The 72089-nt window shown below is 38.1% G+C and overlaps 4 pseudogenes; all 4 read left to right on the top strand.

The window, feature by feature from the left end:
* Window positions 1-15570: 15570 nt before the first annotated feature.
* On the top strand, window positions 15571-16930 carry LOC147640214 (chalcone synthase pseudogene; annotated as a pseudogene).
* Window positions 16931-23796: 6866 nt separating this feature from the next.
* Window positions 23797-25122, top strand: LOC147640213 (chalcone synthase pseudogene; annotated as a pseudogene).
* Window positions 25123-32083: 6961 nt separating this feature from the next.
* LOC147640212 (chalcone synthase pseudogene) lies at window positions 32084-33457 on the top strand (annotated as a pseudogene).
* Window positions 33458-63261: 29804 nt separating this feature from the next.
* Window positions 63262-64584, top strand: LOC147640211 (chalcone synthase pseudogene; annotated as a pseudogene).
* The last annotated feature ends 7505 nt before the right edge of the window (window positions 64585-72089 follow it).

Below are 72089 nucleotides of genomic sequence, written 5' to 3'. Positions count from 1 at the left end.
TGACTTATGAAACTCCTTCTACATCTACATGAGTTTTAACAAATTTAACAAATTTGTCAAATTTTCAAGACGTACTCACTACCTTCATTACTTCTCAAGACTTGAACTTATAATTACATTAGTTTTCTATAAATTCTTTAAATTGAACAAACTTCTTAGAAGCTTCACTTTTATGTTTAACGGATTAGATCCATAACGTCCTTGCGCAATCATGAATTGAGGTGATATAATAATGAGATCCACCAATGCTTGGCATTTTTTTTTGTTGGATCCCGTATCTTTTTAAGCCTTAACTAATGAGAAAAAGTGTAGCCTTAATACTTCATTTAATTTCCAACAAACATGGACTGATAATGTTGGACAAGTCCTTATCTTTGAAGTTAGCTAGTCCTTCTACCTTCATACATTTCTATGACCCAATATCTTATGCCATCGCTCAAACGTTGGTAGACTATTGTTCTTTACATAAGAGCACACTTTGTGCTATAAAATAACATCCAAAACAAACATTATACCATCTTTGTTAGCTTTGCCCAAAACCTTACAATTATTGTTGTGCTCTTACAGGGTGCATTCATATGAATTGAGAATAACCTCTAAATTTCATTCCTCAATCTCACCAACTGACACAATATTTTAAATTATACTTGGAACACGCAATACATCATGCAAATATTTCACAACATTATTTGAAAAATCAACTACTGTCACCTATAAACAGTAATAGAATGTCTTGAGTCTTATTTTATGGACACAAATGCAAGACCCTTAATTTATTTCTTATATGAAAACCATACTTCATGAGAATTTATATGGTAAAAACACTTATCATCAAATGGCTCTTCAATTATAACACTAACCATATGTTGCATTAGAAAGTATGTGCTCCTCTCTGTCACCGTTGTTTTAAGTTGATGTTGATGCATGACTACCTTTATTAAAATTTTCTTCTCGCACATCTCTTTATCTACCCTGTTTCACATATTTTTATCTTGAAAAACAATATTTTATGACATGACCTGGCTTATAATAGTAGTGATACATTGGCCTTTGATTTCATAAATTTAAAAAACACCTCTTATATCTTGATATGCATAACATGTACCTCATTCTATTGTTGAAATTTTTAAGCTCCCCTTTTGTATCGCATTCTAAAAATCTACTCTTACTTGTTGAACATTTGAAGCTTACCTTGCCTCCTGAATTCTAAAAAGCCTACTTGTGATCCTCGGCAATTTCCAAGAATTTTAATGTTGGGTTTGATATGAGGTTTGATTAGCGCTTCCATATGAGTCAGAGCCGCTTCCTTTATTTCTTTTTCCTTTAGAATTTTTAAGGAAATGATTGCATCCTGACCATACTAATTATTATAAGACTTTGATGTACCTCCAAGAATGTGTTCTTCTCGGATCGTCTTTTACAATGAGATCCTTAAAAGTAGGTAACTCTTCTATCACCATGATAAATGAATAAAACAATATATATTCACAACAAAAGCTATTCAAGCATGCTTGAAACACAATTCTTTAACATAATTTGAGATGGAAATATTTTAGCTTTTAACATTATTCACGACTCTACCTTCAATTGCATTTTACGTGAATTGGACACACTCTTATACATGTTTGCAAGAATATCCCATAATTCTTCAACTAAATCACAATGTTCAATGTGAGGTGTGATTACTTGCCTCACATTTTGCTCATCACTGTTTTGTTCTTGAGATTCAAATTCTTGAGCTCCATGTGCTAGTGGTTGGCTAAATCGTAGGCTTCTTTAACTATTTGCTTACGTTTCCCATAATGAAGAACAAAGGGCACTGGTTTCTCCTCTATACTTGTCACTGTGCTCCTATTTTGAATCTCTGCACATGATAATGTTTATTGTCTAGTTTCTTTATGGTGCCCCAATAAAACTTTAACATTTTAAAGATCTTTGTAAACAACTTAACATAAAAGAAAAGGCTTCAAAAAATTGACTTTCTTCACACATGCAAGTGTGGGCTTCCAAAAACATACCTCCCTCTCGCAAACCTAAGTGGGCACATTAAACTTGATCAAAACTTTTGCAAGGAAACTTTAGTGAATTAATGACATCATCAACTCACTCAATTATAGACACAAAAATTCATGCATACAAAAAACTTATTTTACATGTATAGCCCCTTCAAAACTTTTCTGCTGCTGAAAACTTCATCAGTTCATGATTTTGCACACTATATATACTACTCATAACATTATCGATTAGACATCTTAGCCAAAACATGCACTAATTATCTATAAAGATTTTGTTTATGTAGAACAGCAACACCCTCTTATACCATGAAGGTGTTAAAGCCTTATTTATCCCAAATATTAAGCATAGGTTAGAATTTATCTTTGTTTCAAACATTCGTTTGGAATTTGTAACATCATATGAAATCTTGATCTTGGCAATGGCTATAAAGCAAACACAATGGTTCACACCATTTTGTTGGATGTTTTTAGGTGGGGTTGACTACTTGTTTACATCAACAAGGTTCTTTAAAAGGCATGCTTTGTCTTAGGATCATCTAGTGGTGCACAAATCATGCAAAGTGTTGCTCTTCCTCAATCTATTCTGCACATTGCGCAATGTTAATGAAAGAAGTAATAAGTCTTATAAGGCTTTACAAAATCATGTTTAATATCTAGCCTTGAGATCTTAGATACCAACCCTTATCACAAAAAACATGTGATTGTCTTCATATAGTAGTAGATTATGCTTTGAGCATAGTGCAGTTTTCACAGGTTTAATTAAAAACTAATAATGAAAATAAAAATTAATGAGTAGGAACTTGGGTAAATGAAAGACAAAATGAGTAATGGTTTAAATGCTATTGGACAAGGGAAAGGCTTTTATACCGAAATGATATAAAACTAGTGTGGTGGATATAATCAATGAGGGGATTAAAAAATAATTATGAAGAGACTAATGACTTGATTATTGAACGTGAAATGTGAACACTTTAATAAGAATCAAGCAAAGAACAACCTTTCTTTGCTTGTTAAAATTACTTGTATATATTTACAAAACAAAGGAGTAGCATTCATGTTATTCAAACATTATTAGTTTTAACTTGATAGAGATGCTATGAATTTTGTGAAAAAGGATATATCATAATATGAGAGAGAGAGAGAGAGAGAGAGAGAGAGAGAGAGAGAGAGCCATGCCACTAGCATCAATATAAAATCCAATTGCTTTTAACAAAGTCATGTTATCTAGGTTGAGAGATCCTAAAACCTTGTGCACACAATGGTGGGCACTCTGTTGATTTGAATGATATTCCTTCTTCCCAGTCTATGTCTTATATTATTTATAATAACATGCCTACTTAATTTACTCTCCACTTCCTCTACTTTCTTCGTTTTTATTTTCATATGGAGAGGAAAAAGAATAAAAAGATTTCATGTTTCTTCTACTTCGACTTCTCATCAAACATAAGGTAATATGACAAGGAGGGAAGAACATAAGAAGAATAAGAAAAGAGAAACTTATGTTCTTGAATATCTTCGCGAATGCATCCCTCAACTCAGCATAGTTAGAAAAATGGTCATCATCAAATTGCATGAGCCAATCCTTCCATGCCTGCTCATGCCTGCTCAAATGTATTGATGTGGATGTCAGGGTCATTTGACTTTTCACCCTTAAACATCAGGAAGTGATTATTTGTTCAAGTTTTTAGTCATAAACTAGTCAAATATTCTATCTTCTAATTCTTTACCCCACCAAAACTATTTATTCCATGAGTCTCATAGACCAAGATGATCATGTATGATTAATAAAATTAAGAATAACTCATCATTAAGCACGCCCTATATCGACTCGGATTCTCTCGTATATACACTTATCGATTTATTTATTTCATATCAAAAGAATTTGAAGAAAAATAATAAAAAGAGAGTTTGTGTACTTCCCTGATATATTTGAAGATGTCTTGATTGATTGGGAATCCATGTCTACTCTCAAGAAGTTGTGGAAGAGCTGTTTGTAGATTTAGCAAGCCTCTTAGATCTGCTGTCAGGGGTGCAACGTGCAATAGGTATAACTTCATGCACAGTTACAGAAACTTGTCGTGTGGGTACTTAAAATTACTAGAACATGTGTATTCTACAACCAAGTGTGGGCGGAATTGCCAAAATTAGTTGTGTGTGAAAGTCAACTCCCCCCCTCTCCATAATTGATAAATAAGAAATTAGAATTGGAACACATAAATAAATTACAACATAGAGCATGATAGATAATAATCTTCAATAGTAGACATGAGTGAGAGAGAGAAAGAAATAGACAGAGTACACCGTCAACACTATCACCGAGTACAATCATCCCCCCCCCTTGCATGAGTATTTAAATGTATTAATTTTGTTTTAGGCCAAAGTGACCTGTTTACAAGAAGTGTCCTTTTACAAATATTAAAGAAGGTAATTAAATCTTAGATAAAATAAAACATCTTAATTTTATCTATTTTTAGGCCTGCAAAACTAATGTATGTCAAAAGTACTCCTCTGATGCATTGAATTCTAAAGAAAGTCACAACATAAATATTAGATCGTATAAATGTCTAATTTTGCATACTTTTTTGTTATTTACAGTCGTCCAAATACCTTCACTCATTTCAACTTTGCTAAAAATATAATATCGCGATAAATATAATCATGCCAAAATGTGTACCAATATGTACGCCAAAAATGTGTAACCATCATCATGTCGTCCGTACTAGCCCTGCCACCCACCACTGATCCATTGTAACATACCTCTGAGATTAACCAAGTTATGATTAAAGATAATCCTAAGTTTTGGATGCTACAGATTTCAGTAATGAATTCCAACAGGTTTTTCAGTGGTTTTTTAGCAGTAAAGATTCTAAGTGTTGAAATTAAGTGAAAATTTAAGATTGAGTTTTCAATTAGTTAGCATACTTAAAAGAAGCCTTTAAGTGTGTAGATGGACATGCAAACCAAAATTTTATAAAAAAGTAAAACGTGACCTATTTTTGGTGACGACTTTCACATACAACAGATTTTAGCGATTTCACCCACGTTGGGTTGTAGGCCGCACATATTCCAGTAATTCTAGGTATCCATACAGCTAGTATCTGATAACTCTGCGCGGAGTTATACCTCTTGTTGCAGATTATAGCCCTGACAGCAGATCTGAGAGGCTTGCCAAATCTAGAAGCGGTTTTTCCACAACTTCAGGAGAGTAGACATGGATTCCCAAAATCAATCAAGACATCAGCAAATATATCATAGAAGTATACAAACACTCTTTCTATTATTTTTCTTTAAATTATTTTGAGATTAAATAAATATATTGATAAGCGTATATATGGGAGAATTTGAGTCGATGTATGGCATGCTTAACCATGGGAATGATGGGAAACCACCACGAGAAGAGGAGGAGGGGGGGTTCCCACAAAGAACTATTATTGATTGCCTTAGTTCGACTCATAGAATAAAACTTTGGAGTTAAAGAATTAGAAGATAGAATATTTGACTAGTTTATGACTAGAGTCTAGGAATAACCTTCATTAGGGGCTATTTTGCAAAGACTCTATCTGTCCGTGCGTTTAGAATCAGATTTTGAGATAAACACGAAAGTTTTAGAGGACAAGAAACTCTACAAGAGTGTAAGAGACTATAGAAAGCCAAATTCCTTTTGTTTTTGAGTTATTCAAGTGCAAAGTGGGCACTTGGCTGTTTTTTATAGTTTCACGCTGAAAACACAACTTTGGCTGTTTTGAATGCTCTCAAAGAGACCTTAGCACTCATTTTTAGAAAACCATCACTAAGACGTGCTTTAAAGAGCATTAGAAGTCCTAAAACTTTATAGTTTTGTCCTTTCTCTAAATCTACATAGATTGAAAGATATTACTCTCCCAAAGAAACCAGTTATTAGGCTTTGTCTTAGAAATTGCTATCAAGATTGACTACCTTGTCTATATACATCGGATGGACTAATGCATAAGCATAGTTAAGACTTAGTTATAGTGACTAGAGATGACCTCACTCGTTAGAACATGATAATTGATTATGTTCAAAACAAGGACTCCCATGTGACTTAAAAGATAAAGAGAAGTTAAAGACTTTAAATTAAAAGCTTGTTTTATACTTGAAATTGATTTTGATTGATTTGAATATGCATGCCTTGAAAGATTATGGACTAGAGATGAGTGTGGGATGATATGTATGAGTTATGATTGCTTTGTTTTATACTTGAAATTGATTTTGATTGATTTGAATATGCATGCCTTGAAAGATTATGGACTAGAGATGAGTGTGGGATGATATGTATGAGTTATGATTGCTTTGTTTTGGGATGAATGATTAATATGCACGCGTATGACTTATTGATATGCATGTGTATGATGAGACGCGACATGAGATTTTGAGATTCAAGCTGGCCGTCCTTAGAGAGGAAACGACGGACAGAGAACGAGATTTATGCCCTTTGGGAGCCATGTGGTAGAACCTAGAGAGGACGAGATTCACAAAGAGGCATACCCGAGGATAGCCGCGATGTCTAGTGTGGAGGTTGGGTGAGGTTGGGTGGACGGGCATCGGAGAAAGCCCTAGATTGGCTGGATTTTGGTCAGTATGACTAACCATGTTGTCGAGCATGGTGATGATGATAGAGTCTTGAGATAGACACATACATTGTGATTGATTGAGATGCTATGATGTAATTGATAGAGATTTATATCATGCGAATGTTTGTTTGAGATTACATGATTCTTTGGTTATGTGATAAGAATCTTAGATATGCATGCATGCTTGTTTGCTATTTGAGAAGGTTGATTTGATTGTATTGCTGTAGAAACATCACGATTAAATAAGTTCAATGTTTTCTTAGATGAAGTTGTAAGATTAAGATATGGTTAGAATTTGGGTACGTTTCATCCGTTATCAAACACACATGCACAAGATTATATCTAGTGACTATCTACCGAACACGGTGCGACCAGCACCTCACTAACCATGTGGCAGATAATCAGAAATAAATATCGACGATAAAATTATCTATTAAAATAACATTTTTAATAATTCAAAAAATTTCCATAATCCATAATATTTGATCAATGTATCTGCATTCTAAATGCCCTTTTTCTATCCATAACATTCAATCAATGTATCCATAACCTTCTGTCAATGTATTTGCATACTAAATATCCTTTTTGTATCCATAACATTCGGTCAATGTATGTGCATACTAAATGCCCTTTTTGTTTGATTTTGGACATTTTTTAGAGTAATTCTTCATTACTACATGTGTCTCTACATCTTTCAATTAATCTTTGAGCTTTTTTTATAAGTGGCTAAGTCTCTTGGGAAGGTATTGATGACACACCTTTCTACCTTACCCTTTAATGAACACAAAAGGTAATCCAAATAACTCTCTTCAATCCCGTTAAGTTGTGTCCACTTTTAGAATGCTTGCATTTGTACTTTTGTATCCCATTTAAGTATTGGACTCACCTGTTAGACATATACATTAATTTCGTCCGAGGCAATTAGGCCTAGACCGGACATTATTAGTGTGTGCACGGGCAAGGGCCTAGTGGGCCCACGTCCGTAGCTCAGGGGTTAGCCAAGGAGTGCAGGAATGGGAGCTAAGAGAGCACTTTTACCTTTTGCTTGATAAGGAGGTAAGAACATGCTCTAGGGGACTTCCATTTATAGAAGCTCATGGGCTATATTGGCTGGGAGGTGAGAAGCGCACACATGTCATTTTTGAGCCCTCTTACATTTGGTATCCGAGCTTCTGGTTACGAGCGCTGGGGAACAAGCGGTGGAAAAAAAAAAGCGGTGCAGTAGGCTTTTCTCTGTTAACAAAAAAAAAAAAGAGAGAGATGGGCTGCGCTGCGCCATAGCGAACGCTGCAAACAGCTGCTTACATAAGAGGGGACGCAACAGCTGACTACGCAAGAGAGGACGCAGGGATTCTGCCAACGGCGTGCGCACGTCAACCCATCCCGTCAACTAGAGAGCGCTCTCTCTCTTTTGCTTTGAAAGATAAGAGGGCACGCTTTACATGTTAAACCCTTCGCCTTATGCTTGTGTTTGCTTATGTGGGATTTTGTTCAAACAGTTCAAGCTCTCTCAGCGCCTCTGGAAAGTTGAGGATGGTGCAGACGTGTGGCGAAAGCTGCAGTCCGTCACGTGAATGCTCAAAATTGGTGCCAGATATGCGTTTCTGACTCTTTAATGCTTCAAAAGGGTGTTCTAGTACATGTATAAAGTGCACAGGCAATGTTTATGTGTGGATATGCGTGCATGGAGTGAATTGCACATCAATTTGTGACTCTGCAGTTTCTGGTTTTTCACACCAAAGAGCAAAGTTTGACTTGTTTTGCATCTACATCTTTGTGAAATAGATGTTTTGAGCAAAATTGAAGCTATTGATGTATACTTTTTGGGGTTATCATGCATTTTATGCTGTTATGCTGGTAAATTGCATTCAAAGACAATAAAGTGCAGAAGTTACAAGTGCAAATAGTGTTTGTGTGACAGTTTCCTAGCTGTAAATATTTGGGTGCTTTTCCTATACTCTTTTCATCAAACCATTAAAAAAAAAAAGAGAAAACATGGAAGGAGAATCCTCACAGCAGCAAACAGGTGCCTGATTCGACCATGCATGACGAGGATGAAACACTTGATGTGACTACTATGGTTGCTCGTATTGATTCTATGGAAAACACTATGCAATTAGTTCTTAATCAAATGAAAGAATTGACTGAAATGCGGGAAAAAGATTTAGAAAAGTCTATATCCATCCCTCTTGATGAGGACATCAATCAAGGCGGTCTTGGAGAGCCAGGAACCTTGGCTAGAGTGCCTACTTTGGGGCGAGCCAAGTGGCAACTTAAAGATCTCAAACCGCCTAAATATAATGGCAATACAGCAGCTCGCACAGCAGATGCAGTGGAACAATGGCTTTCCAAGTGGGAGCAATGTTTTAGGCTGTGCCATATAAATGATGATGTGGCTTATAAGATTCAGCAAGCCACGTATAACCACCATCGATGTGGCCCCCATCGATGGTGGAGGAAGATAGAAAAGGACAAAGCTGAGCCTGTTACCTGGAATGCCTTTAAAGTTATATTTTATAATAACTTTGTGCCACCTGATGAGCACAGTCAAGTGCTTGATTCTTGGTTTTTCATGTCGGAGAAGAACTATTCTGTTCAAGAATATGCGGATAGGTATCGGAAAATCTTGCTAAAAGTGCCAGAGCATATTCCTGATTTCCTGCAAGTTCATAAATTTGTGTTGGGACTTAAAGGCTGTGCCATATAAATGATGATGTGGCTTATAAGATTCAGCAAGCCACGTATAACCTCCTCGATGTGGCCATCGATGGTGGAGGAAGATAGAAAAGGACAAAGCTGAGCCTGTTACCTGGAATGCCTTTAAAGTTATATTTTATAATAACTTTGTGCCACCTGATGAGCACAGTCAAGTGCTTGATTCTTGGTTTTTCATGTCGGAGAAGAACTATTCTGTTCAAGAATATGCGGATAGGTATCGGAAAATCTTGCTAAAAGTGCCAGAGCATATTCCTGATTTCCTGCAAGTTCATAAATTTGTGTTGGGACTTAAAGAAACTCTTCGGCCTCTAGTGCGCAAAGAGAAATGCTCTACGTTGAATGAGGCCATTGAATTAGCAATTGTGCTTGAGGATGGCAAGAAATTTCCTTCGGGAGGTGGAGGCCAGAAATCCTCTTGGACTCGTGCCCCTAGATTTTTGGCCCCAGCTTCCTCTACTTTACCATCCACCAATGAGGGTAGGGGTAAAGAGATTAACGAGATTCATATGATCAAAACTGCAAAGGGGACCAAAAGAAAAGTTTCTGCTATGGCAGAAAGGGCTTTTAATAGATCTATGCTTACTCCGCACAGCAAAGGGATAAAGCAATGAAGGAAGGGCTGTGTTATGGACGTATGGGCCAGCATAAATTTAAAGATTGCCCAAAGAAGTCAAAGATCACGGCTAGTATGATGGTTAATCCAATGCAAGTGTCCGAGGACAGTGAGGATGACTTGTTGGATGACACTCCACAAGATTATCCTAAAAGGATTTTAGCTATTTCAGTAACCAAGAAGGTGCCTACAGCTCCAGATGCCGTCTTGTCTCCTGGGGCACAGCAGGGTTACCAGTTTCCAGACACCGAGCTTATAGTATTGAAGGGGACTGTGCAAGCAACGCCAGTCAAGATCCTTTTTGATACTGGCTCTACTCATAATGTAATTAGCTCAAGGCTTGTCAAGAAGCTAAAGCTCCAAACGCAGCCTTCAGAGTACAGCTACACAGTGGAGCTAGCTGACGGCAGCAAGGGCACAGAAGTGTGGGATCGTCAAGTCAGAGGACTCCTATTCCAGATCCAATCCTACGAGGACAGATTGGACTTTGAAATTACACAGCTTGCGAGATTCGATCTAGTTCTCGGCAAGCAATGGCATGCATGGAAGAAGCCAACGATAGACTTTTCTTCCCACGTCATCCAGTTCGAGCATAGCGGCAGACGCCTTTTGATTCGCGGGGAACCCGATTTCCCAGAAACGAAATTGTTAAAGGCTACCAAGATGCTCAAGTTAGACTGTAAGTATATTTACTTTTGTTATATTGTAAATATTTCTAAATCAAATCCAAGGATGGATTCGACAGTTGGTGGCAGTTTTATTACCTCAGCTTTAAATCTTTCTAATAAGATAAAAGCTGAATTCGAAGATGTATTTAAAACTGAGTTACCTGTTGGTTTACCTCCTCGCAGGAATGTGGAGCATAGGATTGAGCTCATTCCAGGAGCTAATCCAGTTGCTAGACCACCATATCGCATGAGTCTCAAGGAGGAGAACGAGGTTAGGAAGGTGGTGGACGAATACCTTAGTAAAGGCCTGATTCGTTCGAGTTTTTCACCTTTTGCCTCGCCTGTTTTACTTGTAAAGAAAAAGAATGGTTCTTTTAGGATGTGCGTAGATTACAGAGCACTCAATAAAATTACTGTCAAGCATCGTTATCCTATGCCTAGGATCGATGATCTCTTAGATGCTCTTGGTGGTGCTACTATTTTTAGTAAAATAGATTTGAAAAGTGGTTACCACCAGATAAGAGTAAGAGAAGAAGATGTATATAAAACAGCTTTTAGAACCAGGTTTGGTCAGTATGAGTATTTAGTAATGCCATTTGGTTTGACTAATGCTCCAGCTACTTTTATGATGTTAATGAATGATATTTTAAGACCATTCATGGGTAAATTTGTGGTAGATTTCATTGATGATGTGCTAGTTTATAGCAAGAACATCATAGAACATGAATCACATTTAATTTTTGTTTTTCAAGCGTTGCGTGAAACAAGTTTGTTTGTCAACAAGGAAAAGACTTTTTTGTGTATGACCGAGATTGAATATCTAGGTCATATAGTTTCTGCAGATGGGATTAGAATAGATCCCAAGAAAGTTTCCGTGATATTGGCATGGCCAGTGCCAGAAAATATCACTGCACTTAGATCCTTTTTGGAATTAAGTGGTTTTTATCGTAGATTTATAGAGCTCTATTCTCTAATAGCAGCTCCTATGTCAGATTTGTTGCAAGAATAGGTGCCCTATGTGTGGACATCTATGCAACAAGAAAGTTTTGATACAATGAAACAAGCAGTTTCAACAGCTCTAGTTTTGAAAGTGGTCGACCTAGAAAAGCCTTTTGTCTTAGAAACTGATGCCAGCGGTGTGGCTGTTGGCGCAGTGTTAAGCCAAGATGGTAGGCCAGTGGCCTTTGAAAGCAAGAAGCTTTCGCCAACTCAACAGAATTGGCCAGTCCATGAGCAAGAATTGTATGCTATTATACATGCTCTCAGAATTTGGCGGCACTATCTTTATGGTGCTGAGTTTAAAGTATATACAGATCATCATACACTTAAGTATTTTTGCAGTCAACTTGATCTACGAGGAAGACAAGGTAGATGGGCTGAGTTGATGCAAGAATTTCATATGGAAATTTTGTATCGTAAAGGTCGAGATAATGTAGTCACTTCTTCACTAAGACCTTCATCAAGTCCGTATGCCAATTTCTCAGTTGAGAACGGATGGCTAAAGCGGAAAGGAAAGATATATGTTCCTTGTGCACGGGAACTAAGAACAAAAGTTTTGCAAGAGAACCATGATAGTCCCTCTGCTAGGCATCCTGGTCAAGATAAAACAGTTCAGCTTGTTAGACGGGCATTTTGGTGGCCACATCTATTTAGAGATGTCCACAAGTATGTCCAACAATGCTTTCAATGCCAAGCAATAAAGGCAAAAAGAGTAAAGAGCCCAGGGTTACTACATCCCTTACAAATTCCAGAATCTAACTAGCAAAGCATATCCATGGATTTTATCACGGGATTGCCACGAACTCAAAGACAAAAAAATACCATTTTGGTGGTAGTTGACCGCCTGAGCAAGATGGCTCATTTTATAGAAACCAAGGACACTGTGGAAGCTCCACAGGTTGCAGATTTGTTTATCCAAAATGTATTTAGATTACATGGATTACCTTTGTCTATTGTCTCAGACAAAGATGTGCGTTTTTGTGGACATTTCTGGAGACATATTTTTGCAAAGTTGAATGTTACTCTCAATATGAGTAGTGGTGACCACCCCCAGACAAATGGTCAGACGGAAAGGGTCAACCAAGTACTCGAGGACATGTTACGTGCTTATGTATCTGATAGCCAGACAGATTGGGATTTATACTTAGCCTTGCTAGAGTTTGCATATAATAATAGACCTCATAAGGTAACCGGTATATCTCCTTGCTAGAGTTTGCATATAATAATAGACCTCATAAGGTAACCGGTATATCTCCTTTTGAGATGAATTATGGTATATCTCCCTTAACTCCTCGTACTATAGGCACACCACAGAAATGTCCTAGTGCAGCAGAATTTTTGGCAAGAATGCAAGATACTCTAGCATTGGCTAAAACTAAGCTTCAGCAAGCAGCTGAAAGAGCTAAGTTTTATGCTGATAAGAAAAGATCTTCTCGATCTTTTGAAAAGGGAGAAAAAGTTTTTCTTCAAGTACCATTAAACTCTACATCTTTATTTACTGGAAAGTGTCCTAAGCTTTCGCCTAGATTTTGTGGACCTTGGACCATTATGGAGAAGCTTAGTGACATAGCTTACCGGTTGGAACTTCCACCATGCTGTCGTGTCCGATGTTTCATGTTAGTAAACTCAAGAGATATATATCTAAGGATGATAACCTAATTGATGGTCTTAGTTCTCTGCAGGAAAATGACTCTGTAGACCATGGTCCAGACAAGATACTAGATCGCAGAGAGAAGCGGTTACGTAATCGCGTTCTCTGAGAGTTTCTAGTTGTCTGGAAAGGTCTTCCTTTAACCGATGCTACTTGGGAATCAGAAGCTCTGATTCGTAAACATTTCCCACAGCTGATCATCGAGGACGATGATCTTAGAAGGGGGAGAGAATGTTAGACATATACATTAATTTCGTCCGAGGCAATTAGGCCTAGACCGGACATTATTAGTGTGTGCACGGGCAAGGGCCTAGTGGGCCAAGGTCCGTAGCTCGGGGGTTAGCCAAGGAGCGCGGGAATGGGAGCTAAGAGAGCACTTTTACCTTTTGCTTGATAAGGAGGTAAGAACATGCTCTAGGGGACTTCCATTTATAGAAGCTCATGGGCTATATTGGCTGGGAGGTGAGAAGCACACACATGTCATTTTTGAGCCCTCTTACATCACCATTTTGATTGTCCCTTAACTGGATTTTGTTTTCTTGTTCTCATCTATGCAAAGTAGAAGAATCGAGGGTGACTATCCCCTCGCTCATGTCTTCTTGAATTTTTTTCTTATGAACTGGATAAGTGTGTGACGAAGGTCCAAACCTTGGGGTTAAGCCTCAAAGGGAAATCTAGTCAATGGTTTCAATCACTAAGATTGTTGGCCAATGATGAGATTTAGAAGCTCATAAATTATAGATTTACTTATAAAAATGAAGCATATAGAATGATTTTTATAATTACGCACCATATTTTTTAACATCTACTCAATCTAAGGTTTCCTTAAAAAGAATATTTTGGAACCTTACTTTTTAATCTTACACTAAATCATTGTAGTTTTAGGTTTAGTTTTATTTACATTGCAATTGAGCAGAGATTACATAGCATATTTCACCTATCCTCTTCCACCAGACAAAGGAAGAGTGGCTCCAAGATACATGGTACCCTAGTTGCATACAGGCTTTCATCATTGCTTGAGTAGTGCATCCTTTTGGGGGCCGCTTCTCCAAGATTTGCTTTCCTATCCACACCTTCACCACTGGTCCAGTCCCCCAGGGGGTTTTCTATGAAGGCTACAAAAGTAAAGGAGGAGTGTTTGACTTTTCATTACCATCTTCTAGTCTTTGGCCCAAATTTTGGGGAGCTTTGCCTTCACTTCATACCTTGGATACCCCTGTGTGAGGAACGTGCCCCGCTCGATTGAGCATGCATGCGAGAATTAAAAGGTCATGTCGCTCACTCACCTCAAGAGTAGAGTTGTCTCCCTTAGCTATATTGTTAATTGTATTTCTAAGTTTAAGTGGGCATGCAAGGTTTATTGGTTTTCCTTGTCTATTGTTCCCACTGCAGAAGCAGCTTTAGCTTTTCTAGGGACGACAACGATAGCAAACATGATTTTATAACTTGTATAAAGAATAATATAGCATGTGAATAATAATGACCAGTCTAATGATGTTTGAGAGGCTTTCCCTCTTTTTGGGGGAGGTGGTAAGTGACACCAACTTTGGTTGAAACGTGGCGCATGCTTATATAAGGAGACCACAAATTCTATTAGACCGGGAATGTACGCACGATGTGCATGTTACTGGGCGCGAGAGAGACAAGGGCAAAGGTTGTGTTTGAAGCGGAACTAGAATATTAGTCGGATATCAGTCATGAGACTTCGTGACAAAGTTCGATTGTGCACACCAGTTCATGAGACTTCGGTCTGCCGACGAGATATTTCTCTCTCATACTCATCCAGCCGGGGAGAGCTCTTTCTCCGCTAATCGCTTGCCCTCAGTAGCCGTCGTCCAGTAAGTCCTCAGTACGAGCACGTTAATCTCTCTGTATGATTTATATACCATAGTATTGTATGGTTATATATCTGTATAATTATATTCTAACGCACATATATTGAATTTAGTCCGAAGTCGATATAGTATAGTTCGCATAATTTATACACTTTCTCCACACAAATTATATCGAGAGAACATTTTGTTGGTGGCCATAATATTATATTATATTTATATTTATATAATATTGACAGCAGCACTAGTTGTGTGATGGAATCGGAGGCGTCCTCTCAGGAAAACGGAGGCACTAGTAGTACTGACTAGTCGTAGGCAAGACTAGTAATTGGGAGGCCTGCTGCTAGCGCATTATAAAAGCAAGCAGCGCTGCGCCCCTATAATACAGCACAGCCAGCCATATCATAATTAAGCCACCCCCTTGGGCTGATCTACACACAGCGAGCGCAGTACTGTCCTGCGCTAGCTAGCTCGCCGCCGCCATGCCGATCTCCACCACCAATGGCGCCGCATGCAAAGCCAAATTAGCCAAAGCCCAAGCCGATGGCCCTGCCAGCGTGCTCGCCATGGGCAGCGCCACCCCTCCGCACCTCTTCAAGCAGCACGAGTACCCGGACTTCTACTTCAACGTCACCAACAGCAACCACATGACCGACCTCAAGCAAAAGTTCCAGCGCATTTGTAAGCCCCCTCATATATACTAATATATAATTGCAATAATACTGTATAATAATATGCAGGTGAGACGCAACTCCAAGCTAACGTTGCTCTCTCTGTACGTACGTACTACTGCAGGTGACAGATCAGGCATCCAGAAGAGGCACATGTACCTGAACGAGGAGATTCTGCGGGCCAACCCGAGCATGTGCGACTTCCGGGGCCAGTCCTTGGATGCGAGGCAAGAGCACATGGTGGAGGAGATACCCAGGCTTGGTGGGGAAGCTGCCCTCAAGGCGTTGGAGGAGTGGGGCCGCCCCAAGTCCTGCATCACCCACCTTGTCTTCTGCTCAACGGGCGGCATGGACTTGCCCGGGGCGGACTGGGCTCTCACCAAGCGTCTGGGTTTGCGCCACAATATCAAGAGGCTGATGCTGTACTCGCAGGGCTGCTTTGGTGGAGGCACGGCCCTCCGCATGGCCACGGAGCTGGCCGAGAACAACAAGGGCGCACGCGTGCTAGTGGTCTGCAGTGAGATCACCGTGGTGACCTTTCGTGGGCCTAATGAGACCCATATCGACAGCCTTGTGGGTCAGGCTTTGTTCAGCGACGGTGCCTCCGCCCTCATCGTCGGCTCCGACCCCATCGCTCACGTGGAGAAGCCCTGGTTTCAGGTTCACTGGACCGGCTCCTACATCTTGCCCGACAGTGATGGTGCCATCCAAGGCCACTGGAAGCAAATCGGCCTCACATTCCACCTCCACAAAACCGTTCCACAGCTTGTCTCTCAGAACCTGCCTGCCGTCTTGCAAGATGCCCTGGATAATGTCCATGATGATGATGGCCATGCCCCTAGCCCCAATGACATCTTCTGGATCACGCACCCAGGTGGCCCCGCCATTCTCAACCAAATGGAGCAGGCACTCAAGCTCAAACCCGAGAAACTCGCAGCCACTAGACAAGTGCTCGCTGAATACGGCAACATGTCCAGCGCTTGTGTTTTCTTCATCATGGAGCAGATGCGGCGCAACTCTTTGGAAAAGAAGCTCGCCACTTCTGGCGAGGGATTCGATTGGGGGGTGCTCGTCAGCTTTGGCCCGGGTGTGACTTGCGAGGCTCTTCTCCTTAAGAGCCTCCCCCTTGCTTAAACTACTCGGCTGGAAATGAAAATATGAGAGGATTTTACCCTAGGAAGATTTAGGCCTAGGCACCTTCATTCATTCTAGTTTTCCTTGAATAAAGATACACTTAGAAAGGCTATGGCATGTGGGCACTCGTAGAGTTGGTTGGGTCTATTGCAAGATGATGATTAGTAGCGTGTGTGGTTCATCTTCTTGGCATTTTTACGTTCTTTCCGGCCCATGATAACATGTCTTCTTCTTGCCATTTCTACTAAGTCTCTATATGTGTGCCTTCTTATCATATAAGAGACATATTGAATTTCATAATTATAAAATTTCTTGTTTTTAGTATTTATCTCATGGAGATGCTATGAATTTTGTAAAGAAGGATTAATATTATCATGATAGAGAGAGAGAGAGAGAGAGAGAGAGAGAGAGAGAGCATGCCGTGTCAAGAGCATCAATATAGAATCCATTTTCCTTCGCTAAAGTCATATTATCTAGGTTGACAGGTCCTAAAATCTTGAGCACACGGCAGTGGGCACTCTCTTGCTTTGAACGCTATTCCTTGCCATGCTACATCTTATAGTATTTGTAATAACATGCCCAATCAATTTACACTCCTCTTTCTCTTATTTCTCTTCTTTCTTCTTTTTCTTTACATTTAGAGAGGAAGAAGAATAGAAGATTTTATGTTTCTTCTACCTCGACTTCTCATCAAGAATAAGATAATAAGACATAAAAAGAACAAGAAAAGAGAAGTTTACCAATGGATAAAGAGATATTGCAAGTCCCTACTGGATAATAAACACACTTAGAACCTTATTTTTGAGAAAATAAAAATAAAGCCTAACAAAAAAGATAGAAGCTTAAGCCCAAAATATAATTTACTTGACGAGATTGTTTCTTATTGTGTAAATAACTTAAAGTATATAATTGAGAGATGAATGGTGTTGCATAGAGGAATAATTGATACATTTTACAAATTGCTAAAGCCATGTTGGAACAAAAATGTATGCTCATTATTGGGCAAAAGCTTGCAATTATGGTGTGTTTGAAGTATGGATGTGACGTTGAAGATATAGAATGATGGAGATCAAGGTGTATAGGTACCAAGAAGAGGGTCACTCATTCAGAGGTTAGCTTATGATACCTTTCTATCTCCACATTACGCTTTTATGGTAGCTATATCATAATGGAATGAACTTGATTTTCTCAGAAGTGCTAAAGAATGGAAAAATATTATAAATGAGGAGATTAGTGTGAATTTATTTTATCAAGTACATGCAAGTAGAATGAACTCGAGTAGATTTGGCAAGTCATATGAGTTTTAAAGCCTATATAAACAACTCATTCCTTTGTATACACATACAAGGATTTTTATCAAATACAGAAATGGTCTTCTTTTTGTGGGCATGTCTTTTGATGCTTGCTCAAACACGTGTGCATTCTGGGCTCATTAATCAAGTCATTAGCCTCTTCATAATTATCTCTTAATCTCCTCATTAATTATATCCATCACACTATTGTTGCATCAATTTTATGTCTGAGGGTTTAGAGTAAAGTCTTGTGGGTTTTTGGTGGATTTTGTCTTTGAATTCTTTGGAGAGAGCGTGAGAAGCGAGTATCCTTGTAGGCAGATATAGTAGCTTCCCTTAGAAAAAATTTTCAATAGGCTTTCAAGGAGAGTGGAGCTTCAACAAGTAGTTGAGATTTAGTACTTAAAGAGGCATAATCTTGAGAGAGCGAGGTAAGATTTCAATGACAAGTTGCATTCCATTCTTTCTTCTCTATGAATGAGTAGAGTTTTACATAGGTATAAAGGGGGCTCAAACATAGGTTTACTTGACTAAAGTGTATATTCTACATTTGAATTTCTTGATTCAAAATCTGTGGGAAAATTTGTCTCTTTATATTCTAATCCTCCATGACATATATGTTTGGGAGGTCGACGTGACTTATGAAACTCCTTCTACATCTACATGAGTTTTAACAAATTTGTCAAATTTTCAAGACGTACTCACTACCTTCATCACTTCTCAAGACTTTGAACTTATAATTACATTAGTTTTCTATAAATTTTTTAAATTCAACAAACTTCTTAGAAGCTTCACTTTTATGTTTAACGGATTAGATCCATAACGTCCTTGCGCAATCATGAATTGAGGTGATATAATAATGAGATCCACCAATGCTTGGCATTTTTTTTGTTGGATCCCGTATCTTTTTAAGCCTTAACTAATGAGAAAAAGTGTAGCCTTAATACTTCATTTAATTTCCAACAAACATGGACTGATAATGTTGGACAAGTCCTTATCTTTGAAGTTAGCTAGTCCTTCTACCTTCATACATTTGTATGACCCAATATCTTATGCCATTGCTCAAACTTTGGTAGACTATTGTTCTTTACATAAGAGCACACTTTGTGCTATAAAATAACATCCAAAACAAACATTATACCATCTTTGTTAGCTTTGCCCAAAACCTTACAATTATTGTTGAGCTCTTACAGCGTGCATTCATATGAATTGAGAATAACCTCTAAATTTCATTCCTCAATCTCACCAACTGACACAAAAACGCTATTGGACAAGGGAAAGGCTTTTATACCGAAATGATATAAAACTAGTGTGGTGGATATAATCAATGAGGGGATTAAAAAATAATTATGAAGAGACTAATGACTTGATTATTGAACGTGAAATGTGAACACTTTAATAAGAATCAAGCAAAGAACAACCTTTTTTTGCTTGTTAAAATTACTTGTATATATTTACAAAACAAAGGAGTAGCATTCATGTTATTCAAACATTATTAGTTTTAACTTGATAGAGATGCTATGAATTTTGTGAAAAAGGATATATCATAATATGAGAGAGAGAGAGAGAGAGAGGGAGGGAGAGAGAGAGAGAGAGAGAGAGAGAGAGAGAGAGAGAGAGAGCCATGCCACTAGCATCAATATAAAATCCAATTGCTTTTGACAAAGTCATGTTATCTAGGTTGAGAGATCCTAAAACCTTGTGCACATAATGGTGGGCACTCTGTTGATTTGAATGATATTCCTTCTTCCCAGTCTATGTCTTATATTATTTATAATAACATGCCTACTTAATTTACTCTCCACTTTCTCTACTTTCTTCGTTTTTATTTTCATATGGAGAGGAAAAAGAATAAAAAGATTTCATGTTTCTTCTACTTCGACTTCTCATCAAACATAAGGTAATATGACAAGGAGGGAAGAACATAAGAAGAATAAGAAAAGAGAAACTTATGTTCTTGAATATCTTCGCAAATGCATCCCTCAACTCAGCATAGTTAGAAAAATGGTCATCATCAAATTGCATGAGCCAATGCATCAGAATATCTTCAAAGGTGGTAGCAAATTGATCTCTTTTAAGCTCCTTTAGGATTCTCTTATTGGCTTATAGACCTTCCATGCCTGCTCATGCCTGCTCAAATGTATTGATGTGGATGTCAGGGTCATTTGACTTTTCACCCTTAAACATCAGGAAGTGATTATTTGTTCAAGTTTTTAGTCATAAACTAGTCAAATATTCTATCTTCTAATTCTTTACCCCACCAAAACTATTTATTCCATGAGTCTCATAGACCAAGATGATCATGTATGATTAATAAAATTAAGAATAACTCATCATTAAGCACGCCCTATATCGACTCGGATTCTCTCGTATACACTTATCGATTTATTTATTTCATATCCAAAGAATTTGAAGAAAAATAATAAAAAGAGAGTTTGTGTACTTCCGTGATATATTTGAAGATGTCTTGATTGATTGGGAATCCATGTCTACTCTCAAGAAGTTGTGGAAGAGCTGTTTGTAGATTTAGCAAGCCTCTTAGATCTGCTATCAGGGGTGCAACGTGCTACAGGTATAACTTCATGCACAGTTATCAGAAACTTGTCGTGTGGGTACTTAAAATTACTAGAACATGTGTATTCTACAACCAAGTGTGGGCAAAATTGCCAAAATTAGTTGTATGTGAAAGTCAACTCCCCCCCTCCATAATTGATAAACAAGAAATTAGAATTGGAACACATAAATAAATTACAACATAGAGCATGATAGATAATAATCTTCAATAGTAGACATGAGTGAGAGAGAGAAAGAAATAGACAGAGTACACCGTCAACACTATCACCGAGTACAATCATCCCCCCCCCCTTGCATGAGTATTTAAATGTATTAATTTTGTTTCAGGCCAAAGTGACCTGTTTACAAGAAGTGTCCTTTTACAAATATTAAAGAAGGTAATTAAATCTTAGATAAAATAAAACATCTTAATTTTATCTATTTTTAGGCCTGCAAAACTAATGTATGTCAAAAGTACTCCTCTGATGCATTGAATTCTAAAGAAAGTCACAACATAAATATTAGATCGTATAAATGTCTAATTTTGCATACTTTTTTGTTATTTACAGTCTTGTCCAAATATCTTCACTCATTTCAACTTTGCTAAAAATATAATATCGTGATAAATATAATCATGCCAAAATGTGTACCAATATGTACGCCAAAAATGTGTAACCATCATCATGTCGTCCGTACTAGCCCTGCCACACTGATCCATTGTAACATACGTCTGAGAAATAAATATCGACGATAAAATTATCTATTAAAATAACATTTTTAATAATTCAAATAATTTCCATAATCCATAATATTCGATCAATGTATCTACATTCTAAATGCCCTTTTTCTATGCATAACATTCAATCAATGTATCCATAACCTTCTGTCAATGTATTTGCATACTAAATATCCTTTTTGTATCCATAACATTCGGTCAATGTATCTGCATACTAAATGCCCTTTTTGTTTGATTTTGGACATTTTTTAGAGTAATTCTTCATTACTACATGTGTCTCTACATCTTTCAATTAATCTTTGAGCTTTTTTTATAAGTGGCTAAGTCTCTTGGGAAGGTATTGATGACACCACCTTTCTACCTTACCCTTTAATGAACACAAAAGGTAATCCAAATAACTCTCTTCAATCCCGTTAAGTTGTGTCCACTTTTAGAATGCTTGCATTTGTACTTTTGTATCCCATTTAAGTATTGGACTCACCATTTTGATTGTCCCTTAACTGGATTTTGTTTTCTTGTTCTCATCTATGCAAAGTAGAAGAATCGAGGGTGACTATCCCCTGGCTCATGTCTTCTTGAATCTTTTTCTCATGAACTGGATAAGTGTGTGACGAAGGTCCAAACCTTGGGGTTAAGCCTCAAAGGGAAATCTAGTCAATGGTTTCAATCACTAAGATTGTTGGCCAATGATGAGATTTAGAAGCTCATAAATTATAGATTTACTTATAAAAATGAAGCATATAGAATGATTTTTATAATTACGCACCATATTTTTTAACATCTACTCAATCTAAGGTTTCCTTAAAAAGAATATTTTGGAACCTTAGTTTTTAATCTTACACTAAATCATTGTAGTTTTAGGTTTAGTTTTATTTACATTGCAATTGAGCGAAGATTACATAGCATATTTCACCTATCCTCTTCCACCAGACAAAGGAAGAGTGGCTCCAAGATACATGGTACCCTAGTTGCATACAGGCTTTCATCATTGCTTGAGTAGTGCATCCTTTTGGGGGCCGCTTCTCCAAGATTTGCTTTCCTATCCACACCTTCACCACTGGTCCAGTCCCCAGGGGGTTTTCTATAAAGGCTACAAAAGTAAAGGAGGGGTGTTTGACTTTTCGGTACCATCTTCTAGTCTTTGGCCCAAATTTTGGGGAGCTTTGCCTTCACTTCATACCTTGGATACCCCTGTGCGAGGAACGTGTCCCGCTCGATTGAGCATGCACGCAAGAATTAAAAGGTCATGTCGCTCACTCACCTCAAGAGTAGAGTTGTCTCCCTTAGCTATATTGTTAATTGTATTTCTAAGTTTAAGTGGGCATGCAAGGTTTATTGGTTTTCCTTGTCTATTGTTCCCACTGCAAAAGCAGCTTTAGCTTTTCTAGGGACGACAACGATAGCAAACATGATTTTATAACTTATATAAAGAATAATATAGCATGTGAATAATAATGACCAGTCTAATGATGTTTGAGAGGCTTTCCCTCTTTTTGGGGGAGGTGGTAAGTGACACCAACTTTGGTTGAAACGTGGCGCATGCGTATATAAGGAGACCACAAATTCTGTTAGACCGGGAATGTACGCACGATGTGCATGTTACTGGGCGCGAGAGAGACAAGGGCAAAGGTTGTGTTTGAAGCGGAACTAGAATATTAGTCGGATATCAGTCATGAGACTTCGTGACAAAGTTCGCCAGTTCATGAGACTTCGGTCTGCCGACGAGATATTTCTCTCTCATACTCATCCAGCCGGGGAGAGCTCTTTCTCCGCTAATCGCTTGCCCTCAGTAGCCGTCGTCCAGTAAGTCCTCAGTACGAGCACGTTAATCTCTCTGTATGATTTATATACCATAGTATTGTATGGTTATATATCTGTATAATTATATTCTAACGCACATATATTGAATTTAGTCCGAAGTCGATATAGTATAGTTCGCATAATTTATACACTTTCTCCACACAAATTATATCGAGAGAACATTTTGTTGGTGGCCATAATGTTATATTATATTTATATTTATATAATATTGACAGCAGCACTAGTTGTGTGATGGAATCGGAGGCGTCCTCTCAGGAAAACGGAGGCACTAGTAGTACTGACTAGTCGTAGGCAAGACTAGTAATTGGGAGGCCTGCTGCTAGCGCATTATAAAAGCAAGCAGCGCTGCGCCCCTCTAATACAGCACAGCCAGCCATATCATAATTAAGCCACCCCCTTGGGCTGAGCTACACACAGCGAGCGGAGTACTGTCCCAAATTATAGTAGCCTCCTGCCTGCTCTGCTCGTCTCGTCTCCTGCGCTAGCTAGCTCGCCGCCGCCATGCCGATCTCCACCACCAATGGCGCCGCATGCAAAGCCAAATTAGCCAAAGCCCAAGCCGATGGCCCTGCCAGCGTGCTCGCCATGGGCAGCGCCACCCCTCCGCACCTCTTCAAGCAGCACGAGTACCCGGACTTCTACTTCAACGTCACCAACAGCAACCACATGACCGACCTCAAGCAAAAGTTCCAGCGCATTTGTAAGCCCCCTCATATATACTAATATATAATTGCAATAATACTGTATAATAATATGCAGGTGAGACGCAACTCCAAGCTAACGTTGCTCTCTCTGTACGTACTACGTACTACTGCAGGTGACAGATCAGGAATCCAGAAGAGGCACATGTACCTGAACGAGGAGATTCTGCGGGCCAACCCGAGCATGTGCGACTTCCGGGGCCACTCCTTGGATGCGAGGCAAGAGCACATGGTGGAGGAGATACCCAGGCTTGGTGGGGAAGCTGCCCTCAAGGCGTTGGAGGAGTGGGGCCGCCCCAAGTCCTGCATCACCCACCTTGTCTTCTGCTCAACGGGCGGCATGGACTTGCCCGGGGCGGACTGGGCTCTCACCAAGCGTCTGGGTTTGCGCCACAATATCAAGAGGCTGATGCTGTACTCGCAGGGCTGCTTTGGTGGAGGCACGGCCCTCCGCATGGCCACGGAGCTGGCCGAGAACAACAAGGGCGCACGCGTGCTAGTGGTCTGCAGTGAGATCACCGTGGTGACCTTTCGTGGGCCTAATGAGACCCATATCGACAGCCTTGTGGGTCAGGCTTTGTTCAGCGACGGTGCTTCCGCCCTCATCGTCGGCTCCGACCCCATCGCTCACGTGGAGAAGCCCTGGTTTCAAGTTCACTGGACCGGCTCCTACATCTTGCCCGACAGTGATGGTGCCATCCAAGGCCACTGGAAGCAAATCGGCCTCACATTCCACCTCCACAAAACCGTTCCACAGCTTGTCTCTCAGAACCTGCCTGCCGTCTTGCAAGATGCCCTGGATAATGTCCATGATGATGATGGCCATGCCCCTAGTCCCAATGACATCTTCTGGATCACGCACCCAGGTGGCCCCGCCATTCTCAACCAAATGGAGCAGGCACTCAAGCTCAAACCCGAGAAACTCGCAGCCACTAGACAAGTGCTCGCTGAATACGGCAACATGTCCAGCGCTTGTGTTTTCTTCATCATGGAGCAGATGCGGCGCAACTCTTTGGAAAAGAAGCTCGCCACTTCTGGCGAGGGATTCGATTGGGGGGTGCTCGTCAGCTTTGGCCCGGGTGTGACTTGCGAGGCTCTTCTCCTTAAGAGCCTCCCCCTTGCTTAAACTACTCGGCTGGAAATGAAAATATGAGAGGATTTTACCCTAGGAAGATTTAGGCCCAGGCACCTTCATTCCACCTTCCTTCATTCCACCTTCATTCATTCTAGTTTTCCTTGAATAAAGATACACCTAGAAAGGCTATGGCATGTGGGCACTCGTAGAGTTGGTTGGGTCTATTGCAAGATGATGATTAGTAGCGTGTGTGGTTCATCTTCTTGGCATTTCTACGTTCTTTCCGGCCCATGATAACATGTCTTCTTCTTGCCATTTCTACTAAGTCTCTATATGTGTGCCCTCTTATCATATAAGAGACATATTGAATTTCATAATTATAAAATTTCTTGTTTTTAGTATTTATCTCATGGAGATGCTATGAATTTTGTAAAGAAGGATTAATATTATCATGATACAGAGAGAGAGAGAGAGAGAGAGAGAGAGAGAGAGAGAGAGAGAGAGAGCATGCCGTGTCAAGAGCATCAATATAGAATCCATTTTCCTTCGCTAAAGTCATATTATCTAGGTTGACAGGTCCTAAAATCTTGAGCACACGGCAGTGGGCACTCTCTTGCTTTGAACGCTATTCCTTGCCATGCTACATCTTATAGTATTTGTAATTACATGCCCAATCAATTTACACTCCTCTTTCTCTTATTTCTCTTCTTTCTTCTTTTTCTTTACATTCAGAGAGGAAGAAGAATAGAAGATTTTATGTTTCTTCTACCTCGACTTCTCATCAAGAATAAGATAATAAGACATAAAAAGAACAAGAAAAGAGAAACTTACCAATGGATAAAGAGATATTGCAAGTCCCTACTGGATAATAAACACACTTAGAACCTTATTTTTGAGAAAATAACAATAAAGCCTAACAAAAAAGATAGAAGCTTAAGCCCAAAATATAATTTACTTGACGAGATTGTTTCTTATTGTGTAAATAACTTAAAGTATATAATTGAGAGATGAATGGTGTTGCATAGAGGAATAATTGATACATTTTACAAATTGCTAAAGCCATGTTGGAACAAAAATGTATGCTCATTATTCGGCAAAAGCTTGCAATTATGGTGTGTTTGAAGTATGGATGTGACGTTGAAGATATAGAATGATGGAGATCAAGGTGTATAGGTACCAAGAAGAGGGTCACTCATTCAGAGGTTAGCTTATGATACCTTTCTATCTCCACATTACGCTTTTATGGTAGCTATATCATAATGGAATGAACTTGATTTTCTCAGAAGTGCTAAAGAATGGAAAAATATTATAAATGAGGAGATTAGTGTGAATTTATTTTATCAAGTACATGCAAGTAGAATGAACTCGAGTAGATTTGGCAAGTCATATGAGTTTTAAAGCCTATATAAACAACTCATTCCTTTGTATACACATACAAGGATTTTTATCAAATACAGAAATGGTCTTCTTTTTGTGGGCATGTCTTTTGATGCTTGCTCAAACACGTGTGCATTCTCGGCTCATTAATCAAGTCATTAGCCTCTTCATAATTATCTCTTAATCTCCTCATTAATTATATCCATCACACTATTGTTGCATCAATTTTATGTCTGAGGGTTTAGAGTAAAGTCTTGTGGGTTTTTGGTGGATTTTGTCTTTGAATTCTTTGGAGAGAGCGTGAGAAGCGAGTATCCTTGTAGGCAGATATAGTAGCTTCCCTTAGAAAAAATTTTCAATAGGCTTTCAAGGAGAGTGGAGCTTCAACAAGTAGTTGAGATTTAGTACTTAAAGAGGCATAATCTTGAGAGAGCGAGGTAAGATTTCAATGACAAGTTGCATTCCATTCTTTCTTCTCTATGAATGAGTAGAGTTTTACATAGGTATAAAGGGGGCTCAAACATAGGTTTACTTGACTAAAGTGTATATTCTACATTTGAATTTCTTGATTCAAAATCTGTGGGAAAATTTGTCTCTTTATATTCTAATCCTCCATGACATATATGTTTGGGAGGTCGACGTGACTTATGAAACTCCTTCTACATCTACATGAGTTTTAACAAATTTGTCAAATTTTCAAGACGTACTCACTACCTTCATCACTTCTCAAGACTTTGAACTTATAATTACATTAGTTTTCTATAAATTTTTTAAATTCAACAAACTTCTTAGAAGCTTCACTTTTATGTTTAACGGATTAGATCCATAACGTCCTTGCGCAATCATGAATTGAGGTGATATAATAATGAGATCCACCAATGCTTGGCATTTTTTTTGTTGGATCCCGTATCTTTTTAAGCCTTAACTAATGAGAAAAAGTGTAGCCTTAATACTTCATTTAATTTCCAACAAACATGGACTGATAATGTTGGACAAGTCCTTATCTTTGAAGTTAGCTAGTCCTTCTACCTTCATACATTTGTATGACCCAATATCTTATGCCATTGCTCAAACTTTGGTAGACTATTGTTCTTTACATAAGAGCACACTTTGTGCTATAAAATAACATCCAAAACAAACATTATACCATCTTTGTTAGCTTTGCCCAAAACCTTACAATTATTGTTGAGCTCTTACAGCGTGCATTCATATGAATTGAGAATAACCTCTAAATTTCATTCCTCAATCTCACCAACTGACACAAAAATGCTATTGGACAAGGGAAAGGCTTTTATACCGAAATGATATAAAACTAGTGTGGTGGATATAATCAATGAGGGGATTAAAAAATAATTATGAAGAGACTAATGACTTGATTATTGAACGTGAAATGTGAACACTTCAATAAGAATCAAGCAAAGAACAACCTTTTTTTGCTTGTTAAAATTACTTGTATATATTTACAAAACAAAGGAGTAGCATTCATGTTATTCAAACATTATTAGTTTTAACTTGATAGAGATGCTATGAATTTTGTGAAAAAGGATATATCATAATATGAGAGAGAGAGAGAGAGAGAGGGAGGGAGAGAGAGAGAGAGAGAGAGAGAGAGAGAGAGAGAGAGAGAGAGAGAGAGCCATGCCACTAGCATCAATATAAAATCCAATTGCTTTTGACAAAGTCATGTTATCTAGGTTGAGAGATCCTAAAACCTTGTGCACATAATGGTGGGCACTCTGTTGATTTGAATGATATTCCTTCTTCCCAGTCTATGTCTTATATTATTTATAATAACATGCCTACTTAATTTACTCTCCACTTTCTCTACTTTCTTCGTTTTTATTTTCATATGGAGAGGAAAAAGAATAAAAAGATTTCATGTTTCTTCTACTTCGACTTCTCATCAAACATAAGGTAATATGACAAGGAGGGAAGAACATAAGAAGAATAAGAAAAGAGAAACTTATGTTCTTGAATATCTTCGCAAATGCATCCCTCAACTCAGCATAGTTAGAAAAATGGTCATCATCAAATTGCATGAGCCAATGCATCAGAATATCTTCAAAGGTGGTAGCAAATTGATCTCTTTTAAGCTCCTTTAGGATTCTCTTATTGGCTTATAGACCTTCCATGCCTGCTCATGCCTGCTCAAATGTATTGATGTGGATGTCAGGGTCATTTGACTTTTCACCCTTAAACATCAGGAAGTGATTATTTGTTCAAGTTTTTAGTCATAAACTAGTCAAATATTCTATCTTCTAATTCTTTACCCCACCAAAACTATTTATTCCATGAGTCTCATAGACCAAGATGATCATGTATGATTAATAAAATTAAGAATAACTCATCATTAAGCACGCCCTATATCGACTCGGATTCTCTCATATACACTTATCGATTTATTTATTTCATATCAAAAGAATTTGAAGAAAAATAATAAAAAGAGAGTTTGTGTACTTCCGTGATATATTTGAAGATGTCTTGATTGATTGGGAATCCATGTCTACTCTCAAGAAGTTGTGGAAGAGCTGTTTGTAGATTTAGCAAGCCTCTTAGATCTGCTATCAGGGGTGCAACGTGCTACAGGTATAACTTCATGCACAGTTATCAGAAACTTGTCGTGTGGGTACTTAAAATTACTAGAACATGTGTATTCTACAACCAAGTGTGGGCAAAATTGCCAAAATTAGTTGTATGTGAAAGTCAACTCCCCCCCTCCATAATTGATAAACAAGAAATTAGAATTGGAACACATAAATAAATTACAACATAGAGCATGATAGATAATAATCTTCAATAGTAGACATGAGTGAGAGAGAGAAAGAAATAGACAGAGTACACCGTCAACACTATCACCGAGTACAATCATCCCCCCCCCCTTGCATGAGTATTTAAATGTATTAATTTTGTTTCAGGCCAAAGTGACCTGTTTACAAGAAGTGTCCTTTTACAAATATTAAAGAAGGTAATTAAATCTTAGATAAAATAAAACATCTTAATTTTATCTATTTTTAGGCCTGCAAAACTAATGTATGTCAAAAGTACTCCTCTGATGCATTGAATTCTAAAGAAAGTCACAACATAAATATTAGATCGTATAAATGTCTAATTTTGCATACTTTTTTGTTATTTACAGTCTTGTCCAAATATCTTCACTCATTTCAACTTTGCTAAAAATATAATATCGTAATAAATATAATCATGCCAAAATGTGTACCAATATGTACGCCAAAAATGTGTAACCATCATCATGTCGTCCGTACTAGCCCTGCCACACTGATCCATTGTAACATACGTCTGAGAAATAAATATCAACGATAAAATTATCTATTAAAATAACATTTTTAATAATTCAAATAATTTCCATAATCCATAATATTCGATCAATGTATCTACATTCTAAATGCCCTTTTTCTATGCATAACATTCAATCAATGTATCCATAACCTTCTGTCAATGTATTTGCATACTAAATATCCTTTTTGTATCCATAACATTCGGTCAATGTATCTGCATACTAAATGCCCTTTTTGTTTGATTTTGGACATTTTTTAGAGTAATTCTTCATTACTACATGTGTCTCTACATCTTTCAATTAATCTTTGAGCTTTTTTTATAAGTGGCTAAGTCTCTTGGGAAGGTATTGATGACACCACCTTTCTACCTTACCCTTTAATGAACACAAAAGGTAATCCAAATAACTCTCTTCAATCCCGTTAAGTTGTGTCCACTTTTAGAATGCTTGCATTTGTACTTTTGTATCCCATTTAAGTATTGGACTCACCATTTTGATTGTCCCTTAACTGGATTTTGTTTTCTTGTTCTCATCTATGCAAAGTAGAAGAATCGAGGGTGACTATCCCCTGGCTCATGTCTTCTTGAATCTTTTTCTCATGAACTGGATAAGTGTGTGACGAAGGTCCAAACCTTGGGGTTAAGCCTCAAAGGGAAATCTAGTCAATGGTTTCAATCACTAAGATTGTTGGCCAATGATGAGATTTAGAAGCTCATAAATTATAGATTTACTTATAAAAATGAAGCATATAGAATGATTTTTATAATTACGCACCATATTTTTTAACATCTACTCAATCTAAGGTTTCCTTAAAAAGAATATTTTGGAACCTTAGTTTTTAATCTTACACTAAATCATTGTAGTTTTAGGTTTAGTTTTATTTACATTGCAATTGAGCGAAGATTACATAGCATATTTCACCTATCCTCTTCCACCAGACAAAGGAAGAGTGGCTCCAAGATACATGGTACCCTAGTTGCATACAGGCTTTCATCATTGCTTGAGTAGTGCATCCTTTTGGGGGCCGCTTCTCCAAGATTTGCTTTCCTATCCACACCTTCACCACTGGTCCAGTCCCCAGGGGGTTTTCTATAAAGGCTACAAAAGTAAAGGAGGGGTGTTTGACTTTTCGGTACCATCTTCTAGTCTTTGGCCCAAATTTTGGGGAGCTTTGCCTTCACTTCATACCTTGGATACCCCTGTGCGAGGAACGTGTCCCGCTCGATTGAGCATGCACGCAAGAATTAAAAGGTCATGTCGCTCACTCACCTCAAGAGTAGAGTTGTCTCCCTTAGCTATATTGTTAATTGTATTTCTAAGTTTAAGTGGGCATGCAAGGTTTATTGGTTTTCCTTGTCTATTGTTCCCACTGCAAAAGCAGCTTTAGCTTTTCTAGGGACGACAACGATAGCAAACATGATTTTATAACTTATATAAAGAATAATATAGCATGTGAATAATAATGACCAGTCTAATGATGTTTGAGAGGCTTTCCCTCTTTTTGGGGGAGGTGGTAAGTGACACCAACTTTGGTTGAAACGTGGCGCATGCGTATATAAGGAGACCACAAATTCTATTAGACCGGGAATGTACGCACGATGTGCATGTTACTGGGCGCGAGAGAGACAAGGGCAAAGGTTGTGTTTGAAGCGGAACTAGAATATTAGTCGGATATCAGTCATGAGACTTCGTGACAAAGTTCGATTGTGCACACCAGTTCATGAGACTTCGGTCTGCCGACGAGATATTTCTCTCTCATACTCATCCAGCCGGGGAGAGCTCTTTCTCCGCTAATCGCTTGCCCTCAGTAGCCGTCGTCCAGTAAGTCCTCAGTACGAGCACGTTAATCTCTCTGTATGATTTATATACCATAGTATTGTATGGTTATATATCTGTATAATTATATTCTAACGCACATATATTGAATTTAGTCCGAAGTCGATATAGTATAGTTCGCATAATTTATACACTTTCTCCACACAAATTATATCGAGAGAACATTTTGTTGGTGGCCATAATGTTATATTATATTTATATTTATATAATATTGACAGCAGCACTAGTTGTGTGATGGAATCGGAGGCGTCCTCTCAGGAAAACGGAGGCACTAGTAGTACTGACTAGTCGTAGGCAAGACTAGTAATTGGGAGGCCTGCTGCTAGCGCATTATAAAAGCAAGCAGCGCTGCGCCCCTCTAATACAGCACAGCCAGCCATATCATAATTAAGCCACCCCCTTGGGCTGAGCTACACACAGCGAGCGCAGTACTGTCCCAAATTATAGTAGCCTCCTGCCTGCTCTGCTCGTCTCGTCTCCTGCGCTAGCTAGCTCGCCGCCGCCATGCCGATCTCCACCACCAATGGCGCCGCATGCAAAGCCAAATTAGCCAAAGCCCAAGCCGATGGCCCTGCCAGCGTGCTCGCCATGGGCAGCGCCACCCCTCCGCACCTCTTCAAGCAGCACGAGTACCCGGACTTCTACTTCAACGTCACCAACAGCAACCACATGACCGACCTCAAGCAAAAGTTCCAGCGCATTTGTAAGCCCCCTCATATATACTAATATATAATTGCAATAATACTGTATAATAATATGCAGGTGAGACGCAACTCCAAGCTAACGTTGCTCTCTCTGTACGTACTACGTACTACTGCAGGTGACAGATCAGGAATCCAGAAGAGGCACATGTACCTGAACGAGGAGATTCTGCGGGCCAACCCGAGCATGTGCGACTTCTGGGGCCAGTCCTTGGATGCGAGGCAAGAGCACATGGTGGAGGAGATACCCAGGCTTGGTGGGGAAGCTGCCCTCAAGGCGTTGGAGGAGTGGGGCCGCCCCAAGTCCTGCATCACCCACCTTGTCTTCTGCTCAACGGGTGGCATGGACTTGCCCGGGGCGGACTGGGCTCTCACCAAGCGTCTGGGTTTGCGCCACAATATCAAGAGGCTGATGCTGTACTCGCAGGGCTGCTTTGGTGGAGGCACGGCCCTCCGCATGGCCACGGAGCTGGCCGAGAACAACAAGGGCGCACGCGTGCTAGTGGTCTGCAGTGAGATCACCGTGGTGACCTTTCGTGGGCCTAATGAGACCCATATCGACAGCCTTGTGGGTCAGGCTTTGTTCAGCGACGGTGCCTCCGCCCTCATCGTCGGCTCCGACCCCATCGCTCACGTGGAGAAGCCCTGGTTTCAAGTTCACTGGACCGGCTCCTACATCTTGCCCGACAGTGATGGTGCCATCCAAGGCCACTGGAAGCAAATCGGCCTCACATTCCACCTCCACAAAACCGTTCCACAGCTTGTCTCTCAGAACCTGCCTGCCGTCTTGCAAGATGCCCTGGATAATGTCCATGATGATGATGGCCATGCCCCTAGTCCCAATGACATCTTCTGGATCACGCACCCAGGTGGCCCCGCCATTCTCAACCAAATGGAGCAGGCACTCAAGCTCAAACCCGAGAAACTCGCAGCCACTAGACAAGTGCTCGCTGAATACGGCAACATGTCCAGCGCTTGTGTTTTCTTCATCATGGAGCAGATGCGGCGCAACTCTTTGGAAAAGAAGCTCGCCACTTCTGGCGAGGGATTCGATTGGGGGGTGCTCGTCAGCTTTGGCCCGGGTGTGACTTGCGAGGCTCTTCTCCTTAAGAGCCTCCCCCTTGCTTAAACTACTCGGCTGGAAATGAAAATATGAGAGGATTTTACCCTAGGAAGATTTAGGCCCAGGCACCTTCATTCCACCTTCCTTCATTCCACCTTCATTCATTCTAGTTTTCCTTGAATAAAGATACACCTAGAAAGGCTATGGCATGTGGACACTCGTAGAGTTGGTTGGGTCTATTGCAAGATGATGATTAGTAGCGTGTGTGGTTCATCTTCTTGGCATTTCTACGTTCTTTCCGGCCCATGATAACATGTCTTCTTCTTGCCATTTCTACTAAGTCTCTATATGTGTGCCCTCTTATCATATAAGAGACATATTGAATTTCATAATTATAAAATTTCTTGTTTTTAGTATTTATCTCATGGAGATGCTATGAATTTTGTAAAGAAGGATTAATATTATCATGATACAGAGAGAGAGAGAGAGAGAGAGAGAGAGAGAGAGAGAGAGAGCATGCCGTGTCAAGAGCATCAATATAGAATCCATTTTCCTTCGCTAAAGTCATATTATCTAGGTTGACAGGTCCTAAAATCTTGAGCACACGGCAGTGGGCACTCTCTTGCTTTGAACGCTATTCCTTGCCATGCTACATCTTATAGTATTTGTAATTACATGCCCAATCAATTTACACTCCTCTTTCTCTTATTTCTCTTCTTTCTTCTTTTTCTTTACATTCAGAGAGGAAGAAGAATAGAAGATTTTATGTTTCTTCTACCTCGACTTCTCATCAAGAATAAGATAATAAGACATAAAAAGAACAAGAAAAGAGAAACTTACCAATGGATAAAGAGATATTGCAAGTCCCTACTGGATAATAAACACACTTAGAACCTTATTTTTGAGAAAATAACAATAAAGCCTAACAAAAAAGATAGAAGCTTAAGCCCAAAATATAATTTACTTGACGAGATTGTTTCTTATTGTGTAAATAACTTAAAGTATATAATTGAGAGATGAATGGTGTTGCATAGAGGAATAATTGATACATTTTACAAATTGCTAAAGCCATGTTGGAACAAAAATGTATGCTCATTATTCGGCAAAAGCTTGCAATTATGGTCTGTTTGAAGTATGGATGTGACGTTGAAGATATAGAATGATGGAGATCAAGGTGTATAGGTACCAAGAAGAGGGTCACTCATTCAGAGGTTAGCTTATGATACCTTTCTATCTCCACATTACGCTTTTATGGTAGCTATATCATAATGGAATGAACTTGATTTTCTCAGAAGTGCTAAAGAATGGAAAAATATTATAAATGAGGAGATTAGTGTGAATTTATTTTATCAAGTACATGCAAGTAGAATGAACTCGAGTAGATTTGGCAAGTCATATGAGTTTTAAAGCCTATATAAACAACTCATTCCTTTGTATACACATACAAGGATTTTTATCAAATACAGAAATGATCTTCTTTTTGTGGGCATGTCTTTTGATGCTTGCTCAAACACGTGTGCATTTTGGGCTCATTAATCAAGTCATTAGCCTCTTCATAATTATCTCTTAATCTCCTCATTAATTATATCCATCACACTATTGTTGGATCAATTTTATGTCTGAGGGTTTAGAGTAAAGTCTTGTGGGTTTTTGGTGGATTTTGTCTTTGAATTCTCGTTTGGAGAGAGCGTGAGAAGCGAGTATCCTTGTAGGCAGACATAGTAGCTTCCTTTAGAAACATTTTTCAATAGGCTTTCAAGGAGAGTGGAGCTTCAACAAGTAGTTGAGATTTAGTACTTAAAGAGGCATAATCTTGAGAGAGCGAGGTAAGATTTCAATGACAAGTTGCATTCCATTCTTTCTTCTCTATGAATGAGTAGAGTTTTACATAGGTATAAAGGGGGCTCAAACATAGGTTTACTTGACTAAAGTGTATATTCTACATTTGAATTTCTTGATTCAAAATCTGTGGGAAAATTTGTCTCATTATATTCTAATCCTCCATGACATATATGTTTGGGAGGTCGACGTGACTTATGAAACTCCTTCTACATCTACATGAGTTTTAACAAATTTGTCAAATTTTCAAGACGTACTCACTACCTTCATCACTTCTCAAGACTTTGAACTTATAATTACATTAGTTTTCTATAAATTTTTTAAACTCAACAAACTTCTTAGAAGATTCACTTTTATGTTTAACGGATTAGATCCATAACGTCCTTGCGCAATCATGAATTGAGGTGATATAATAATGAGATCCACCAATGCTTGGCTTTTTTTTTTGTTGGATCCTGTATCTTTTTAAGCCTTAACTAATGAGAAAAAGTGAAGCCTTAATACTTCATTTAATTTCCAACAAGCATGGATTGATAATGTTGGAAAAGTCCTTATCTTTGAAGTTAGCTAGTCCTTCTACCTTCATACATTTGTATGACCCAATATCTTATGCCATTGCTCAAACTTTGGTAGACTATTGTTCTTTACATAAGAGCACACTTTGTGCTATAAAATAACATCCAAAACAAACATTATACCATCTTTGTTAGCTTTGCCCAAAACCTTACAATTATTGTTGTGCTCTTACAGCGTGCATTCATATGAATTGAGAATAACCTCTAAATTTCATTCCTCAATCTCACCAACTGACACAATATTTTAAATTATACTTGGAACACACAATACATCATGCAAATATTTCACAACATTATCTGAAAAATCAACTACTGTCACCTATAACAGTAATAGAATGTGTTGAGTCTTATTTTATGGACACAAATGCAAGAACCTTAATTTATTTCTTATATGAAAACCATACTTCATGAGAATTTATATGGTAAAAACACTTATCATCAAATGGCTGTTCAATTATAACACTAACCATATGTTGCATTAGAAAGTATGTGCTCCTCTCTGTCACCGTTGTTTTAAGTTGATGTTGATGCATGACTACCTTTATTAAAATTTTCTTCTCGCATATCTCTTTATCTACCCTGTTTCACATATTTTTATCTTGAAAAATAATATTTTATGACATGACCTGGCTTATAATAGTAGTGATACATTGGCCTTTGATTTCATAAATTTAAAAAACACCTCTTATATCTTGATATGCATAACATGTACCTCATTCTATTGTTGAAATTTTAAAGCTCCCCTTTTCTATCGCATTCTAAAAATCTACTCTTACTTGTTGAACATTTGAAGCTTACCTTGCCTCTTGAATTCTAAAAAGCCTACTTGTGATCCTCGGCAATTTCCAAGAATTTTAATGTTGGGTTTGATATGAGGTTTGATTAGCGCTTCCATATGAGTCAAAGCCGCTTCCTTTATTTCTTTTTCCTTTAGAATTTTTAAGGGAATGATTGCATCCTAACCATACTAATTAGTATAAGACTTTGATGTACCTCCAAGAATGTGTTCTTCTTGGATCGTCTTTTATAATGAGATCCTTAAAAGTAGGTAACTCTTCTATCACCATGATAAATGAATAAAACAATTTATATTCACAACAAAAGCTATTCAAGCATGCTTGAAACACAATTCTTTAACATAATTTGAGATAGAAATATTTTAGCTTTTAACATTATTCACGACTCTACTTTCAATTGCATTTTATGTGAATTGGACACACTTTTATGCATGTTTGCAAGAATATCGCATAATTCTTCAACTAAATCACAATGTTCAATGTGAGGTGTGATTACTTGCCTTGCATTTCGCTCATCACTGTTTTGTTCTTGAGATTCAAATTCTTGAGCTCCATGTGCTAGTGGTTGGCTAAATTGTAGGCTTCTTTAACTATTTGCTTACCTTTCCCATGATGAAGAACAAAGGGCACTGGTTTCTCCTCTATACTTGTCACTGTGCTTCTATTTTGAATCTCTGCACATGATAATTTTTATTGTCTAGTTTCTTTATGGTGTCCCAATAAAACTTTAACATTTTAAAGATCTTTGTAAACAACTTAACATAAAAGAAAAGGCTTCAAAAAATTGACTTTCTTCACACATGCAAGTGTGGGCTTCCAAAAACATACCTCGCTCTCTCAAACCTATGTGGGCACATTAAACTTGATCAAAACTTTTGCAAGGAAACTTTAGTGAATTAATGACATCATCAACTCACTCAATTATAGACACAGAAATTCATGCATACAAAAAACTTATTTTACATGTATAGCCTCTTCAAAACTTTTCTGCTGCAAAAAACTTCATCAGTTCATGATTTTGCACACTATATATACTACTCATAACATTATCGATTAGACATCTTTGCCAAAACATGCACTTATAAATTATCTATAGAGATTTTGTTTATGTAGAATAGCAACGCTCTCTTATACCATGAAGGTGTTAAAGCCTTATTTATCCCAAATATTAAGCATAGGTTAGAATTTATCTTTGTTTCAAACATTTATTTGGATTTTGTAACATCAAATGAAATCTTAATCTTGGCAATGGCTATAAAGCAAACACAATGGTTCACACCATTTTGCTGGATGTTTTTAAGTGGGGTTGATTACTTGTTTACATCAACAAGGTTCTTTAAAAGGCATGCTTTGTCTTAGGATCATCTAGTGGTGCACAAATCATGCAAAGTGGTACTCTTCCTCAATCTATTCTGCACATTGCTCAATGTTAATGAAACAAGTAATAATCCTTATAAGGCTTTACAAAATCATGTTTAATATCTAGCCTTGAGATCTTAGATACCAACCCTTATCACAAAAAACATGTGATTGTCTTTTTATAGTAGTAGATTATGCTTTAAGCATAGTGCAGTTTTCACAGGTTTAATTAAAAACTAATAATGAAAATAAAAATTAATGGGTAGGAACTTGGGTAAATGAAAGACAAAATGAGTAATGGTTTAAATGCTATTGGACAAGGGAAAGACTTTTATACCGAAATGATATAGAACTAGTGTGGTGGATATAATCAATGAGGGGATTAAAAAATAATTATGAAGAGACTAATGACTTGATTATTGAACATGAAATGTGAACACTTTAATAAGAATCAAGCAAAGAACAACCTTTCTTTGCTTGTTAAAATTACTTGTATATATTTACAAAACAAAGGAGTAGCATTCATGTTATTCAAACATTATTAGTTTTAACTTGATAGAGATGCTATGAATTTTGTGAAAAAGGATATATCATAATATGAGAGAGAGAGAGAGAGAGAGAGAGAGAGAGAGAGAGAGATGCCACTAGCATCAATATAAAATCCAATTGCTTTTGACAAAGTCATGTTATCTAGGTTGAGAGATCCTAAAACCTTGTGCACACGATGGTGGGCACTCTGTTGATTTGAATGATATTCCTTCTTCCCAGCCTATGTCTTATATTATTTATAATAACATGCCTACTTCATTTACTCTCCACTTCCTCTACTTTCTTCGTTTTTATTTTCATATGGAGAGGAAAAAGAATAAAAAGATTTCATGTTTCTTCTACTTCGACTTGTCATCAAACATAAGGTAATATGACAAGGAGGGAAGAACATAAGAAGAATAAGAAAAGAGAAACTTATGTTCTTGAATATCTTCGGGAATGCATCCCTCAACTCAGCATAGTTAGAAAAATGGTCATCATCAAATTGCATGAGCCAATCCATCAGAATATCTTCAAAGGTGGTAGCAAATTGATCTCTTTTGAGCTCCTTTAAGAGTTCTCTTATTGGCTTATAGACCTTCCATGCCTGCTCAAATGTATTGATGTGGATGTCAGGGTCATTTGACTTTTCACCCTTAAACATCAGGAAGTGATTATTTGTTCAAGTTTTTAGCTATTTTAAACCACACTTTGACCTTTGTGTTTTGTCAAGTCAACACTTCTCTGAGTTTTTAGTGCCCCTCATATCCTATTTTATCTAGTTTTCTCAACATTGTATTGAATTGCTTCTCCTCATAAAAACACTCCTAGTTTTGAGTTGTTGATGCCATTATTCTGTGTGCAAGTTGATGATGCCATTGAGACTCCGATTCTAATTCTGAAGTTTCATTGGAGGTGCATTTGTTCTTCTTCTTCAGAGGTGGTCTCATACTTCTTCTTCATCTCCTTTTCCTCCTTATCAGAGTCACTATGTGACTAAGATTGTGTCTTTGGTTCTTCTTGCCTTTCGTTCCTTTTATCAACAAACATGATGGTGTTCTTAATAAAATCTTCCAAGATCTTTGTAGGATTATATTGTTCCATTTTCTTAATGTCCTTGTCCCTTAGGCCATTGGTAGCAATCATCTAAGGTTTTGCACCATTGGTGGGTTTTCCACTTTCTGGGCCTTTTTCTTGATTCGATGTCATGGAAAGAGAGAATTTTCATAAGCTAAATTGATATAAAAATGTGACGGTCTCGAATGTAGCCATATCATAATCTTGTAACTTAATCTAAGAAAACATTGAAACTCACTTAATCGTGCTATTTCTACATAGCAATACAATCAAAGCAATCCTCTCAAATAACAAAATAAGCATGCATGCCATATCCAAGATTCTTATCACATAAGTAAAGAATCATGTAATTTCAAACAAACATTCACATAATATAAATCTCTCTATCAATTAAAGCATCTCATCTCAATCAATCACAATGTATGTGTCTATCTCAAGATTCTATCATCATTACCATGCTTGACGACATGGTTACTCACATAATGACCAAAATCCAACCAATCTAGGGCTTTCTCCGATGCTTGTCCGCCCAACCTCCACACTCGACATCCCGGCCATCTTGAGTATGCCTCTTTCTGAATCTTGTCCTCTCTGGGTTCTACCACATGGCTTTCAGAGGGCATAAATCTCGTTCTTTGTCTGACGTTCCCTGTCTCAGGATGGCCGGCATGCATATCAATCATTCCTTTCATAAAAAAGCAATCACAAGTCATACTTATCATCTTATACTATCTCTAGTCCATAATCTTTCAAGGCATGCATATTCAAATCAATCAAATCAATCAAAATCAACTTCAAGTATAAAACTAGCTTTTAATTCAAACAGTTTAACTTCTCTTAGTATTTCAAGTCACACGAGAATCTTTATTTTTAACAGAATCAATTATCATGTTCTAACTAGCGAGATCATCTCTAGTCACTACTATAGCTAAGTCTTCACTATGCTTATGTCTGGTCTATGTGTTAGTCCATCCGATCAATATAGATAAGATAGTCAATCTTGATGGCAATTTCTAAGGCAAAGCCTGACAACTTGTCTCTTTTGAAGAGTAATACCTTCCAATTTATTTGGAATTAGAGAAAAGTCAAAACTACAAAGTGTTAGGACTTCTAATTCTCTATAAAACATATCTCAGTGATGGTCTTCTAAAAATGAGTTCTAAGGTCTCTTTAAGAGCTGCATTCAAAATGGCCAAAGTTGTGTTTTAAACATAAAACTGTAAAAAACAACCAATGCCACACTTTGTACTTGAATAACTAAAAAACGAAAGGGATTTGGCTTTCTAGCCTCTCATACACTCTTATAGAGTTCTTTGCCATCTAAAACTTTTGTCTTTATGTTAAAATTTGATTCTAAACACACGGAAAGATAAATGCTTCGCAAAACACTTCCTAATAAAGGTTATACCTAAAATTTAGTCACAAACTAGTCAAATATTCTATCTTCTAATTCTTTACCCCACCAAAACTATTTATTCCATGAGTCTCATAGACCAAGATTATCATGTATAATTAAAAAAGTTACGAATTACTCATCGTTAAGCACGCCCTATATCGGATTCTCTCGTATACACTTATCGATTTATTTATTGCATATCAAAATAATTTGAGAAAAAATAATAAAAAGAGAGTTTGTGTACTTCCCTGATATATTTGAAGAGGTCTTGATTGATTGGGCAGGCCTGAAAAATGATGTGCTTTGGTACTTGAAGCAATGTCTCTCATGCCAAAGGATCAAAGCTGAAAGGGTTAAGATGCCTGGAAAACTTCAACCCTTAGATATTCCCCAAATGAAGTGGGAGTGCATTAGTATGGATTTTGTCAGTCCTCAAACTTCATGGTCTCCCAAAAAGGATAGTAATAAGTGATCGGGATTCTGACTTCACTTCAAAGTTCTGGCAATCCTTATTTCAAGCCCTGGGAACTCAACTTTGCTTTAGCACAGTTTATCATCCAGAGACCGATGGCCAGACTGAGAGAGTCAATCAAGTAATTGAAGACATTCTCAGAGCATATTGTGGACGAGAACCAAGAAGTTTGATTCAATACCTTCCTCTGGTAGAATTTGCCTACAATGCATCTTATCATCAAAGCATAGGAATGTCACCGTTTAAAGCACTCTATGGGGCAAGAATGCTTGTCTCCTCTAAATTTCTCTGATCTGACCATAAGAGTTGAGGCATCCAGAAAAATTCTCGAAGAGATGGAGGAACAAACCAAGGCAATCCAAAAGGATATTAAAACTACCCAAGATCGACAAAAGCATTATGTTGACACCAAGAGGTCTCAAAGGATCTTCAAGGAAGGAGACAGAGTTCTTCTACGAGTGCGACCCAAATGAAGTTCTCTATCACTTGGGAAATATAAGAAACTTAGCCCTAGGTATTGTGGTCCCTATACATTTATCAAGTGTCTAGGTAAAAGTGCCTATAAACTCCAGCTCCCAGCCCATATCAAAGTCCACAATGTATTTCGTGTTAGTTTATTAAAACCATATGTACCCAGTCTGGATCATATTCTTGATGATGAACAAGTTGTAATCCCTACTCAAGGAGTCCTTGAATTACAGCCCAATAGCATCATAGATTCTAGGGAAAGGCAACTGCGAAAATAGAACTCTTGTAGAACATCTAGTACAGTGGAAAGATTACCCTGAAGAAGATGCAACTTGGGAAGATGAAGCTACACTCTTAAGGGATTATCCCCAATTCATGACGAGATGAGGACATCTCGATTTCTTTAAGGGGGGAAGGATGTAACATACCCATCTTCACTAATAAAGAAATGTTCATGTAATAGATAAATTTATGAGTTTTTATGGTATAAAAATTAATGATTTCATTATTTGAGTCATTTCTACTTAGAATCTTCAAATTCTAAGCCCAAATTTGAAATTTGCGTGCGATTTTACCCTAATATAGGATTTTACAGCATCCAAAACGGACACCGGATCAAGCTTATACGCAAATTTCAGTCATTTGAGTTAAAAAGCGACAAACTTTAAACCTTAATAAATGCACGACCGGGCATCTGATTGACAAACAGTCTGAACCCCAACGACCAGCAGAACCTCTCCGACAAAAAAAAATACTCTCGGGGCGATCCGGCACGCAAATCGAGGCGGACACCCAAATTTGGGTACCCCACCCCAAAAAATTAGACCGTACACACTTACTAGGGTCCCCGTAAGATGGCTGCCCAAGAGCCAAAGGACGGTTGCCTACTGTATGGTCCACACGTACCTCTACGTGGACACCCATGCTATCCCAGACCAGATAAGGTACATGCGTACCACTCCTTTCCCGGACAATTGACACCGTACCTTTCCCCTAGACCCATGCAAGCCACTGATCCATAGTCTTTGATAGTACACCGTCCTTTCATCCTTGCTTTGCGCAGCGCCCGTACCCTCACCCCTCAGCTATATAAACCCCCAGGGTGCTCCACAAACGGCACACATTTCTGTGCTGCGTATCCCCTGTTGTACCGTCATCCGTGCCGCCATCTGTCCCTGTGTAGCGTACTTGCTGTAGTACAGCCGCCCCTTGCATCTCACACCCCCCTCATTTGCCTCTTTTCAGATAAGCTAATTTTCCTCCATCCCTCTCTTGCTAGGAGGCAGTGTCCTTAAGTCTTCTCCTCCCCACGTGTGAATAGACTTACAACAGCCCTCTCAGCCCTCCTCCATGTTTTTGGTCTTAAGGACATCTCACAATCCCCCCCATTTGCGTAGACTTTAATAAGGGATTTTTGCCTTTAGATAGAGTTCATATGCTATAGTCTTTTGCTCATACGGTGAGCAAACGATCACAGAATTGAGATCCGAGTGAAGCATTTCGACCGCATCAGTGAGCCCTACAAGTCCACGTCCAAGATGGCCCCATCCCGGAAACGTCAGAATATTTCCCCGAGAGGAGCACGCAACAACGAAATTAGGGAAGATGCTCCCAATGCGGCTCCAACCCTCCCTCTTCAAGCTCCTCAAGGAAATGGTGGCCAGGTTAGATTGGTTATATTTTAAAGAAATTTTTTTGTTATATATATTGCTAATAAATGTGTATCTTTTCCTTTTTGAAATAATGACATAAAATTGTATGAAGTTACGAATTGTGTGATGGTGTATTTATTAATAAATTGCATTGAAATTGTTATCTTTAAAGAGTGCAAGTTTTCCTGGCTTCAACGCTAACTCCGTTCCGTGCTTGTGTAACCGGGTGGCGTCGTTAGCAAAGCCCGCGACGAATGGCCCAAGGTATCCCTCGTACCATGGAAAGAATAAGGTTCGCCGATTGAGGCGAGAGGTTATGATGCTGTCTAGTTCTGAGGGCCCAGGCTAGTGTGGTAAATAAGCCCACCCTAGTGTGCAGACATCCCTCTGAGGGGCGGGAGGATCAAACGATGGAGCCTAAGAGGGCGACAGGCTGGCTTGAGTCCTCGCCAGCGACCGATGATGAGGTGTATGGTCGCATAGGGTTTTGCCCAGCATGTAGTGGCTGGAAGGCCGAATTCTAGATTATCGACAGAGTAAAGGAAAAGAATAAGAGAGCCGGTTTGGCTTGTATGGAATTGATTCATGTATCAACTTTTTATATATATATCTTGTCTTTGGCATGATTGTATTGTGTAAAAAGGCTGTTTTAACAAACCTTATGAAAAGGGCCATAACTAAGGAACATGTTTATTTATGTCAAACAGTGTGGTAGGATTAATTAGAAAACAAATTGACGCGTGAGTAGGGTGGAAAGTGGGAGGATGGAATGCCCCGACGGCACCATCCTACGGACAGGTGGACCCAATTAGTCCGGTAACTTTCCAACAGATATTAAGTGAAAGCCCTACGCTAGATAATTAGGTTCTTGGGCAACTCTATTCTAGAAGACTAGGTCAACGGCTGTGCCTTGCATGGATGAGAAAAAAAGTGTTGTCTCTAGAAATCAAGTCTAGTGGTTGCCCAATTTATGATAAATTACCCTATGGGTGATTTGACTTTGAGAAGCAAGAAACAAACCCCTGAGATGTGAGAAATTGATCAAGCTTGATGTACCATGAGCGTGAAGCTTGTTTTAGTCCATACAAAGCATGGTGGAGTTGGCATACAAGATGTTCCTTTTCAGGAATTGTAAATCCTTCAGGTTGCTTCTATGCATGAAAATCAAATATGATAAAAATAACACTTTTATAATAAAAATAATAATCTTTTATGGATACTTCTATGCATGAAAATCAATTATGATAAAAGTAACACTTTTATAAGAAAAATTAATCTCTTATGCATACTTCTATGCATGAAAATCAAATATGATAAAAGTAACACTTTTATAATTAAAAAAATAATCTTTTATGCATACTTCTATGCATGAAAATCAATTATGATAAAAGTAACACTTTTATAATAAAAAATAATAATCTTTTATGTATGAAAACCAAATATGATAGAAGTAACACTTTTATAATAAAAAAATAATCTTTTATACATACTTCTATGCATGAAAATCAAATATGATAAAAGTAACACTTTTATAATAAAAATAATAATCTTTTATGCAAACTTCTATGCATGAAAATCAATTATGATAAAAGTAACACTTTTATAATTAAAAAAATATCTTTTATGCATACTTTTATGCATGAAAATCAAATATGATGAAAGTAACACTTTTATAGTAAAAAAATAATCTTTTATGCATACTTTTATGCATAAAAATCAAATATGATAAAAGTAACACTTTTATAATATAAAAATAATCTTTTATGCATACTTCTATGCATGAAAATCAAATATAATGAAAGTAATACTTTTATAATAATACTAATTTTCTTTTATACAAATAATCAAAATGCATCTTCTATGCATGAAAATGATACTTTAGAATATAGAAACCATAAGGATTACTCTTTTAGAATAATAAAAGATGAAATTTATTTCACTAATTTTTAAAAATTTTGCCATAACCTCCTTTGTATGGCTGACCATTTTTCAAATTTTTAGTCTCTAAAATTAATTAAAAGTGCACCGAGTATTAAAATTATTCTAAATAAACATTTTTCTACTTATTTAAGACCAACATAAAAACTTGACTTTAATCATTAATCATTCACCTAGGATAGAGAATGGTTGGATTTACTAGAGAAGAGAGGGGAATGCCTTTTGCAATGAGGCATAACATCACTTGCAATTTTAGAGAAGACAAAAAGCATAAAAAAAACATAAAAACCATAAAATAAATGGAAAAGAGAAGAATCACCAACTTACTAATGAATTTGAGAGCTTTCCTTTGGCTTGATGGTTTGAAGGTTCAACTCTTGTTTGAGACAAGAGTGGCCACCAATCTTCTAGAAGAAGGAAGGTCAAAAACTATTGAATTATGAATACAATTCACTATTTTTGGCACTTAGGAGAGAAAGGGTAACAGTGCAAAACACTATTAAGTTTCAACAAAGGGGAAGGCTTCTATTTATAGGAAAAAATGAGCTTCTAACCAAGCCAACTGATTCTAGAATTTTCCAGATCAGTTTGGTCAATTTTTGACCATTTTTAGGTCAGTTTTGCTCACTTTTTGGATCTAGTTGAAACAGGAGAGAGGAGAGATAAAAATATCCCATTATTTGGGAGTTTAAAACTCATTCAAGCATGTGAAATAGGCGCCTCCTTCATGAGGGAAATTCCCCCCATGCAGAGGTGTCAAAAATGCATCATTTCACCTAAATATCTCTCTTTTTTAACTATTAACCTTGTCCTTAGTCAACTCTTCATCTTATGTGAGTATTTACTCATTTTTGGAAAAATTTTATTTTATTTCCTCATTTATCTCCTCCCTATTTGGATGAATCTTATTGGTCCATAGGAACCTTAATTGAAAATTTCGAAAAAATCTTCACCCCCAAGATAATGTCTCTTGAACAGATTATACTTAATATCTAATGCACCTTCTCAAAATCTTTTTGAACTTCTGTTTTAGGGAAACTTATTTTAATAAGATGAGATATTTTTCTATCCAAAAATATTTAAAATCTGAATATTCTCTTTCTAGAATATTTTCTCTCTCTCTATGCCAAAACTGGTAGAAACAAGATCTTTTATATTTCCGAAGAGGGATTTGATTACAGGAGAAGATGCTGGACATCTTGAGAGGCTGGGGAGGAATCTTACATTCTCTCCCACTTGAAAAACGCGAGATGTCCTCATCTCACAAACTGGGGGTAATCCCGCAAACAGATCGGCTTCATTCTCCCAGGTGGCATCTTCAAAAGGATAGAACTTCCATTTTACTAATAATTCTCTGAGAATTCTGTTCTTGAGAATCTTTTCTCGAACATCAAGAATTTCTTCAAGTTGGAGTTCCATCTGCCCTTGGGATGAAGAGGTCAGGATTTCATCATCAAGCACATGATTTGGGCTTGGCACATATTTCTTTAGAAGGCTTACATGGAATACATCTACACCTAGTCGAGTTCACCTACAATGCTTCTTATCACCGAAGTATCGGGATGAGCCATTTTAAAGCTTTGTATGGACAAGATTGCTTAACACCATTAACTTGGTCTGACCCATTGATTAGGGTCGAGATGTCCAGACAGATGCTTGATGACATGGAGCAGCAGATGCAGGCAATTTGTAAAGATATAAAAGCTGCCCAGGATCGACAGAAGCACTATGCAGATAAGAAGAGAATAGATAGAGAATTCAAAGAAGCATATATGGTCTTCATTCGAGTACGGCCCAAAAGAAGTTCTTTATCTCTTGGGAAGTATAAGAAGTTATCCCCCAGATATTGTGGGCCATATCTGATTACAAAGAAAGTAGGTGACTTAGCCTACGAGTTTCTTCTGCCTCCTCATCTTAAAGTTCATAGCTTAGCCACTTCTTGGGTTCCTTGCCACCCACAGCATGACCGAAGTATATCTTCAATTACTTGGTTTACTCTTTAAGTTTGACCATCGGTCTCAGGGTGATAAGTTATGCTGAGATCCAAGAAAGTTCCCACTGCTTCGAAAAATGCAGTCCAGAACCTTGAAGTAAATTTGGGACCTCGGTCACTTACTATTCTCCTGGGTAGGCCATGCAATCTGAAGATTTCTTTGAGGAACACTCTGGCCACATCCACTGCAGTGTAGGATTCTTTTACTGGAATCAGATGGACAACTTTGGTTAGTCTGTCAACTACCACGAAAATGGAGTTGTAACCTGATTGTACTGAAGGTAATCGAGTAATAAAATCCATACTGATACATTCCCATTTCATCTGGGGGATGTCCAATGGATGTAGCTTCCCAGACATTTTTACTCTTTCAGCTTTGACTTTCTGGCATGTTAGACATTGACGTACATGATTCAGTACATCCTTTTCAGACGAGGACAAAAGAAGCTTTTCTTTACAGACATGTAGGTTTTGATGAAACCTGGATCATGGGCTTCATTCAGAATTTGATTCTTGGTTCCCTTATCATTGGGAATGCATAGCCTGCGATTATAATACATATAATGCCATCATGCAGGTTGTATCCTTGAACTCTGTTCAACTCCTGAGGAGTTTTGCTTTCCTACATAAGTAGGGTAGTAATAGGGCAAAAGAATCTATCCTGCATGATCTTCTCACTAACGCAAGGAGGGAGCAGAGAAGGAGCACACAACACGGGTGAAGGAAACCGATCAAGAAAGAAGACTCACTTTTTCATAGGTGAGTCAGTTTGTCCTTTGCCTTGTCTCCTTCCTCAGATTTGTTCTCAAATTTGTTTATGCTATTGTGTCTTTGCTTTTTGGGTTTGTCTCCGTCCTTTTGCTTCTGTGGTTGCAATTTTGGGTGAACAATTCTGACAAGGGCGACAGTGGATCTTTTATAAGGACACATTGTCGGAGGTCAGTCGCTTTCGAAATTTTTTTTGAACAGGTCGCGTGTAAAAACGCGTGTATCCTGTCTGCACACAGACTGTTCAGGCGGTTATACATGCGTTTCTAGACGAGTGTATACACGCGTTTGTGGCTGGGTGTATACACGCGTTTCTGGACGGGTGTATATACGAGACTGTGTTTCCTGTTTCTATGGTTTACAGGCTGATAGGTGACTTAAATGATGATATTTGTGTGAGTCAAGAGACAGCCCATGATGTACATGAGGATTATTTTTGCAGATTCTTTATGGATATTCCAGGTTCTTCATCCGATCCATTTGCGTATAGCAATTGGCTGATGGAGATGCTAAATCATTTTGGGCGCCATCCTAGTCCAGTTGAGCTTACAGAGTATATGTATGCCCATCCCCCTCCTTCCATGCCTGGTATCTATACCCCTACCGCGAGTATCCAGGGCACTCCACAGCCGTCTATGCCTATGAGTCCGACGAGACGGCATGCAGCTTCTCCTCTTCCACGCCCACCGAGGAGACATACCTCGTCCCATACATACTCACGCACACCCTCCCAAGCACCGTCACGTCAGGGCTCACAGCCACCATCACGTACTCCCTCAGAGCTACCGTCACGTCAGGGCTCACAGCCACCGTCACGTAGACAATCCCCCAGTCGTGACTCCACCCGCAGCAGTAGGAAGAGTGGGAGTGGAGGATGCGGCGGGTGCTTTGGTGGGGGAGGTAGTAAGTAGGGCACGCGGTGAGAGAGGAGATAGAGGGAGAAGAGTTAGAGGAGACAGTTCGAAAGAGGAGGAGATGAGAGAGGTGGAGGGAGTGATCTGCTATGATGTGACGGATAGGGGCGGGATAGTGATGGATGCTGCGAGGAGGAGGGAGGTAATGGAGTACATGCATGGGGTAGTATCAAACTTGTATAGAAATTGTTTTATTAAATTTAAAGATCAAAATAGCCGATTAGTTGGGGAGGTGATAGAGGCTGTACATAGTCGGTACCCCAATCCCCCACATGCTACATTCTCGGATGTATGGGGAAGGACGCGAATAAGGGAGATCTTAAGTAATAAAAGATCTCACCTTAAAAAACTCGCGTACGATGATGGGCTAAATGTAGCTGCGGGTGGCTATCCTGCCGAGAAACCTGCCACCCACCACTGTGCACAAACGCGAGTGGAAGGAGGCAAAGAAACGAGCAGAGGGTGGCGTGAAGAGCAGGCAGCATGTGGAGGCACGACGGATCCAGATGGAGACAATTGGATCTTCGCATTTCAGATCTGGCGGCGTCGAGTCATGGGAGACAGAGTTCGTAAGTATCTTGCCACTTTATTTGATTGTTTACTTAATTCATTGATTCTATGATTGTTTTAATCTTACAAATTGTGTTGATTATGATACAGTGAGACGGGTTAGGGGGAGGAAGCCCACAACCCACGATACTGCGTATGCTCGCCGGCATAGCAGACGTGACACATGGGGCATCTTCAGAGCCGAGGGACGTATTACGGACGCGCAGTTTGAGATGGCCATGAGACCATACGGTCGACAGGTACTTGAAAACTCTAAACGAATGATTTTGGTTTATTGAATTACATATATATATACTTATATACTATATATTACTTGAGCAGGCACAAGCTGCTGAGATGATCCACTCGCCGCCACTGCAGAGGGTGGACATGAGTACTACTCATCGGACATTCGGACCGATGTAAGCTCATCTGAGCATGGAGGGAGCACTGAGTCATCATCTGGGTCTGAGTAGTACTCAGACTTATAGTATCACATTCCATATTGAGGATGTGGTTGTATATATTTTTTTGTAAACCGAAGCCATGGGCTACTTCGACATATGGACTCCCTTGTATATATGTGTGAAATTTTGATAATAATATTAAATCGTGAATCGATAGTATTGCATTCATGTCTGTCTTGAATCGTGTATTGACAATGTATGCATTCATGTCGTTCTTGTCTTAATCTTTCTCGTGGATATGTTCTTCGTGGATGGTCCAATGCACCAAAAAAAAAATCCAGAGAGTGTTATTGGGTGCTCGAATGCTGGAACAGCATTCAGGTACCAAATAGCACTCTCTGGATTTTTTTTTTGTTCTCTATTCGCGTGTATAAACGCATCAGAACGGAAAAAGGCGCGTGTATATACGCGGATAATCTGTAAAATGCACGTGTATAAACGCGTCAAATCTGAGAAATACGCGTGTATAAGCGCATCTAAAGTCACAAAATGCGTGTATAGACGCTTGTATCAGCGCGTCTAAATAATGCAGCTGGAACTGACAGAACGCGTGTATACGCCCGTGTATCAGCGCGTCTGAACAGTCCTATACACGCAATTTTACACGCATGTCTGTGGTCGCGATGATACACGCGCTGATACACGGGCCCGCTACTTTTTTTCACAAGTCATTTTTAGCGGCTAGGAGCGCGGTTATGAGCCCGATCCCTTGTAGTGTGGACAGAGGCAGATGGCTGAGCTAGACTTCTTCTGGGGTTTCCCTGGCTTGGGCAAGACAGACCCTGATTAGACTGGTATGAAGGGGTTGGTCTCTGAACTCGGGGTCCTTGACTTCCCTGTCCCCTTGACATGGGAGGAGTCGGGTAGTCTTTTAACTGGTGACCAAAACCCTGGCATCCAAAACATCGTTTTTTAGTTCTGAGCTCATCCCTCTGATTTCTTGAAAGAGGTGGGGCTCCTGAGAAAGTATTCTGGGCGAAGGGTCTTCCTTCACTTTTGAATCTTTCTGCATCCTGATTATGATTCGGACCTTGCTGCCTCTTTGGAGGTGGAAAGTTTGAAGTACGTCCCTGGGCTTGGAATCTTTTAAAGTTAGAAGGTGCAGGCTTTGGCGGGACCTTTACTACAAACGCTTTGGCAAAATCTTTTGCCATTCTTACTGCTTCAACCATGGACACTAACTTGGCATTTTTGACTAGTGTGTCCAAGGGTTCGTTTATTCCCCGAATGAGCCTGGCCATGAGTTGCTCTTCATCTAGAGGTGGTGAATATTTGAGTAGAAGAGCAAAGGCCTGGTGATATTCCTTGATGGTTTTGCTCTCCTGCTTTAGCTCTAAGAATTCGTTCTAGTTGAGTCCTATGAAGAGCCTTGCGAACATCAGGGTCAAGCTCGTCATCTTCAAAGACAGGGTCTGGCTGACGGCCACGGTTTCCTCGTCTCATGATTCTGCCAAAATTTTTATATATTAATAAATTTTTATTTTGATATCATCCACGAGATCCTAAGATTTAAGAGATTCGGAAAACAATTTCTTAAACAAGACAATGATCTTATTGGAGATCTATGACAAATGTCCGATAACAGATTTTTCTTTATCAGATCTTTCGTAAACAATCACTTATACAACAGGGAATTTTTTCTCCGGAAAACATTTCTTTATTTATATAAAAGTTGCAATATGTACATAGAGCAGCTCGGCTCGAGAATCACCGCCTCAGTCGTAATCACATAAAGGAGCGAAACTGCGAAGAAGACATACCATGGTATACACGATTCATTACACAAAGAGGTGCTCTAATTCTATTTCTCGGGATAAAGCGGCTAAGAAGTCTAAAAAATCGGCATGAAGTTCTGAAGTTCCTGGGTGAATGATCACAGAGTAGAACACACTGAACAAGCCCTAGTCTTATCAGAATCATGGCCAAGGAAATATTTTGCCTGAGCCTCTTTTGTTGACTGGTACTGAGGTTAATATACCGTCCTCTAGAGAACCACATATATGGATGTCGCTCAAGAGGATCACAAAAGTAAAGACTCTCAAAATGGCGAGCGAGTCTCACTCTGCTCATTCGGGTCGTATAGCAGAGTTGATGAGGTGATCAAATGCAAAAGCTATCATATCCTGACTCTGAGAGAGTCTAGGAATTCCAGATAGGTTTGGGGTGTCCATCTATAAATTTCTAATTCAATTTATAAGTTTTCAATTTTTGAAGTTCATTCACATAGTATTAACAAGTGAAAAACATTTCTTTCCCAGATATCTATAAAAAAATTTAGGCAATTTCTGCTCTGATACCAACTGTGAGATCCCTCTGCCCCCCCTCCGTGCACCAGACTCCTGGTAGCTGACAACGGAAGCAGCTCCCTCATGCGCGGGGCAGGGTTTCTCACTCGGGGCTTCGCCTCCACGAATGTCCGGGCACGAGACTAGGCTGGTGGTCACTCCGAAAACCGAAACCGCGAAAATTTTCCATGCCCGAAAAGCGGAGACGATTCCACGTTTTTGAATTTTTCTTAACGAGTTTTCTAACGAGATCAAAATCTAAACTATCCTCCACCTGAATAAATGAGATAGAAGGAAACTATCACTGATATAATTTGATCATCTGAGCAATTTAACACTTTTTTCCTAATTAAGATTAGGCACAGCTGTTGATCCACTCAATCGAGAAAGGACATTAACTATCTACTCGAAGCCTAGCGTAATCCTAAGATTTTTTAGTTTGATTATTAAAACTCCATGATTCCAGCCTAACCTCATCCGGCGGCCCATGGGTTAGCCACCACCCTACCACTAGAATCGGTGGAACCAAACAAGTACTCACCCACCCATAATTGAAATGCCTTTCTTAACTTTAGCTTTAGAAAATAGATACGCACACACTCCTCTTTAAAACTTTAATAAAAACAATCCATTGACAAACAAATTACTGGTTACACATGTCATACTTCAAAATTTCCATTGAGTCTTTGTTTCTCACAAAACAGTATCACTCTGGACTCTCCGTTGAGACCAAAACAACAAGTCAACAACGAGATCTAGTGATAGAACCAATCAAACCTACACAAAACTGTTACCAAAGATCAATCTTGTAAGAAATGAAATCATAATCATAAATTGAACAAGAAGACGTAGATGCTTCTCTTATTATTAGAATCGCTTTGATACCATGTTGAGGGGGAGAGACGAGACAAGAGACACCATATACACTCCACAAGAATGAATCATATTAGTCTTAAGTCACATATATATAGGCAAGACCTAGAGTGAGTCAGGGCTAGCTATATATAGCTCCAACAGGAAACTCTTCTATCATCATGATAAATGAATAAAACAATTTATATTCACAACAAAAGCTATTCAAGCATGCTTGAAACACAATTCTTTAACATAATTTGAGATATAAATATTTTAGCTTTTAACATTATTCACGACTCTACTCTCAATTACATTTTATGTGAAATGGACACACTCTTATACATGTTTGCAAGAATATCCCATAATTCTTCAACTAAATCACAATGTTCAATGTGAGGTGTGATTACTTGCCTTACAATTTGCTCATCACCGTTTTGTTCTTGAGATTCAAATTCTTGAGCTCCATGTGCTAGTGGTTGGCTAAATCGTAGGCTTCTTTAACTATTTTCTTACCTTTTCCATAATAAAGAACAAAGGGCACTGGTTCCTCCTCTATACTTGTCACTGTGCTCCTATTTTGGATTTTTGTGCATGATAATGTTTTTTGTCTAGTTTCTTTATGGTGCTCCAGTAAAACTTTAACATCTTGACGATCTTTGTAAACAACTTAACATAAAAGAAAAGGCTTCAAAAAATTGACTTTCTTCACACGTGCAAGTGTGGGCTTCCAAAAACATACCTCCCTCTCCCAAACCTATGTGGGCACACTATCTTGATCAAAACTTTTGCAAGGAAACTTTAGTTTTACCAACCTTGAGTGAATTAATGACATCACCAAAAATTTAGTCATAAACTAGTCAAATATTCTATCTTCTAATTCTTTACCCCACCAAAACTATTTATTCCATGAGTCTCATAGACCTAGATGATCATGTATAATTAATAAAATTCAAAATTACTCATCATTAAGCACGCCCTATATCGACTCGGATTCTCTCGTATACACTTATCGATTTATTTATTTCATATCAAAAGAATTTGAAGAAAAATAATAAAAAGAGAGTTTAATTTGTGTACTTCCCTGATATATTTGAAGATGTCTTGATTGATTGGGAATCCATGTCTACTCTCAAGAAGTTGTGGAAGAGCTGTTTGTAGATTTAGCAAGCCTCTTAGATCTACTGTCAGGGGTGCAACGTGCAACGGGTATAACTTCATGCACAGTTATCAGAAACTTGTCGTGTGGGTACTTAAAATTACTAGAACATGTGTATTCTACAACCTAGTGTGGGGCGAAATTGCCAAAATTAGCTATATGTGAAAGTCAACTCCCCCCCTCCATAATTGATAAACAAGAAATTAGAATTGGATCACATAAATAAATTACAACATAGAGCATGATAGACAATAATCTTCAATAGTAGACATGAGTGAGAGAGAGAAAGAAATAGACAGAGAACACCGTCAACACTCTCACCGAGTACAATCATCCCCCCCTTGCATGAGTATTTAAATGTATTAATTTTGTTTCAGGCCAAAGTGACCTGTTTACAACAAGAAGTGTCCTTCTACAAATATTAAAGAAGGTAATTAAATCTTAGATAAAATAAAACATCTTAATTTTATCTGTTTTTAGGCCTGCAAAACTAATGTATGTCAAAAATACTCCTCTGATGCATTGAATTCTAAAGAAAGTCACAACATAAATATTAGATCATATAAATGTCTAATTTTGCATACTTTTTTGTTATTTACAGTCTTGTCCAAATACCTTCACTCATTTCAACTTTGCTAAAAATATAATATCGCTATAAATATAATCATGCCAAAATGTGAACCAATATGCACGCCAAAAATGTGTAACCATCATCATGTCACCGGCACTAGCCCTGCCACCACTGATCCATTGTAACATACCTCTGAGATTAACCAAGTTATGATTAAAGATAATACTAAGTTTTGGATGCTACAGATTTCAGTTAATGAATTCCAACAGGTTTTTAGTGGTTTTTTAGCAGTAAAGATTCTGAGTGTTAAAATTAAGTGAAAATTTAAGATTGAGTTTTCAATTAGTTAGCATACTCAAAAAAAGCCTTTATAAGTGTGTAGATGGACATGCAAATCAAAATTTTATAAAAAAGTAAAATGTGACCTATTTTTGGAGATGACTTTCACATACAGCAGATTTTAGTGATTTCACCCACGTTTTGTTGTAGGCCGCACATATTCCAGTAATTTTAAGTATCCATACAGCTAGTATGGAGGATAACTGTGCACGGAGTTATACCTGTTGATTACAGCCTTGACAACAGATTTGAGAGGCTTGCCAAATCTAGAAGCAGCTCTTCCACAACTTCAGGAGAGTAGACATGGATTCCCAATCAATCAAGACATCAGCAAATATATCGGGGAAGTATACAAACACTCTTTCTATTATTTTTCTTTAATTAAATAAATATATTGATAAGCGTGTATATGGGAGAATTTGAGTTGATGTATGGCATGTTTAACCATGGGAATGATGGGAAACCACCATGAGAAGAGGAGGAGGGGGGGTTCCCGCAAAGAACTATTGTTGATTGCCTTAGTTCGACTCATAGAATAAAACTTTGGAGTTAAAGAATTAGAAGATAGAATATTTGACTAGTTTATGACTAGAGTCTAGGAATAACCTTCATTAGGGGCTATTTTGCAAAGACTCTATCTGTCCGTGTGTTTAGAATTAGATTTTGAGATAAACACGAAAGTTCTAGAGGACAAGAAACTCTACAAGAGTGTAAGAGACTATAGAAAGCCAAATTCCTTTTGTTTTTGAGTTATTCGAGTGCAAAGTGGGCACTTGGCTGTTTTTTATAGTTTCACGCTGAAAACACAACTTTGGCTGTTTTGAATGCTCTCAAAGAGACCTTAGAACTCATTTTTAGAGAACCATCACTGAGACATGCTTTAAAGAGCATTAGAAGTCCTAAAACTTTATAGTTTTGTCCTTTCTCTAATTCTACATAGATTGAAAGATATTACTCTCCCAAAGAAACCAGTTATTAGGCTTTGTCTACCTTGTCTATATAGACCGGATGGACTAATGCATAAGCATAGTTAAGACTTAGTTATAGTGACTAGAGATGACCTCCCTCGTTAGAACATGATAATTGATTATGTTCAAAACAAGGACTCCCATGTGACTTAAAAGATAAATAGAAGTTAAAGACTTTAAATTAAAAGCTTGTTTTATACTTGAAATTGATTTTGATTGATTTGAATATGCATGCCTTGAAAGATTATGGACTAGAGATGATTGTGGGATGATATGTATGAGTTATGATTGCTTTGTTTTGGGATGAATGATTAATATGCATGCGTATGACTGATTGATATGCATGTGTATGATGAGACACGACATGAGATTTTGAGATTCAGGCCGGCCGTCCTTAGATAGGGAACGCCGGATAGAGAATGAGATTTATGCCCTCTGGGAGCCATGTGGTAGAACCTAGAGAGGACGAGATTCAGAAAGAGGCATACCCGAGGATAGCTGCGATGTCTAGTGTGGAGGTTGGGTGGATAGGCATCGGAGAAAGCCCTAGATTGGCTAGATTTTGGTCAGTATGACTAACCATGTTGTCGAGCATGGTGATGATGATAGAGTCTTGAGATAGACACATACATTGTGATTGATTGAGATGCTATGCTGTAATTGATAGAGATTTATATCATGTGAATATTTGTTTGAGATTACATGATTCTTTGGTTATGTGATAAGAATCTTAGATATGCATGCATACTGTAAAATTGATAGAGATTTATATCATGTGAATGTTTGTTTGAGATGCTATGCTGTAATTGATAGAGATTTATATCATGTGAATGTTTGTTTGAGATTACATGATTCTTTGGTTATGTGATAAGAATCTTAGATATGCATGCATGCTTGTTTGCTATTTGAGAAGGTTGATTTGATTGTATTGCTATGTAGAAACTTCAGGATTAAATGAGTTTAATGTTTTCTTAGATGAAGTTGTATGATTAGGATATGGTTAGAATCTGGGTACGTTTCATCCGTTATCAAACACACATGCACAAGATTATATCTAGTGACTATCTACCGAACACGGTGCGACCACCACCTCACTAACCATGTGGCAGATAATCAGAAATAAATATCGATGATAAAATTATCTATTAAAATAACATTTTCAATAATTCAAATAATTTTCATAATCCATAACATTCGATCAATGTATCTGCATTCTAAATGCCCTTTTTCTATCCATAACATTCAGTTAATGTATCCATAACCTTCTGTCAATGTATTTGCATACTAAATACCCTTTTTGTATCCATAACATTCGGTCAATGTATCTGCATACTAAATGCCCTTTTTGTTTGATTTTGGATATTTTTTAGAGTAATTCTTCATTACTACGTGTGTCTCTATATCTTTCAATTAGTCTTTGAGCTTTTTTTATGAGTGGCTAAGTCTCTTGGGAAGGTATTGATGACACCACCTTCTACCTTACCCTTTAATGAACACAAAAGGTAATCCAAATAACTCTCTTCAATCCCATTAAATTGTGTCCACTTTTAGAATTCTTGCATTTGTACTTTTGTATCCCATTTAAGTATTGGACTCAACCATTTTGATTGTCCCTTAACTGGATTTTGTTTTCTTGTTCTCATCTATGCAAAGTAGAAGAATCGAGGGTGACTATCTCCTCGCTCATGTCTTTTTGAATTTTTTTCTTATGAACTAGATAAGTGTGTGACGAAGGTCCAAACCTTGGGGTTAAGCCTCAAAGGGAAATCTAGTCAATGGTTTCAATCACTAAGATTGTTGGCCAATCATGAATTATAGATTTACTTATAAAAATGAAGCATATAGAATGATAGTGATCAAAGAAATACATGTATGCTCAAAGTCAATTTCATCCTTGTTAGATAATATAGTGATAATATTATCATACAAAGGATCCTTCACTGTATCAAGAAGGTGTGTAACCAATTGAGTTCGAGGAATAGGATCCCCTACAGAGCAGAAAGTTGATTCATAATACCTTTGAATGATTCAATGACTAGACATGGATGTACCTGCCCTTGAATTGAAGCTTGTCCAGAAGGTTACAGAGATACAGAATCTCTGTAACAGTTTTCTTCTCAAACATAGTGATAAGATAGTCCCATATAGCATATGACGTGGATAACGGATAAACATCTAGCATGAGTGAATGGTTAAGGGCAGAAAGTATATACCGATGAGTAGTCTTATCACGAGACGAATCCAGCGTGCATGATCAATTTTTCACTGTTCAAAAATAGGACCTTCGGTAATAATAACATCATTCTCTGAAGTGGATCAATAGGTTGACGAGGGCATGCAAGAATACCAAGAGCAATATCTACCAATTTGTCTCCTTCCAAAATTAATAGCATCTTGTATTTCCAACCAGGAAATCCTTGGCCTTGGAAAAGAGGAACAGAACGTTGCCCAGAAGGAAATCCGTTATCAAGTATGGTGTTTGCCATGTTGGGTTGTGAGAACACGTACAAGATAAGTTCACAGACCATGTACAAGATATCAGAAACGTAGCCAAAAATAGGCATGCACCAGACGACAAGCATAAAGTGATCATGTAAAGAATAGAACGTGAACCAAAATTAGAACTCTAAAAGTGGAGACCCGTGTCTCATGCACGTAAGCAAACTTAGAGGCCCATAAAAGACAAAAATAATAATAAGAAAAAGCACCGCGTTAAGAAAAAAAACACCGTGTTACGACGCGACTTGCACGGCAAGTGTTATATCTAATTGTAGCTTATACAGCAAGCATCCGTTTGAAACTTTCATGATCAAATCCTGCTTACGACTCAGACACAACTACCTATTTGCTCTCACAAAGAACCTAATTTACAGTTTGCCTGATGCAGTTTGCTTGAACTGTCCTAACTTTTGACTGAGAACTCCGATTGACAAACCGTTTTGATAGGTTTTAGTTTTAAGGACGCGATTAAGAAACAATTCTAATTACAACAAGTGGAGTTTTAAAATTATGTAGGCAACATATAATCAAACAACCAATCAAACCTACACAAAACTGTTACCAAAGATCAATCTTGTAAGAAATGAAATCATAATCATAAATTGAACAAGAAGACGTAGATGCTTCTCTTATGATTAGAATCGCTCTGATACCATGTTGAGGGAGAGAGACGAGACAAGAGACATCAATATGACCTTAAGGGGGAGACTTGAAACATCCACCTCACATGGTGCATAAGTATGTGCAGCTTGTAGCACAAATATGTCTTAGAACTTACAAAAATGAAGGGTTGGAGAGATAAGCTCAGGACGGGTTGAATAGTCATGTTAAGTCCACATAAGCCTAGTTAAATGTTAGATATGGTAATACCTACAATTCATGCAAGTAGATTTGGCAAGTCGTGTGGGTTTCAATACCTATGTAAATGGCTCATTCCAATGTAAACAGATACAAGAAATTTTATCAAGTACATGCAAGTAGAATGAACTCAAGTAGATTTGGCAAGTCATATGAGTTTTAAAGCCTATATAAACAACTCATTCCAATGTAAGCTCAGGACGGGTAGAATAGTCATGTTAAGTCCAAATAAGCCTAGTTAAATGTTAGATATGGTAATACCTACAATTCATGCAAGTAGATTTGGCAAGTCGTGTGGGTTTCAATTATACCTATGTAAATGGCTCATTCCAATGTAAACAGATACAAGAAATTTTATCAAGTACATGCAAGTAGAATGAACTCAAGTAGATTTGGCAAGTCATATGAGTTTTAAAGCCTATATAAACAACTCATTCCTTTGTATACACATACAAGGATTTTTATCAAATACAAAAATGATCTTCTTTTTGTGGGCATGTCTTTTGATGCTTGCTCAAACACGTGTGCATTCTGTGCTCATTAATCAAGTCATTAGCCTCTTCATAATTATCTCTTAATCTCCTCATTAATTATATCCATCACACTATTGTTGCATCAATTTTATGTCTGAGGGTTTAGAGTAAAGTCTTGTGGATTTTTGGTGGATTTTGTCTTTGAATTCTTTGGAGAGAGCTTGAGAAGGGAGTATCCTTGTAGGCAGATATAGTAGCTTCCTTTAGAAACATTTTTCAATAGGCTTTCAAGGAAAGTGGAGCTTCAACAAGTAGTTGAGATTTAGTACTTAAAGAGGCATAATCTTGAGAGAGCGAGTTAAGATTTCAATGACAAGTTGCATTCCATTCTTTCTTCTCTATGAATGAGTAGAGTTTTACATAGGTATAAAGGGGGCTCAAACATAGGTTTACTTGACTAAAGTGTATATTCTACATTTGAATTTCTTGATTCAAAATCTGTGGGAAAATTTGTCTCTTTACATTCTAATCCTCCATGACATATATGTTTGGGAGGTCGATGTGACTTATGAAACTCCTTCTACATCTACATAAGTTTTAACAAATTTGTCAAATTTTCAAGACGTACTCACTACCTTCATCACTTCTCAAGACTTTGAACTTATAATTACATTAGTTTTCTATAAATTTTTTAAATTCAACAAACTTCTTAGAAGATTCACTTTTTTGTTTAATGGATTAGATCCATAACGTCCTTGTGCAATCATGAATTGAGGTGATATAATAATGAGATCCACCAATGCTTGGCATTTTTTTTTTGTTGGATCCCGTATCTTTTTAAGCCTTAACTAATGAGAAAAAGTGTAGCCTTAATACTTCATTTAATTTCCAACAAACATGGACTGATAATGTTGGACAAGTCCTTATCTTTGAAGTTAGTTGGTCCTTCTACCTTCATACATTTGTATGACCCAATATCTTATGCTATTGCTCAAACTTTGGTAGACTATTGTTCTTTACATAAGAGCACACTTTGTGCTATAAAATAACATCCAAAACAAATATTATACCATCTTTGTTAGCTTTGCCCAAAACCTTACAATTATTGTTGTGCTCTTACAGCGTGCATTCATATGAATTGAGAATAACCTCTGAATTTCATTCCTCAATCTCACCAACTGACACAATATTTTAAATTATACTTGGAACATATACATTCCACAAGAATGAATCATATTAGTCTTAAGTCACATATATATTGGCAAGACCTAGAGTGAGTCAGGGCTAGCTATATATAGCTCCAACAGGAAGAAGTAGAAGAATCGAGGGTGACTATCCCCTCGCTCATGTCTTCTTAAATTTTTTTCTTATGAACTGGATAAGTGTGTGACGAAGGTCCAAACCTTGGGGTTAAGCCTAAAAGGGAAATCTAGTCAATGGTTTCAATCACTAAGATTGTTGGCCAATGATGAGATTTAGAAGCTCATAAATCATAGATTTACTTATAAAAATGAAGCATATAGAATGTTTTTTATAATTATGCACCATATTTTTTAACATCTACTCAATCTAAGGTTTCCTTAAAAAGAATATTTTAGAACCTTACTTTTTAATCTTACACTAAATCATTGTAGTTTTAGGTTTAGTTTTATTTACATTGCAATTGAGCAGAGATTACATAGCATATTTCACCTATCCTCTTCCCCCAGACAAAGGAAGAGTGGCTCCAAGATACATGGTACCCTAGTTGCATACAGGCTTTCATCATTGCTTGAGTAGTGCATCCTTTTGGGGGCCGCTTCTCCAAGATTTGCTTTCCTATCCACACCTTCACAACTGGTCCAGTCCCCAGGGGGTTTTCTATGAAGGCTACAAAAGTAAAGGAGGGGTGTTTGACTTTTCGGTACCATCTTCTAGTCGTTGGTCCAAATTTTGGGAAGCTTTGCCTTCACTTCATACCTTGGATACCCCTGTGCGAGGAATGTGCCCCGCTCGATTGAGCATGCACGCGAGAATTAGAAGGTCATGTTGCTCACTCACCTCAAGAGTAGAGTTGTCTCCCTTAGCTATAATATTGTTAATTGTATTTCTAAGTTTAAGTGGACATGCAAGGTTTATTGGTTTTCCTTGTCTATTGTTCCCACTGTATAGCAGCTTTACCTTTTCTAGGGAGGACAACGATAGCAAACATGATTTTATAACTTATGTAAAGAATAATATAGCATGTGAATAATAATGACCAGTCTAATGATGTTTGAGAGGCTTTCCCTCTTTTTGGGGAGGTGGTAAAGAAGTCCCGAGTGACACCAACTTTGATTGAAACGTGGCGTATGCGTATATAAGGAGACCACAAATTCTATTAGACCGGGAATGTACGCACGATGTGCATGTTACTGGGCCCGAGCGAGACAAGGGCAAAGGTTGTGTTTGAAGCGGAACTAGAATATTAGTCGGATATCAGTCATGAGACTTCGTGACAAAGTTCGATTGTGCACACCAGTTCATGAGACTTCGGTCTGCCGACGAGATATTTCTCTCTCATACTCATCCAGCCGGGGAGAGCTCTTTCTCCGCTAATCGCTTGCCCTCAGTAGCCGTCGTCCAGTAAGTCCTCAGTACGAGCACGTTAATCTCTCTGTATGATTTATATACCATACTATTGTATGGTTATATATCTGTATAATTATATTCTAACGCACATATATTGAATTTAGTCCGAAGTCGATATAGTATAGTTCGCATAATTTATACACTTTCTCCACACAAATTATATCGAGAAAACATTTTGTTGGTGGCCATAATATTATATTATATTTATATTAATATAATATTGACAGCAGCACTAGTTGTGTGATGGAATCGGAGGCGTCCTCTCAGGAAAACGGAGGCACTAGTAGTACTGACTAGTCGTAGGCAAGACTAGTAATTGGGAGGCCTGCTGCTAGCGCATTATAAAAGCAAGCAGCGCTGCGCCCCTCTAATACAGCACAGCCAGCCATATCATAATTAAGCCACCCCCTTGGGCTGAGCTACACACAGCGAGCGCAGTACTGTCCCAAATTATAGTAGCCTCTGCCTGCTCTGCTCGTCTCGTCTCCTGCGCTAGCTAGCTCGCCGCCGCCATGCCGATCTCCACCACCAATGGCGCCGCATGCAAAGCCAAATTAGCCAAAGCCCAAGCCGATGGCCCTGCCAGCGTGCTCGCCATGGGCAGCGCCACCCCTCCGCACCTCTTCAAGCAACACGAGTACCCGGACTTCTACTTCAACGTCACCAACAGCAACCACATGACCGACCTCAAGCAAAAGTTCCAGCGCATTTGTAAGCCCCCTCATATATACTAATATATAATTGCAATAATACCGTATAACAATATGCAGGTGAGACGCAACTCCAAGCTAACGTTGCTCTCTCTGTACGTACGTACTACTGCAGGTGACAGATCAGACATCCAGAAGAGGCACATGTACCTGAACGAGGAGATTCTGCGGGCCAACCCGAGCATGTGCGACTTCTGGGGCCAGTCCTTGGATGCGAGGCAAGAGCACATGGTGGAGGAGATACCCAGGCTTGGTGGGGAAGCTGCCCTCAAGGCGTTGGAGGAGTGGGGCCGCCCCAAGTCCTGCATCACCCACCTTGTCTTCTGCTCAACGGGCGGCATGGACTTGCCCGGGGCGGACTGGGCTCTCACCAAGCGTCTGGGTTTGCGCCACAATATCAAGAGGCTGATGCTGTACTCGCAGGGCTGCTTTGGTGGAGGCACGGCCCTCCGCATGGCCACGGAGCTGGCCGAGAACAACAAGGGCGCACGCGTGCTAGTGGTCTGCAGTGAGATCACCGTGGTGACCTTTCGTGGGCCTAATGAGACCCATATCGACAGCCTTGTGGGTCAGGCTTTGTTCAGCGACGGTGCCTCCGCCCTCATCGTCGGCTCCGACCCCATCGCTCACGTGGAGAAGCCCTGGTTTCAGGTTCACTGGACCGGCTCCTACATCTTGCCCGACAGTGATGGTGCCATCCAAGGCCACTGGAAGCAAATCGGCCTCACATTCCACCTCCACAAAACCGTTCCACAGCTTGTCTCTCAGAACCTGCCTGCCGTCTTGCAAGATGCCCTGGATAATGTCCATGATGATGATGGCCATGCCCCTAGCCCCAATGACATCTTTTGGATCACGCACCCAGGTGGCCCCGCCATTCTCAACCAAATGGAGCAGGCACTCAAGCTCAAACCCGAGAAACTCGCAGCCACTAGACAAGTGCTCGCTGAATACGGCAACATGTCCAGCGCTTGTGTTTTCTTCATCATGGAGCAGATGCGGCGCAACTCTTTGGAAAAGAAGCTCGCCACTTCTGGCGAGGGATTCGATTGGGGGGTGCTCGTCAGCTTTGGCCCGGGTGTGACTTGCGAGGCTCTTCTCCTTAAGAGCCTCCCCCTTGCTTAAACTACTCAGCTGGAAATGAAAATATGAGAGGATTTTACCCTAGGAAGATTTAGGCCCAGGCACCTTCATTCATTCTAGTTTTCCTTGAATAAAGATACACCTAGAAAGGCTATGGCATGTGGGCACTCGTAGAGTTGGTTGGGTCTATTGCAAGATGATGGTTAGTAGCGTGTGTGGTTCATCTTCTTGGCATTACTACGTTCTTTCCGGCCCATGATAACATGTCTTCTTCTTGCCATTTCTACTAAGTCTCTATATGTGTGCCCTCTTATCATATAAGAGACATATTGAATTTCATAATTATAAAATTTCTTGTTTTTAGTATTTATCTCATGGAGATGCTATGAATTTTGTAAAGAAGGATTAATATTATCATGAGAAGGAGAGAGAGAGAGAGAGAGAGAGAGAGCATGCCGTGTCAGGAGCATCAATATAGAATCCATTTTTCTTCGCTAAAGTCATATTATCTAGGTTGACAGGTCCTAAAATCTTGAGCACATGGCAGTGGGCACTCTCTTACTTTGAACGCTATTCCTTGCCATGCTACATCTTATAGTATTTGTAATAACATGCCCAATCAATTTACACTCCTCTTTCTCTTATTTCTCTTCTTTCTTCTTTTTCTTTACATTCAGAGAGGAAGAAGAATAGAAGATTTTATGTTTCTTCTACCTCGACTTCTCATCAAGAATAAGATAACAAGACATAAAAAGAACAAGAAAATAGAAACTTACCAATGGATAAAGAGATATTGCAAGTCCCTACTTGATAATAAACACACTTAGAACCTTATTTTTGAGGAAATAAAAATAAAGCCTAACAAAAAAGATAGAAGCTGAAGGCCAAAATATAATTTACTTGACCAGATTGTTTCTTATTGTGTAAATAACTTAAAGTATAGAATTGAGAGATGAATGGTGTTGCATGGAGAAATAATTGATACATTTTACAAATTACTAAAGCCATGTTGGAACAAAAATGTATGCTCATTATTGGACAAAAGCTTGCAATTATGGTGTGTTTGAAGTATGGATGTGACGTTGAAGATATAGAATGATGGAGATCAAGGTGTATAGGTACTAAGAAGAGGGTCACTCATTCAGAGGTTAGCTTATGATACCTTTCTATCTCCACATTACATTTTTTTGGTAGCTATATCATAATGGAATGAACTTGATTTTCTCAGAAGTGCTAAAGAATGGAAAAATATTATAAATGAGAAGATTAGTGTGAATTTATTTTATCAAGTACATGCAAGTAGAATGAACTCAAGTAGATTTGGCAAGTCATATGAGTTTTAAAGCCTATATAAACAACTCATTCCTTTGTATACACATACAAGGATTTTTATCAAATACAGAAATGATCTTCTTTTTGTGGGCATGTCTTTTGATGCTTGCTCAAACACGTGTGCATTCTGGGCTCATTAATCAAGTTATTAGCCTCTTCATAATTATCTCTTAATCGCCTCATTAATTATATCCATCACACTATTGTTGCATCAATTGGACACACTCTTATACATGTTTGCAAGAATATCGCATAATTCTTCAACTAAATCACAATGTTCAATGTGAGGTGTGTATACTTGCCGTACATTTTGCTCATCACTGTTTTGTTCTTGAGATTCAAATTCTTGAGCTCCATGTGCTAGTGGGGTTGGCTAAATCGTAGGCTTCTTTAACTATTTGCTTACCTTTCCCATAATGAAGAACAAAGGGCACTGGTTTCTCCTCTATACTTGTCACTGTGCTCCTATTTTGCATCTCTGCACATGATAATGTTTATTGTCTAGTTTCTTTATGGTGCCCCAATAAAACTTTAACATTTTAAAGATCTTTGTAAACAACTTAACAAAAAAGAAAAGGCTTCAAAAAATTGACTTTCTTCACACATGCAAGTGTGGGCTTCCAAAAACATACCTCCCTCTCGCAAACCTATGTGGGCACATTAAACTTGATCAAAACTTTTGCAAGAAAAATTTAGTGAATTAATGACATCATCAACTCACTCAATTATAGACACAAAAATTCATGCATACAAAAAACTTATTTTACATGTATAGCCCCTTCAAAACTTTTTTGCTGCTGAAAACTTGATCAGTTCATGAATTTGCACACTATATATACTACTCATAACATTATCGATTAGACATCTTAGCCAAAACATGCACTTATAAATTATCTATAAAGATTTTGTTTATGTAGAATAGCAACGCCCTCTTATACCATGAAGGTGTTAAAGCCTTATTTATCCCAAATATTAAGCATAGGTTAGAATTTATCTTTGTTTCAAACATTCGTTTGGATTTTGTAACATCAAATGAAATCTTGATCTTGGCAATGGCTATAAAGCAGACACAATGGTTCACACCATTTTGTTGGATGTTTTTAAGTGGGGTTGACTACTTGTTTACATCAACAAGGTTCTTTAAAAGGCATGCTTTGTCTTAGGATCATCTATTGGTGCACAAATCATGCAAAGTGTTGCTCTTCCTCAATCTATTCTACACATTGCTCAATGTTAATGAAACAAGTAATAAGCCTTATAAGGCTTTACAAAATCATGTTTAATATCTAGCCTTGAGATCTTAGATACCAACCCTTATCACAAAAAACATGTGATTGTCTTCATATAGTAGTAGATTATGCTTTGAGCATAGTGCAGTTTTCACAGGTTTAATTAAAAACTAATAATGAAAATAAAAATTAATGGGTAGGAACTTGGGTAAATGAAAGTCAAAATGAGTAATGGTTTAAATGCTATTGGACAAGGGAAAGGCTTTTATACCGAAATGATATAAAACTAGTGTGGTGGATATAATCAATGAGGGGATTAAAAAATAATTATGAAGAGACTAATGACTTCATTATTGAACGTAAAATGTGAACACTTTAATAAAAATCAAGCAAAGAACAACCTTTCTTTGCTTGTTAAAATTACTTGTATATATTTACAAAACAAAGGAGTAGCATTCATGTTATTCAAACATTATTAGTTTTAACTTGATAGAGATGCTATGAATTTTGTGAAAAAGGATATATCATAATATGAGAGAGAGAGAGAGAGAGAGAGAGAGAGAGACATGCCACTAGCATCAATAAAAAATCCAATTGCTTTTGACAAAGTCATGCTATCTAGGTTGAGAGATCCTAAAACCTTGTGCACACGATGGTGGGCACTCTATTGATTTGAATGATATTCCTTCTTCCCAGTCTATGTCTTATATTATTTATAATAACATGCCTACTTAATTTACTCTCCACTTCCTCTACTTTCTTCGTTTTTATTTTCATATGGAGAGGAAAAAGAATAAAAAGATTTCATGTTTCTTCTACCTTGACTTCTCATCAAACATAAGGTAATATGACAAGGAGGGAAGAACATAAGAAGAATCAGAAAAGAGAAACTTATGTTCTTGAATATCTTCGCGAATGCATCCCTCGACTCAGCATAGTTAGAAAAATGGTCATCATCAAATTGCATGAGCCAATCCATCAGAATATCTTCAAAGGTGGTAGCAAATTGATCTCTTTTGAGCTCCTTTAAGAGTTCTCTTATTGGCTTTTAGACCTTCCATGCTTGCTCATGCCTGCTCAAATGTATTGATGTGGATGTCAGGGTCATTTGACTTTTCACCCTTAAACATTAGGAAGTGATTATTTGTTCAAGTTTTTAGCTATTTTAAACCACACTTTGACCTTTGTGTTTTGTCAAGTCAACACTTCTCTGAGTTTTTAGTGCCACTTATATCCTATTTTATCTAGTTTTCTCAACATTGTATTGAACTGCTTCTCCTCATAAAAACACTCCTAGTTTTGAGTTGTTGATGCCATTATTCTGTGTGCAAGTTGATGATTCCATTGAGACTCTGATTCTAATTCTAAAGTTTCATTGGAGGTGCATTTGTTCTTCTTCTTCAGAGGTGGTCTCATACTTCTTCTTCATCTCCTTTTCCTCCTTATCAGAGTCACTATGTGACTAAGATTGTGTCTTTGGTTCTTCTTGCCTTTCGTTCCTTTTATCAACAAACATGATGGTGTTCTTAATAAAATCTTCCAAGATCTTTGTAGGATTATATTGTTCCATTTTCTTAATGTCCTTGTCCCTTAGGCCATTGGTAGCAATCATCTAAGGTTTTGCACCATAGGTGGGTTTTCCACTTTCTAGGCCTTTTCCTTGATTCGATGTCATGGAAAGAGAGAATTTTCATAAGCTAAATTGATATAAAAATGTGACGGTCTCGAATGTAGCCATATCATAATCGTGTAACTTAATCTAAGAAAACATTAAAACTCACTTAATCCTGCTATTTCTACATAGCAATACAATCAAAGCAATCCTCTCAAATAGCAAAATAAGCATGCATGCCATATCCAAGATTCTTATCACATAAGTAAAGAATCATGTAATCTCAAACAAACATTCACATAATATAAATCTCTCTATCAATTAAAGCATCTCATCTCAATCAATCACAATGTATGTGTCTATCTTAAGATTCTATTATCATTACCATGCTTGACGACATGGTTACTCACATAATGACCAAAATCCAACCAATCTAGGGCTTTCTCCGATGCTTGTCCACCCAACCTCCACACTGGACATCCCGGCCATCCTGAGTATGCCTCTTTCAGAATCTTGTCCTCTCTGGGTTCTACTACATGGCTTTCAGAGGGCATAAATCTCGTTCTTTGTCTGGCGTTCCCTGCCTCAAGATGGCCGGCATGCATATCAATCATTCATACACATGAATATCAATCATTCATACACATGAATATCAATCATTCATTTCATAAAAAAGCAATCACAAGTCATACTTATCATCTTATACTATCTCTAGTCCATAATCTTTCAAGGCATGCATATTCAAATCAATCAAAATCAACTTCAAGTATAAAACTAGCTTTTAATTCAAACAGTTTAACTTCTCTTAGTATTTCAAGTCACACGAGAATCTTTATTTTAAAAAAAATCAATTATCATGTTCTAACTAGTGAGATCATCTCTAGTCACTACTATAGGTAAGTCTTCACTATGCTTATGCATTAGTCCATCCGGTCTATGCGTTAGTCCATCCGATCAATATAGATAAGATAGTCAATCTTGATGGCAATTTGTAAGGCAAAGCCTGACAACTTGTCTCTTTCGGAGAGTAATACCTTCCAATTTATTTGGAATTAGAGAAAAGTCAAAACTACAAAGTGTTAGGACTTCTAATTCTCTATAAAACATATCTCAGTGATGGTTCTCTAAAAATGAGTTCTAAGGTCTCTTTGAGAGCTGCATTCAAAATGGCCAAAGTTGTGTTTAAAACATAAAACTGTAAAAAACAACCAATGCCGCAGTTTGTACTTGAATAACTCAAAAACGAAAGGGATTTGGCTTTCTAGCCTCTCATACACTCTTGTAGAGTTCTTTGCCGTCTAAAAATTTTGTCTTTATGTTAAAATCTGATTCTAAACACACAGAAAGATAAATGCTTTTCAAAACACTTCCTAATAAAGGTTATACCTAAATTTTAGTCACAAACTAGTCAAATATTCTATCTTCTAATTCTTTACCCCACCAAAACTATTTATTCCATGAGTCTCATAGACCAAGATGATCATGTATAATTAATAAAGTTTAGATTTACTTATCATTAAGCACGCCCTATATCGACTCGGATTCTCTCGTATACACTTATTGATTTATTTATTTCATATCAAAATAATTTGAGGAAAAATAATAAAAAGAGAGTTTGTGTACTTCCCTGATATATTTGAAGAGGTCTTCATCGATTAGGAATCCATGTCTACTCTCAAGAAATTGTGGAAGAGCTGTTTGTAGATTTAGCAAGCCTCTTAGATCTGTTATTAGGGGTGCAACCTACAACAGCTATAACTTCATGCACAGTTATCAGAAACTTGTTGTCTGGGTACTTAAAATTACTAGAACATGTGCATTCTATAACCTAGCACACGGGCGGAATTGCCAAAATCAGCATTATGTGAAAGTCAACTCCAAAAATAGGTCAGGTTTAACTTTTATTAAAAATTTCTTCTCACACATCTCTTTATCTAGATTAAAATTACCTTCTTTTACATATTTTTATCTTGAAAAATAATATTTTATAACATGACCTGGCTTATGGTAGTATTGATAAATGCATTGGGCCTTTGATTTCAGAAATTAAAAAAACAACTCTTATATCTTGATATGCATAGCATGTACCTCATTCTATTGTTTAAATTTTGAAGGTCCCCTTTTCTATCGCATTCTAAAAATCTACTCTTACTTGTTGAACGTTTGAAGCTCACCTTGCCTCTTGAATTCTAAAAATCTTACTTGTGATCCTCGGTAATTTCCAAGAAATTTAATGTTGGTTTTGATATGAGGTTTGATTAGCTCTTTCATATGAGTCAGAGCCGTGTCCTTTATTTCCTTTTCCTGTAGAACTTTTAAAGAAGTGATTGCATTCTGACCATACTAATTATTATAAGACTTTGATGTACCTCCAAGGATGTGTTCTTCTCGGATCGTCTTTAAAATGAGATCCTTAAAAGTAGGAAATGTTGAGGGAGAGAGACGAGACAAGAGACACCACATACGCTCCATAAGAATGATACATATTAGTCACAAGTCACAAATATATAGGTAAGACCTAGAGTGAGTTAGGGCTAGCTATATATAGCTCCAACACCCCCACTCAAATAAAGGTCTCTAGCTGCGAGTAAAAAAACCCTTGAGAGCACAAGGGAAAAACCCGAGCTCCTACATATAAATGTACAATGCCACCTTAAAGTCCATGTGCAATGTGCTTCTATATACAAAGTACAAAGAATAAATGTGCATGATGTGAAGTAATGTGTGAAGTGTCCTAAAGTCTATAGGCTATGTACAAGTCTAGACAAAATTGACATGACATGAGATGTGCTAATCTCCAAAAAGAGAGGCTGCCGCAACTCCAAGTTCTGATCACAAAAGTGTAAACCGAGCTTCATGGAGTCCTTTGGTGAAAATGTCTGCAATCATTTGATCAATTGGAAAATGTTCTACCATTATTGCTCCTTTCCTTACTTCATGTCGAACATAGTGATAATGAACTGTAATATGCTTGGACTTGCTATGTTGCACGTAGTCCTTGGCTAGACTAATAGCACTTTGGTTGTCACATCTAAGAGGAGTGCTTGAGGAAGGAGAATGACCAATATCAGCAAGCAATTGTCGAAACCAAACCAATTCACAAGCTGCTAAAGATGCAGCTACATATTCAGACTTTGTAGTAGAAACTGTAATAAATCGTTGTTTCTTGCTAGCCCAAGATACCAAACAGCCATTGATAAAGAAGCAATTACCACTAGACAAGTTAGAGCTTGCCCAATCAGTATCTGAATAACCCAAAAGATTAAGAGAAGTTGTTGAAGATATGTCTTCTTGATGGCAGCGATATACAAGTCCGAAATCTCTAGTGCCCTTCAAGTACTTCAAAATAGGTTTAGCTTGAGACCAACGTCTTG

The sequence above is a fragment of the Cibotium barometz genome, chromosome 3 (genome assembly GCF_041138505.1).
Source record: "Cibotium barometz isolate CiBa-2024 chromosome 3, ASM4113850v1, whole genome shotgun sequence".
NCBI lineage: Eukaryota > Viridiplantae > Streptophyta > Polypodiopsida > Cyatheales > Cibotiaceae > Cibotium > Cibotium barometz.
The sequence above is the reverse complement of the archived record's forward strand: the minus strand, read 5'-3'. Positions and strand labels throughout refer to the sequence as shown.